This window comes from Benincasa hispida, chromosome 11 (genome assembly GCF_027475165.1).
Source record: "Benincasa hispida cultivar pf3 chromosome 11, pf3_genome.v1.1, whole genome shotgun sequence".
NCBI lineage: Eukaryota > Viridiplantae > Streptophyta > Magnoliopsida > Cucurbitales > Cucurbitaceae > Benincasa > Benincasa hispida.
In genome coordinates, this window is record NC_143488.1 from 60,717,976 (window position 1) to 60,783,466 (window position 65,491).

At 33.0% G+C, this 65,491-nt stretch overlaps 2 protein-coding genes across 3 annotated transcripts; both read right to left on the reverse strand.

The window, feature by feature from the left end:
- Positions 1 to 12,351: 12,351 nt before the first annotated feature.
- Positions 12,352 to 15,813, reverse strand: LOC120090753 (uncharacterized). The gene is made up of 2 exons (XM_039048463.2): positions 13,032 to 15,813; positions 12,352 to 12,929 (listed from the first exon to the last, which is right to left on the reverse strand). The coding sequence occupies exons 1-2, from the start codon at positions 15,673 to 15,675 to the stop codon at positions 12,505 to 12,507; spliced, it is 3,069 nt and encodes a 1,022-aa protein (XP_038904391.1). The 5' UTR covers positions 15,676 to 15,813; the 3' UTR covers positions 12,352 to 12,504.
- Positions 15,814 to 40,579: 24,766 nt separating this feature from the next.
- Positions 40,580 to 44,202, reverse strand: LOC120091757 (uncharacterized). 2 transcript variants are annotated; one of them, XM_090306536.1, is made up of 3 exons: positions 44,069 to 44,202; positions 41,333 to 43,927; positions 40,580 to 41,232 (listed from the first exon to the last, which is right to left on the reverse strand). In XM_090306536.1, the coding sequence occupies exons 2-3, from the start codon at positions 43,557 to 43,559 to the stop codon at positions 40,787 to 40,789; spliced, it is 2,673 nt and encodes an 890-aa protein (XP_090162662.1). In that variant the 5' UTR covers positions 43,560 to 43,927; positions 44,069 to 44,202; the 3' UTR covers positions 40,580 to 40,786. The 2 variants fall into 2 exon arrangements, with proteins under 2 accessions (XP_090162662.1, XP_038905806.1); XM_039049878.2 differs by lacking the exon at positions 44,069 to 44,202 and having other exon boundaries at positions 41,333 to 44,062.
- Between the last annotated feature and the right edge of the window lie 21,289 nt (positions 44,203 to 65,491).

A 65,491-nucleotide genomic window follows, 5' to 3' on the forward strand; every position in this document is an offset into this window, starting at 1 on the left:
TAGGAATCTAGAGCCTTAATTAATTAGATCGGGTCCAATCTAATAAAATAACCTAATGTGATAAATTATTAATCCACATACATAACTCATACTTTAATTAAACATAATATTATTTAAATATGTCTAACAATAAAACCTTCAACGTGCCTTCTTAAACATGAGATTGGAGCTTTTAATTACTTGCAATTCATTAATGATGATATTTATCAACATTCTCTCCCTGGGTGTCTTCAAAGAGCATGGCAAGCCAATTCTCATTATTGAGATTAAGCATTCTTCCATCCATCTTGGCATGATTTCTTTACGATCTTGCTTGCTCATTGTCGCTATTTCTTGTACTTCATCTTCGATCTCTTCTTTTCCATGTGTTTCTTCAAATAATATAGAATGGTTGATTATTTCTAAAGCATCTCAAGTAGTGGTCTTGCAATGATCAACAAGTGAATATCCATACCATTGTCAAACATGTCGTCATCCAATGATCATTTCTAATAATAGTATCCCATAGTTGAAGACATCTCCTTCAATAGAAATTTTGCTACCACTACTATACTCTGCAATTGTTAATCCATTATTAGACAAAGTACCATCTTTGGGATAAAAGAGAGGAGAAGTTACTATTGAAAAATAATAGCATATAGCTTAAAGGAAAATACTTAGAAGGATATATCCTACAAAACCTTCGAGTGCAAGTGACATGGTTTGACTAAAGGATATTTGATCATTTAATTCTTCCAACATGAATCTAGCTCACCTAAGTCTCCTACTTGAGCCACCATATCATGGTCGAGCAATCTAATCCACATGCAATATATTCTTTGATTGATCCTTTGATTTGTTGGATGAAACCACCATTCAAGATTTCTATTGGACATAAATTGAAGACTAAAGCTTTAGATTCATTGCCTTGTTCATCAATACTTGAGCAGGAAGTTATGATCTTAAGGAGATTTCGATGTCATATGTTGGAGAGAGCATTACGTTCATCCACAAAACTCTTTAAAGCACCTTGTTGTTGGAGATTTAGAACATTAACGGCAACCATAGATCCATCATTCGAAATAATACCTTTATACAAAGAGCTAAAACTATTAGAATCAATCAAATTGTCCATAGAAAATCCATCTTGGCTTAGAAATCTTGAATGAGATGATACTTCTGCTCTATATGCTTGTCGTACTTATGACTCTTAGGCTTTCGGGAATTAGCCACAACACCACTATTATCACAATAAAGTCTGATGGGCTTTGACATGTTTGGAATAAATTCTAGATCATTCAAGAATTTCCTGAGCCAAATGGCTTCCTTAGTAGCTTCACAAGCCACTACATACTCAACCTCCATGGTGGAGTCAACAATGCACCCTTGCTTGGTGCTTCGCCATACTATAGAATATAAATAATAACAATAGTAGAGGAAAAGAGATAGTGATAGAATATCAAGTCGTGGGGTGCAATTCCTTTCTTCTTCTGACTCTATAGACGATTGCTTCGCAAGATTGTGCTGAAGGTGAAGTCTCCCCTTTATTCTCCAGAAGAAATCTTGAGCTTTCACTCAAGATTTCACGGGGGCTCGAAGGAAAGTGTTTATAAAGTGAGAAATTGTACAGAGTTTCCTCCAATGTCTTGGCTATCTTTTGCATGGAAATATTGTTGAGTATTTATAGGGGTGAAGGAGCATTTCTTCCTCTCCATAAATGATTGTACTGACAGGATGCATTAATTTTCATACCCTGATGTGTTGCCTGCTCCGCATCAGAAGTTCATTGGTTCTGTCGTGAAGCTTTCTTGTCAGCTACCAACTTGATCTCTTATTTGATCTCCACCACCCATGCATCATGTCACCTTCTATTGCATAAGGCTATGTTATCAACTATGGGATTTCTATGTTGCCATTAGTAATTCTTTTATGGTGATACCTCGTGATTGCATAAATATATTTCCTACACCTAAAAAGCACGACTTTTATATTTTTCATGGATTGTAAGATTTTGTACACATTTGATCGCACGATATAATTAATTTCATGTATTGCTTACCAAGCTGTCACATTTTCAATGTTTTTTTTTAGTTGTTTTAGATAAAAGATGTAAAATAACTTGTATTTCTACAAGTTATCAAGAATTAAGAAGTTGGAAAAAGAAATTACATGGAATGCATCGTTATTGTCTCTAGATCCCCGTACAAATCAATGGGAACTTGAAATTCAAAAGATAATACATTAAAAATATAGAAAATCAGTTACTAGATGCTTTTATAGATGCAAAGAAAGTAACTAGGTCATATATATTAGTTGCAAATGTTCCATAAAAAATTGATATCCTAACACAGCAAGTTGTTAATAATGAGTCTGGAATACACCAAAAGCATGGTAGACTAGTGAGTTCCGAAGATAAAATCCTCAAAAAAGAAAAATAATAATTAATTGTAAAAAAGACTTGGTTGAGAATGTAAATACCCATGAAGAAATTCATAATATGACTAATAAGGAAGATGAAATACATAAAGATAATAATGAGATTTCAATAAACTATGACATGACTAACGAGGAAGGTGGAATACATAAAAATAATAATGAGATTTCAATAAACTATGTCATGATAGGAAAAAGAAGGAATCGAACTTATGTAGTTATTGATAACATTTTTGCGTATAATGTTGCCTTTGTTATTTTATTTGAAAATGAGGATTTTGAACCAAAATCTGTTGAAAAATTTCAACGTAGAAAAGATTGGCTTCAATGGAAAGAAGTGATCGAGGCAGAATTAAACTCACTTTCAGAACGTCAATTTTTGGACCAGTAGTCTGTGAAGGAACTCTTATCAAAGAGTACATCTGAGCGGAAGCAAGATCGTTCCAAACTCATTGTGATAGAATTACCGCATTCACAATCAAACAAACTAGATATACATTTAACAATAAATTACGGTATGCTTTGAACTTTAAACAATACAGAGAGAAGATACATACCAGTTGAAGAACCCTTCTTCATAGAAATCTCGCTCTCATCAAACGAACTGCACCTCTCGCTCTCGCTGAGATCGTCCAAGCAATCATCCACCAAAACACGACGTCGTATACCCACGAATAGACTCCTCACGAACAAGGCAACAGGGAAGATACCACCACTCAGAACCCTCGGTATTCTTGGAGTGAGAATCCAGGAGGTATGGATTCTGTTGGATTTGGTAGAGGGAATGAGGAAGAGACGATCATTTACCACGACCAATCAAGTAGAAGATATTGGGTATCTATCGTATAGATGATGCTTGCTCGTTTAGGTAAAGGTACACGATCGTGTAGTAAAAGGGACGAGATCGTATAGACGATCGTTTAGTAAAACGCTCGAGCGCGCGATCGTTTAGAAAGAGCTAGACGATCGTTTAGTAAATTTTATGTGATCGTTTAGTAAACCGTGCGTGTGTATACGATCGTTTAGAAACTTTGAGTTGTCTTATATGCTCTCGGTTTGCTATCCGATAGGCAGTATACACAATCGGTGAGCGAATCTCTGATTCTTTGTAAAATGAAAACAATTTTTATTTTATCCTTCAGTTATGAAAACTAAATGCAACCTCCCACTAACTCATTCGGTTACGAAGAAAAAACCGGCACAATTATTCCATAATTGTTAAATTAAAAAATAAATATAATCTTATTATATTTATAACCTACAATTTAATATTACATCATATGCAAAATATGAACCATAGTCATTTTCTTCTCCACTAGATATAAATCATATTTATATCATCTTCCTCTAATTAATGTATCTTATACATCATGTCAACTATATCATATATAATTGACCCGTTCAATCATATCATATATAATCGAACTCCCTTTTGTCAATTTGAACACTTCAAACTGACCCAAAAACTGATTCTTAACTTGAATCCATTGAGCTACCAAGGGGACCTTATGGACCTATGGCTTGAAGCTCCAACGGTACGTGAATAGCTGACTAAACTCTTTAGCCATGACATCAACCATCCGTTAACTGCCAGACATTCCACTAAAGACCGATAGCTGCACTCTTTTCATCACAAATATATTTCTGTGTCCATCGTATATAATCGATCAACAGTACGATAACCCTTCATAGATGCTCGTAAGTACAAATGGGCCAATTTACCGTTTTTACCTTGTAGTTACATCTAACTCCTTAAGTACCACTGATCCCTCAAATCAACAATACAACATAATCCTACTATGTGTGGTCACCTCTCTAGCCATGAGAAGATTTGTGGCGCCACATCGTTCAAGCCTTGGAATCAGCCCTTAAGAAAGCAATCTATCTACTTACCTCTACTTTGGGGAAGGAGTGAATTCCATCTTGTGTAGCTGAGTTTCCAGCTTCCAAATCAGATGAATCCCCAAAATGGTAAGTTTGAGTCGACGATCTGGCCACTCACACCCGTGCAAATCAAAGAACTTCCCTCAAAGGCAGAAGTTCCCAACTCACTCAGGATTGAGGTCATGTTACCTATGGTCGTCCTAGTGAAGTGAAGTATCTGTCATGAACGGTGTTATATAATGAAACTATAACACTTTGTAGTCCGGTCTTATACAAACTCCTTTGTATAGGAGGCTTCTCTCGCATGTCTCCACATGAGTGATCAGGATCAGACCATTTGTAGTAAGTCACAATACTTGTAGCTATTCTACAAAGCGGGCCGCATCCGTAGTGTTACCAGGATAAGGTTTCCCTCCTATATTCATATACTACAGACCATTTTGGTTGTCACTTAAGACATGATCCACCTGTATGTCTCCACATACATGCTTAAGTTACAACGACAACTAGGGATCTTAGTTTATTGGTTTGTGGTAAAGCAAATAAAACATTCAATATTCCATAGACAAAAGTGAAGAAAATATCATATATTATTACATCACAAACGTTTGTTCAATACTGTATTTACAAACTATAGGACCCAACGAGAGTTTAGAGCATCATCTCCAACAGTCCAAACACCAGAAGGTGTTGTAGGATACAAATGAGTATTTGTGAAGAAAAGAAATGATAATAATGAGGTCACAAGATATAAAGCAAGACTAGTTGTACAAGGTTTTTCACAAAGACTTGATATTAATTATGAGGAGACTTATTCTCCGGTGGTGGATACAATTACATTAAGATATTTAATTGGTCTGACTGTGTTATGAAAATCTGAACATGCATCTTATGGATGTAGTCACAACATATTTATATAGATCTCTTGATAATTTATAGCTAGTAGAAATACAAGCATTGTAGCTTTTTACTTAGAATTATGAGGGTTGATGAGCAGAATATGCGTTAACTTTGCTAAGAATTCATGTGAAAAAATGAGTTTGCGTCGATCAGCATTAAACATCCCCGCTAACCCTATATCATGCGTTATCTTGCGTCAAAATGTCTATTTTTGTAGTTATCGCAGGAATTGATCGTATGCGTTGATCCCAAACCATCGTAAAGTTGATTGTATGCTTTGATTTTCATGAAGACAAGTTCGTCGCATGGAATGTTGCAACTACAGAGTGATAGATGTGATAGAAGGTAATTACAAAGTGGGTGGGATGCGTTGATGCTCCAGAAGAAACAATCATGAACCCATACCTCGGGAGTATCAAAGAGATAAGGTCATGATGACATTTCACCTACCGTGACAAGAATGACGGTGATTCGGTGTGGGATTACCAATGTTGTCGACATTTGAGCTCTATAAATAGAGCCTTGGAGTCCAAATTCAAAGCATCTGGGTCTCTGTCTTATACAGAGTCCTGTGATCATAGATGAAAGCATGAGCAGACAGTCTTTGAGAGTTCTTCTTTCTCACAACCCTTTCCGATTGACGACCAGAGCTTTATCTTCGATAAAGCTCGAAAGATACTAGTCCATCACCCATCCATGCACCACCGGCAGCCTTGACACATATCTGATGGAAGCAAGAGATTGTCTACGTTTAGCCCTCCACCTCTCTTCTTACCTCTTTATTGTATTACATTTTGGCTTAAAATATTAATATATTTTGTAATCAATGCATCTCTTCAATTCCTTCAACATCATTTTTATCATCTCTTTCTACTTTTCATCTTTTACTTTCACCATAATGAGTTAAGTGCAGATTGCAGGAGTTATCACATACTCAATCATGCAACATAGAGATATGACGCATGTAGGAAACCACCGAGAGGTGTGAGTTGCGCGAGTATAGTGTGTCAATCCTCTTTCCTTAGTGTGATGCCATCGTAATGCTTGTCTATGAGCAGAGTAGCTATAACCAACTACCCAAGAGGGTAAGTAATGGAACTCATTAAGTAAAGTAAGCAGTGTTCCTGGAGTTATGCTCAACGCAACCATGCGTTATAGAGATAAAATCATGTGGCTAACCATCGAAAGGTGTGCAATGCGTTAGTGTGGCGAGTTGGGATTACCCTTGCGACCAAACTTAATGACTTAGTGAAATTTTCCCTCAACTCTACTTGTCCATGCATCTCATTACGCTTTAACAGTTGTCGCTGTTGGGGATGTCCTAAAACTTGCAGTTCATAAATTTTGTGTTAAACATTCTATTTATCAATAAAATATTATTGAGTATGTTATTCAATAAAGTTGTTGATTTTGCATTCTATTATGAAAATTCAATAAACATATTCATGGCTATAGTATGAATACTTTAACTTTATATGGTGACATAAATGGGATCAAGTCAATAGTATATAGCTTAAATGGTCTATAAGTATATGGATGAAATTGGGTATCTCATCCTGGTAACACTATAGGATACGACCCATTTTGTATAGGTAATACAAATGATGTGATTTACAGATCATTCATGTAGAGACATGTGAGTGGGGGTGTCTTATGCAATGAGTTTGCCATATAGACTAGACCACGAAATAGTTACTTTTCTTTGTAACAACCGTTTACTATTACAACTGACTATTTCATACTAAAAGTAACCTAGGATAACTCGATCTTAATCCTAAGCTAGCTATGAACTCCTGTTTATTCGGATTATCCTTTGATCTGTATGGGTGAGAGTAGTCTAACATCACTGCTCAATAAGCCTTCCATTTTGGGGATAAGACTGGGTGGATAGCTGGGGACATAGCTCTACAAGATGTAATTCACTCCTACCCATTTTAGGGTTAGCAGATAGGTTTTTCTCTTAAGTGTTGATCCCAGGTCTTGAATAATCACGGCCCCGCCTTCTCATGATAGAGAATGACATGATTCATAAGTAGTATTATGAATCAAATTGTTCATTGGAGGGTTAGTGGGAACTTAAGGTACAAGATGTATTTATAGGGGTAAAATGATAATTTTGACCCAATTGTAATTACGAATGACCTGTGAAGGATCGACTTGCTGATTATGGTTTATATGGATATAAGTATATCTATAGTGAGGAGAGTGCAACTATCAAGCTATAGTGGTGTGTCTTGATAGTTAACGAATAGTAATTAATTCGATAAAAAAGTTTAACGAATTAATTACAGATTGTTGGAACTCATGATCTGTAGGTCCATTAGGTCCCTCTACTAGCTCATTAACTTGAAATAACAAATTGAGTATTGATGTATGAAATTAGGGTTATGAATTTGAAATGTTCAAAGTCAATTTTAGGGTTTTCAATTGAGTGCATATGATACAATTAAAAATGTTTAATTTAATTGAAATTAAACGAAATTGGAAAATCAATTAATATTTAAATTATGATTAAAAAAAATTGATTTATTGGTGAAATTGATATTTTATTAATTTAATATTAAAATAATAAATTAATATTTTTTTAATTAAAAAGTTTAATTAAAAATTAATTAAAATTAGTTTTATTTAAATTAATTATTTTTTAATTAATTTGATAAAACTAATTTAAATAACAAAATAAAATGATTTTTGAAATCATTTTAAGTTAATGGGTTTTTCCATTTTTGGGGAAAACCCACTAACATAGTTGATTGATTATCACCAAATTCCAATATCATTTTGTGATGATCTTTAAGCTGGAGCTGCCCACCATGCGACCCTGTATATTTGCATGAATTCTACCTATATATAGAAGCTCCATGCATGAAGATTATTATGATTTATGAGTTTTACTTGCTGAAGTGAAAACTTGAAAACTCTACATATCCCTCACTAGTTCTTCATCAATTCAACTTGATTTAAGTGTTTCCACCACACGTTCTAGCTTGAGCATAGTGGAGAAGATCTCGATGGTAGTCCTCTTGAAGATTCAAGCTCTTTCTTGGTGATTTTCAACTAAATTCGTGGAGAAAATCTTTAAAGGTGATATGTGTTTCAAACCCTTTTATAAATATTATATGAATAGCATGCTTAAAGCTCAAATTAAATGTAGTTTAAGTGCTTATTAATTTTGAAGTCTTCTGTTGCATATAATATTATTCCTTCAGTTGCAACTCTACCAATTCTCATAAATAAACTTCAATTACTCAGTTTGTTTAACTAGGAGTAGGAGTAGCGCATAGTAATTAATTTCTTTCTTTTTATTTTTATTCCCCACCTCAAACACATTACTTTACAAGCATTCTTTAGTTGCAAGTTCCTGCATTCGACCTTGGATCATCTCAAGAAACTTGCATTCTCGTTATACTTGGTGAGAGAATAAGAAAACTTGTGGCAGGAATGCATGGTCATCACATAAACAATTAATGCATACTGCATATCCTTTAGATTATCATCTGATCATTGCATATACCATTACCACATATTCTTCTTATCAACACATAATCAGTTCATGACCATCAACGCATATTAAATCATCATCAAAAGAATTTTTTCCCCATCAATAATGATATTTATATAAGAATCACATAAGGATTTAAGGTACTTGAAGCATATAAATCAAATTCCCAAAAATTGTATTCAATAAAGTTACAAATATCACTATATAGATTAAAATAATCAGAAAAAATGTGGTACAATCGCCATAGTGAATATTTGTTGAAAGAAGGATATCAAAACGATCCAATATATTTATGTGTTTTTTTTTAAAAAAATCACAGTTAGGATTTTCTATTATAACTGTATATGTTGATAATTTAAATATAATTAGCACTCATGAAAAGCTTTCAAATGCAATAGAATATCTTAAGAAAGAATTTGAGATGAAAGGTCTCGAAAAAACAAAATTTTAGGATTGCAAATTGAGCATTTAGCAGATGAGATATTTGTTCATCAGTCAATTTAAACAGGAAAAGTTTTAAAAAGATTTTATATAGACAAAGCACAACCATTAAACATTCCAATGAAGTTCGTTCACTAGATGTGAAGAAAGACATATTTCGACCTTAAGATAATAATGAAAAACTTCTTAGTCCTGAAGTACCATATCTTAGTGCAATTGGTGCACTTATGTATCTTGCTAATAATACGAGACCAGATATTGCATTTTCAATAAATTTATTAGCAAGATATATTTCTTCTCCAATAAAAAGACATTAGAATGAAATTAAGCATATACTTCATTATTTCTGAAGAACGACCTACACGGGTTTGTTTCATTCAAATAAATCAAATTTTAGCCTAGTTGGTTATGCAGATTCTGGATATTTATCTGATCCTACAAAGCTAGATCTTAAACAAGTTATCTATTCACATGTGGAGAAACTGCTATGTCATGGTGATCGGTGAAATAGACGATAACAACTACTTCCTCAAATCATGCTGAAATTCTTGCAATTCACGAGGCTAGTCGAGAATATGTATGGCTAAGATCAACGACTCAGCACATTCGTGGAACATGTGTGGTTTGTCTTCCAATGATATTATATGAAGACAAAACAACATGCATATCCTAAATCAAAAAATGATATATTAAAGAAGATAGAATAAAACATATTTCACCGAAGCTTTTCTACACTCATGATCTTGAAGAAAATGGCGACATCACTATACAACAAATTTATTCGAAAGATAACCTGGCAGACTTATTTACAAAGGCATTATCTACCACAATCTTTGAAAAACTGGTGCAGAACATTAGAGCCTGGTGACTCAAAGATCTCAAGTGATGTTCTCGTGAGGGGAAGTAAATATACTTTTTAAGAGTATCATATTATATTTTTTCCTTCACTAAGATTTTTTTCCCAATGGATTTCTTTGTAATAAGATTTTAATGAGACATATTTCATACATAATGGGCATCTAAGGGAGAGTATTATAAATATGCTAAATTAGGTGTAATGTAGATGCCCATTATTAGTGTCCATTGGCCATGTGTCACTTATCCATTATCACATGTGTTGTCCATGTGTCTCAAGATTACACACTATTAGTGTCCATGTAATCCACTTCTACTTTACTTATCCATTATCGAATTGCCTATAAATAATAGCATTTGGTGGGTTTTGGAAGACATACACATTGGACAAAGTCTATGAAAATTGGAGAAAGTGTAGAATTTAGAGAAATTTCTTATTTTATATTTTGTTAATTTATATATTATGTTTAATTTATTTTATTATTATATTACATCATATTTATTTTAGTATTATATTTTATTGGTATCTGTATGTTCATTGTGTTCCTCAAGTTTACAATAGAAACTACTTAATTATAATTAACTTAATTCTTTTAAATCAATTTGATTTTTTTATTAAAGAAAAATACTAGCATTGAAATTTGCATTAACTTTTATAGTCGAGTCTTTGTTTTTAGATATAATGACTGAATATATTATAGACTAATTAAGTTATAATTAAAGTTTTATGGACTAATTGAAACAATTTTCTGACTTCTATAAGTTTCTCTGAAATTTTTGTCCACGTTATTTTATAAAATTTAGACGTCAGTATCTATGCGGTGCTTTTAAGGACAAGTCCCACATGAACGAAGAGTGACTACTTTATTCACCGTCTGCATTGTTCTTTACCATTTTCTAACCTATATGATATGATATTGTGAATGGTTCATGGGTTGTCAAATTCGACAATTTCAACCTAATTTTGAAAAAAATGATGTATTTTACCCACGCCTTTTAATTACTGTAACTAAAAGTGACAGTTTTTCACGCTTTAGCTATACGTATCTGTCCAGATAGTTGTCCAATAAAATTTTATCCTATGGCAATTTTTTTTTTAAATAAAATTATTTTATTTTATTTTATTTTCTTATTATCTACCATGGTGGATGGATAAGGCAATACTGCACCTTACTCATTGTCTTCTTTTCATTAAAAAAATATTTTATTATTTTATTATTTTTAGGGTAAATATCAATTTATATCAGAAATTTTTGGGCTGTATCAATTTCAATCTCAAATTAATAGTTGTATCAATTTAAACCTTGAAGTTTCATAAGTGTATCAATTTAAACCATCCATTATACATTATTTAGATAAACATCATAAGAGACTTGTAATTTTATCAATTAGATCTCTAAACTTACCTAAGCGAATCAATATAGACTCCCAAATAAGATTTATTTGAAAATTTTTCATTCAAATTATAATCGTCAATTTGGTTAAATTGACATTTGTATGAGTTTACAAACGTATAAGAATATATGCATTGACGATTTTAAAATATAATCCTTATAAAGGTATAACAATTTATAAGTTTAATTGAAAAAATTAAATTTTTAGTATGATATTTTTCAAAGTAAATATGAAGGAAGATGTAAATTACAATGTAGAATACATAGTTATATTAGCATAATGATTAAGAAAAATATTACATAACAAAGTGAATATATAATTTAGAGGCATGAAGAATGCCACGATTCTGGCCCTGGGAATTAATCTAATTAGTCTAATCACGATTATAATTGAGACATATTGCACAATGTATTGTTGGGAATTGTTGAATTAAGAGTGGCCAAATACATTCATATGCCCCTCAAGCTTGAGCAAACAAAACCTTCGGTATAAGATAGAAGCTTTTAATTACTTGCAATTCATTAATGACAATTTTAATTGACGTATTCTTTCCCTAGATATTCTTAAGGAGCATGCCTAGTCAATTTTCATTATTGACATTAAGCTAGGTATGATTTCTCTATGATCTTCTATGATTTGTATCATGTCTTCCTTCTTTTCTTCTTGACGTGTTTCTTCAAATAATATTGAAGAGTCGATTATACTCGTGACACATATTGAGATAATACCATCTTAGCGAACGAATGAATATCCACATTTCATTGTCAAATGTATCATTAATGGGTCTTTTTTCGATGATCATCCCCATTAATTTATTTTGTAACTAAAGATATCTCATTGGCTGGAAATTCTTCTACCAATAATGTACTCTGTAGTTGTTCATTCAATATTAGACTAAATACCTATAGGGAATCAAGAAGTAGCAATTACAATTACAATTGATAGAGCTTAGATTGAAAAGAAATACTTGGATGATATATCCAATAGAACCTTTGAGTGAAAATGACATGATTTGACTAAAAGGTATTAGATCATTTGATCCCATATGAATGTAGCTATCATATCTTAGTCGTGCAATATATTAGACTTGAGAAAAAAAAATATTTACAAAACCTTTAGTGTGCCATTTTAAATTCAAGATATGAGTTTTTAATTGCTTGCAATTCATTGACAACAATATTCATTGACGTTCTCTCACTAGGTACTCTTGAGGAGCATGCCAAGCCAATTCTCATTATCGAGACTAGACACTCTTCCATCCATCTTGGGACGATTTCTCTATGATCTTCTCCACTCTTTATCGCTATTACTTGTATCTTATCTTTGTTGTCTTCTTCTTGACATGTTTCTTCAAATAGTATTGAAGAGTCGATTATGCTCAAGGCATCTTGAGGTAATGCCATTGTAATGAACAAATGAATATCCACATCATTGCAAAAGATATCATCAGTGGGTCTTTTTCCAATGATCATCTCTAGTAATAATATTCCATAACTGAAGATATCTCCTTCAATAGAAATTCTGCTACCAGTACCATACTCTGCAATTATGCATTCAATTATATTACACTACGTACATATAGGGAATAAGGAAGTAACAAGTACAATTAAAAGGTGATAGAGCTTAGATGGAAGAAAAATACCTGGAGGGATATATCCAATAGAACCCTTGAGTGCAAGTGACATGGTATGGCTAAAAGATAATTGATCACTTGATTTTTCTAACATGAATCTAGCTAATCCAAAGTCCCCTACATGAGCTACCATATCGTCGTCGAGCAATACGTTACTAGGCTTCAGATCACAATGAACAATTGGATTTTCACAATAATTATGGAGATAGTCTAATCCACATGCAATATCAATAGCAATGTTCAATCTCTGAATGAGACTCAACTTTCTTCGATTTTTCCCTTGAATTGCAGGATGAAGCCAACCATCAAGATTTCCGTTGGACATAAAGTTGAAAACTAGAGCTTTAAATTCATTACCGTGTACATCAATACTTGAGCAAGAAGTTATGACCTTGAGGAGATTTCGATGCCGTATGTTTGAGAGGGCATAACATTCGTCAACAAAACTCTTGGAAGCACCTTCTTGTTGAAGATTTAGAACTTTAATGGCAACCGTAGATCCATCATTTGAAAGTACACCTTTATACACAGTACCAAAACTACCCGAACCAATCAAATTATCCATAGAGAATCCATCGGTTGATTTACTGAGTTCTAAGTAAGAAATTTGTGGTAGAAGCTCCTTTATAGAAGATGAAGTTGAAGTATCCTTCCTCGACTTCTTAAGCATAAAATAAACAAATAAGATGCTGACCGAAATAACAATGAATGCCACTGCAGATGCTACAAGGATTAAAACCTTTGGTGATGAACGTGTTTGGTTAGACGTGCATGGAGGTAAATGTAATTCTTGTAAACCATCACACAAATTATTATTCCCAATGATAGAAAACATGGTTGAGTTGGAAAAAACTCCTTCTTCGGGCACTTCTCCCACGAAGTTATTGTAAGATAGGTCGACAAACGTGAGCGAAAAGAGTTTACAAAGAAATTGGGGAATTGGTCCTGTCAAGTTGTTGTGTGATAAATTTAGTTTTACAAGGCTTTTCAAAGCTTCTAAAGATTGAGGAATTGTTCCCCCAAATTGGTTTCCCCCAAGATACAATCGCTCCATGCTAGTACATTTACCAAGGTTACTAGGAATATCACCTGATAATTTATTTTCTGATACATCCAGTTCTAATAAACCAAGTAAACCACCCACTTCATTTGGCAATGAGCCAGTAAACGAGTTATGATCTAATGTCAAAGTGATTGAGAGAGAAGTGAGACCAAAGATTTCATTTGGTATGGTGCCACTTAGGTTGTTAGTAGATAGCTCAAGAGATACGAGGCTTTTGCATTCTCCTAAGCTTGTTGGTATACGTCCGTCATGTTTGTTATAACTCAAGTAGAGATTGGTCAGTGAAGTTAAGTTACCAATGGAGGAAGGGATTGGCCCAATTAGTCTGTTTCCACCCAAGTACAAAAGCACCAAATTTTTAAACTTTCCTATATCGGGAGGGATACTGCCATTCATCATGTTGCTTTCCATTGCAAGAACTTGCAAGTTAATCAAGTTTGTAATCCCTAAAGGAATGCTTCCACTCAACATATTCTCACCCAAGGTTATCGCTATTAGTTGGTTTGAAAGGTTAGCAATGGACAATGGCAATACTCCTCCAAAATGGTTCGTATTTAGACCCAAAATTCTTAGCCTAGTACAATTAACCAAGGAACTAATAAAATTCAAGTCACCAACTTTTCCACTTCCAAGACTATTTGATCCAAAATTCAGACGCTCTAGGTAATTTAATCCCCCTATTTCATTCGGTACCATTCCAACAAGATTGTTATTAGGAAAATCTAAGATTTGAAGGGTAGAGATATTAGCCAAGGACTTTGGAATAGGGCCACTGAAATTATTAATACCACCAGCAAAGCTCTGAAGATTAGGAAGAGTAAACCCGATATTTGGTGGTAGAGTTCCTTGCAATCGATTTTCAGTAAAATGCAAGAGATTTAGAAAAGTTATATTGTAGATTGAAGGTGGTACTGTACCTGTCAAACTATTCTCAACAACTGTGAAGAATTCCATTCTAGATAGGCGCCCTATTTCACTAGGAATGCTTCCATGAAAGTTGTTCCGCCCGAATGACATAGCCAATATCGAAGAAAAATTTCCCACCCAAGCTGGAATAGTTCCAGTCATATTGTTAATCCCGAACATGAATCGTTCCAACTTGGTCAATGTGGACAATTCGTGTGGAATCTGGCCTATGAACCCATTCCCACTAATCTCCAAAACAATCAGCTCTATGCAATGACTTATATTCCTTGGAAACTCACCACCAAAGTTATTGTATGATAGATTGAGATGACGCAATTGAAGTAATCGACCAAACTCTTGGGGAATTGGGCCACGGAATTTGTTGTTTCCCAGACTGATTTTAGTTAGGTATGTGAGGTTTCCCAAAGAAGAAGGTAAGGAGCCAGTTAGATCTCCACCTTCCAAGTCCAAAGTCACTACTCTTTCAACAGTTGAATTGCAAGTAACACCCATCCAGTCACAAAAATGCGTGGAATCGTTCCAAGAACTCATGATTTTGAGTGGGTCGTTCAATATTCTACCTTTGAAGTCAAGCAAAGCAGAGCGATCCGATTCATATGCAGAAGAAGATGTACTTGCAAAAGCCAACACCAAAAACAGTAAAAAGATATTATAGAGAAGCATCTTTTTGGTATTGCAGAAATTCTGCCTCTTCCTCCTCCAAAATTATGTAAGATTTGTGATGAACACAACCTTAATCTACACCACTTCTTATATTTGCAGTTCAACTTTTTAAAATCTCCAAAAGAGTCAAGGGCCAAGTTACCAATAGTTAATTTAATGCCAATTCTTTATATCAAGAAGCCTTATCAAACAAAAATAACCATAATTTTATTTTTATAATAGAGAAAGAAACTTAACCACATTCAAAGTACAGAAGATGGAGATCAAAGAGATGAGCAGAATCGAATTGCCGGCCATTGTAGCTTTGACTTTGAAGTTCAAATTTCCTCTAAATGGTTGTTAGTGCATGAGGTTATCGGTTCTAAATAATTAAAATATGGTTTGGCTGAGTTTCTATCTCCATTATATTAACATGACGTTTTTGTCATGGATGTTAACTTGAATCTCATCACCCTCCTTTAATTTGAATAGTCCTTATCTTTGACTTTCATTTATTTATTTCATATTTAAATCCATACAAATGATTTGAAAGATGCTTATAAATTTATTTTAAAATATGATTTGTTAATGAAGAATTATGGTATTCAATTTCATGGAAAGAAGTACATGTTACAAAGTAAATATGAGTTGATATAGAGTTGAATAATTCGTGTTTATGGTGTAGACTATTTTGTAATTTCATATATTATCTTTTTTAGTACAATAATTGTGGAGATGATAATGTAAATTATTCATGAGTTAATTACTTCACAAGAAACATATAATTTGATTGAGCTTAAAGAACGTGTATTCATGAAAGACATTAAAAAAATATTAAATGATTTTTTAAAAGAATTGTATTCATGAAGGACATATTTCTACGATACTAAAAGGAGGCTAACATGGAGAATTTTTATAAGATTATTTTATTCCAACTCTAATTTTATAATTTCGAATATGTTCCTCAAATCAATTCAATTATTTTGATCAATTTTATTTGGAAGAATCAATTTTAAAATAATAATAATATATAACAAAAATATCAGGTGCAACGTGGGCATTTTGACCATTGAACCGTTTTTGTTTGTTAGTTTTGGTTTTTTATTCAATTTTACCTTCGACGATAATTTTTCTTGTTTCTTTTTTCTAATATAATAATAACAAACAACAACGGTTTATTTTTTTTAGAACAACGGTTAAGTGTGGTCATTTGGTTATTGAATAGTTATAATTATTATTGTTACAATTATTTTGTTAGTTTTGGTTACTTTGCTTTCTTTAGTTTCTTTAATCATCATGGTTTCTTTTGGTTTATACACGCACTCAAAACTTCTGATTTTGTTAAATTATTTAGGCCAATTTGACATTCATTTGATTTTTTATTTTTTATTTTTAAAAATTAAACATATTTTCCTTCCATTTCTTTGAATGAAGGAAAATAAAAACAAAAACGTTTATAGGAAAAAAAAATTAAAAAAAAACAAAGATTTTTTTTTTTTTACATCTTTGTTATGGAAAAAAGATTAAAAAAAACAAAAAAAAAAACTTGAATCCTTAATCAAATTTAATAAATATTTATAGGCTTAATTTTCAAAAATTAAAAATTAAAGTTACTTGATCTGAATTGTATAGTTATTATTATTATCATTGTCACTACTTGGAGCGGCCAGCCAATGTCACTCCAAGGGTCTCTTTCGAGGTTAAAGAGTTTGGAGTTGTCACCAACTATTTTAAGGTGTGATTGATCACCCATTAAAAAATAAAAATAGAAATGACCTATTTTTTCAAAGATAGGTTCAGGAGTCGTTGAGTGTAGAGAAGGTATTAGCACACTACAACATCCATTTTAAAAAGATATTTTACTATATTATCCAAAATTGTAATGAAAACTTATAAGAATTGACTAGTAAAAAATTATCAGGTTGAAGTGTTCCCTACAGACAACTTAAGTACTTAGTCTAACCAATTATATTTAAAATATAAAATTGGTAAGTTTAAATAAAAGGAAATGTCTCACAAAATTTCACTACAACTCTAAGAAGAAAGTATAGTGGAATTCTGCAAGCGACAATGCATGTCAATTTATATTTGGATTCTCTTATGAAATATTTACCTCCAAAGTTTAGATATTCAACAACATCAACTCTATCATAGGATTGTGAAAATGTCTCATGTAAACTAATTCACACCTTAGAAAAATATGAACTAATAATTATGAGTGGTGCAAGCCATTCAAAAAGAAAACGTTTGAAATTCATTTCAAAATTTAAAATTTAAATCAAACTGAATTTTTATTTTGGAAACGGAATTAAAGCTTATTTAGAAATCCAAAACATAATGAAGTTTGAAATTCAGTGACAATTTTTAGATTAAATCTCAATTAAGAAATACTTATAAAATTATAAGTTCAAGTAAAGTTAATTTTCATTTTCCAAAATATAAATTACAACCTATCTAAAATTCATGTTTAAAGTTTCAAATTAAGCGACTTGAAATATTATTAAAAATTTCCGAAACTAAAAATTGAATAAAATCATATTTAACAATGCTAAATTAAAATCTACATTTAACTTGAAGTAAAAGTTTTGTTTAAATGTTCTAATGAAATTGTAAACTACAATCTATTTAAATTTCATGTTTAAAATTGGTTTGACATAAAAAACTCAAAATCATGTAATGGAGATTTCATAGAAGATCCAAAATCAAGAATCCAATGCATTGATGGATTAATAACCTAATGGTTAGTAAAACGAAAATATAACAAAAAAAAAAGAAAACTAAAAAAGTTTGGAGATATCGTTTAGAAAACATAAAAATATAGATATTTGAGAAGTGTAAAAATTGGAAGGAAACAATGAGCAAAATAAATAATATATATATATATATATATATATATATAAAAGTGAAAATCCAAAAGACTAGGAAAAAGAAAAAAAAAACATATATATATGTATAAAATCAAGTGGGGTCCACCACATTTATAAAACATAAGGAATTGTTTGGGGTGCATATAGAGTGTAGGAAATTCTGATGTCTGGAGAATTCTGATGTCTGGAGAGGTCTGATTGAGTAGAACGATCGAGTATGATCGAGTATGTTTAAACATTAAGATACGATACATGAAAGGAAAATGACGGTAAATATGAAACACGTTCTGAAAATGTGCCCACAAATAATTAAAATCACTGAGATAGAATAATGGGCCTCAAAACACTGAGATGATATAGAATGTGAGATATATCATCTCATGTTGGGTCCCCAAACAACCCTAAATCATATAGAAAGAAGTAAGGCCCACTATATTTATTATGGAGCAATGATATGCATATAAAAATAGGATTTGTTATTTGTAGGTATGTCTTCACTTTTTCTTCTTTTGCACATCTAAAAAAAATGGCCCAGTCCAAGGCATTAAAAAAATAAAAGTCTAAAATACCCTTTGGCGTTGATATACTCAATATAAGTACATTTGTGAAGTGATATATCTTATGTCGAATATATATATGTATACATATATAGATGATATATTGTTGATGTACTTCATTTTAATTACATTACTTAATCAAACATTTACTGTCTAATTCACTCATGTCTTATATTTTATTACATTTGATATACTTGATACATTTGATACCATTTGATACCATTTGATACACTTGATACACTATTATTAATATACACTTGATACACTATTATTAATATACACTTGATACACTATTAATATACACTTGATACACTTGATATTCTTTATACACTTGGAATATACTGTTGATATGTTAGGTTGTATTTCTTAAAACTTGCAGTTTGTAAAACTAAATATATTCCATTTTGTAATAAAGATGTTATAGGGATTTTATTCAATAGAATATGTAAATTGTATTAAATCCAATAAACAAAAATCCATGGCTATTACATGAGTGCTTGGACGTGGAGACACATAAGAGTAGATCACGTTCAAGTAGATAGCTAAAACGGTCTATAGTATATGGATAAGATTAGGTACCTTATTCTAGAAACACTATTGGATGCAACCCACCTTGTATTGATAGAGTAGAAATGCATACAAGGAAGCTAACAGAATCATTAAGCATTCTAATTACACTTAATTTTAGTAAAAAGCATGCTGAAAAACAGTTTTATCAAAAAGGATTTTAGAAATGTACAACCTTTGTAGATTCATTTTAAATCCTTGCAATCTCCATGAATTAGATCTCCAAATCTCCCGTAGACCACCAAGAGGATCTTCTCTACTATTTTCAACCTTGGAAACTCAGAAATGAGAGCAATTGGAGATGAGATTGTAGAGGGTTTTAAAGAGCAAGTAAATTTCTGAATTTCTGTAAAATTTCATATTGCATGAACTTCAATCCTCTGAAAACTGAAGTATTTATCATGTTAATTCATGAAAGCACTTACTAATCCAGCTAATTGACATTTCAATTAGCACTTAGATAGTGGGCAAGGCATTAAAATGTGGATTAATGCACTCAAAAATTCCATTTTTGGGATAAATTCATAAACCAAATCATTTTCCAATTTGTAATCAGATTTGGAAATTGATTTAATTTTAAATAATTAACTAAACAAAATTAATTAATTAATTAATTAATAATTTAATATCAAATATTAAATTAATAAAACACCTAATTTAAACATGAATCCTATTCCTGTAATCAATATTTAAATATTTTGAACTCTCCAAGTACGTTTAATTTTAATAAATTTAAACGTTAATTATATAAAATATAATTATCCAAACCTTAAAATGAATTTGAACATTTCAAATTCCAAACCCTAATTTCGAATTTGTACGCTTCAAATTCGCTCAATATTCTAATCCAAGAAGTAATCATTTATGAGCTAGTAAAGGGACCTTATGGACTTACATATTGAAGGAAACCAGACATGATGATTTCCATGAGCAGCAGAATAATCGTTCCAAATTTCAATTGTATTCGAACAATAAAAATTACAGTACTAGAAACGGAAACATACGGTCATGCATAAAGCGAAATCACAACATGCTTTTCTACAGATCAAGGGATAAAATTAACATACCTTTGAAGACTCATCTTCAAGACCCTTGATCACGAATGCTCGAACAATCAGCAAGACTGTAACACACAAACGCTCATCCACCATGATCGCTACACTGCACAATCACAACAAACTCGAACACCGCGATCTCCAAGATCACGAACATCGTAGACACCAGACGAACACCATGAACAACCTCCAAAGAACCTCGACTGTGTCGAGTTGAGTATGACACCACCACAAAGGTTACCTTGGTATTCTCGATGTGAGAATCCAGAAGTGTGGGCTCTGTGTGGATTTGGTTAGAGGCAGAGACCAGAGGAACAATCGTGTAAACGATTGAGTAAGTGGAAGATGGTTGATGTCTAACGTATAGACGATGCCCAATCGTTTAACAAAATGCTATGCGATCGTCTAACTAAAACTATGCAATCGTTTAGCTAATCGGCCAGCTGAGTATCTATCGTATAGAAACACTCCACAATCGTCTAGTCTCTCCAAGCTTTCATTTAGTAAATCGTATTTACTTGACAACCTTTTTGTGAGTAATTTCCTAGAATGGAAATCTCAAATCAACATTACCAAAATTAGGAAAACATTTTTCCTTTTTATCTCACGGTTACCATGAAACCACCAATAGTCTCCTACTCAATTGGTTATTAGATAAAATAGATAATTATCCAATAATTAATATTATTATAAATATAAATGATAACCAACTTACCATACTATATTTATAACCTATAGTTTTAATATTTCATCTCATGAAACATATAAACCATATATATTTTTCTATTTCATGGTTCTTAATGTAAATCTCATTTACATTAACCCTCCACTTGATGTACCTCATACATCACACCGATCATATCATATATAATCGAATTACCTCTTGTCAATTTGAGCATTTCAAATCAACACCAAGAATTGATTCTCAACTTGAATTCATTGAGCTACCAAGGGAACGTTATGGACCTATAGCTCGAAGCTCCAACGATACATGAATAACTGACTAAACTCTTTAGTCACAAGATCCACCATCCTTTAACTGCCAGGCACTCCACTAAAGACCGATAGTTGAACTCTCCTTACTGTAGATATATTATGTGTCCTAACCAATCAACAGTGCGATAACCCTTTACAGATCGCTCGTAAGTACACTCGACCAATAACCGTTATGCCCCTGTAATTACATCTAACTCCTTAAGTACCACTGATCCCTCTAATGAACATAAGTCAGAGTCCTACTATGACCGAGTCCTCTCTTCCAAAGAGAAGCTGTAGCCACTATGTTTAAACCCCAGAATCAACCCTTAAGAGGGCAATCTATCTACTTACCTTTGGGAAAGGAGTGAATTTAGTTGAGTTCCCAACTCCCAAATCAGGAATATCCTCAAAAAGGTAGGCATGTTGAGTTGAAAATCTGGCCACTCTCACTCATACTAATTAAAGAACTGCCCTCAAAGGCAGGAGTTTCTAAAACACTTAGGATTGAGGTCATGTCACCTATGGTCATTTAGGTAAGATGTAAGTCTCCAGTATCAATGTCATTATATACAGAGGCGAATTATTTCGTGGTCCGATCTTATACAAACTCTTTGTATAGGACACCCCTGCTCTCATGTCTTCACATGAATGGTCAGGATCTACCATCTGTAGTAGTTTACAACACTTCAAACCTCTACAAAATGAGTTGCATCCGTAGTGTCACCAGGATCAGGTATCCCACATTAATCCTTATACTACAGACTTATTTAGGTTATTATTTAAGGTATGATCTACTTGTATATCTCGCTTAAGTTTACATATGATAACCATGGAGCTTTGTTTATTGGATATGAATAAATGCCAGAATAAAATAACTTTTATTTTATTCATAACAATGTGTATATGACAAACTACAAGACTCTGGAGAATTAGGATACCAATCCCAACGCATATCATGAGCTCCAACAATTTGAGATTAATTGGCTAAACTTTTTAAACTGAATTAATCTTCGTTTACTACCAAGACATACCACTATAGCTCGATAGTTGTACTCTTCTTACTGTAGATATATTTTTTGTCCACTTGATTTAGTAAGTCGATCCTTCACAAGTCGTTCATATTTACAGCTAGGTCAAAATTACTGTTTTACCCCTACAAATACATCTAGCTCCTTAAGTCACCATTGATCCTCTATTGATTAAATAGTTCATGGTCCAACTAATAAACTATATTCCTCTCGGCCATGAGAGGGTGAGGCCCTTTGTTCAAGACTCGGAATCAGTACTTAAGGGAACAACCTATCTGTTACCCTAAATTGGGTAGGAGTGAGTTTCATCTTGCAGAACTATGTCCCCAGCTATCTATCCGGTCTTATACCCAAAATGGGAGGCTTATTGAATAGTGTTGTTGAACTACTCTCACTATGCAAATCAAAGAATAATCTCGAATAAACAGGAGTTCATAGTTAGTTTAGGATTAAGATCGAGTTACCTTGGGTCATCGAATCAAAATAGTCAGTTTTAATAGTAAACGATTGTTATAAAGAAAAGTGACTATTTCATGGTTTGGTCTTATGCAAACGCCTTTTGCATAGGATGCCTCCACATGAATGATTTCATGATCATATCGTTTGTATCAATATACAAAGTGGGTCACATCCATTGTGTCCCGAGGATGAGGTACTCAATCTCATCCATATACTTATAGACCTTTTAGGCTATATACTATAACTTGATCCTCTTTTATGTCCTTACATGAAGTTAAAGCATTCATACTATAGCTATGGTTTTATTTATTGGATTTTATAACAGAATGCAATTTCAATAATATTTTTATTAATAAATAAAATATGTTTCCAAAATAACGAACTGCGAGTTTTAAGACATTCCTAAAAATCTCCCACTTGGAATAAAACTCCAGTGGGTTACAGATATATACAAATATACAATGTTGAGAAAGAGCAAATATAATAAACTAGGGCATCTATATACACTTGATATTTTTCTACTTACCTTGGATTTATGAAGCTCGTAGTTCCAATCCTATCAGGTGTCTTTCAAATACAATGTTTATTCGGAATTATCCTTAGATTTGCATGGGTGAAGGTTGACTCAACAACACCGGTTCAATAAGCCTCCTATTTCAGGGGTAAGACTGGTAGATAGTTGGAGACATAGGGTGTAAGACGAAATTCATTCCTACCCGCTTTTACAGAGAGTAGAGAGGTTGTTCCCTTAAGTATTGATTTCGGGTCTTGAACAAGGGACCCCACCCTTTCATTGGCCTGAGAGTGACTCGATTTGGTGATTGGATCACAAACCAATTGTTCATCAGAGGATCAGTGGGACTTAAGGAGTAAGATGTAATATCGAGGATAAAAACAACTTTGACAAACTTGATTGAAAGCATAGCGGATGTCAGGTCTGGTGAGAATGAAGACTATGACCAATAGAGTCAGACACTTAGCTACATCCGCATGCAAAAGGAATGTGGTGCTCGAACGACCTTCAACAAAAGGGTACCTGTACCTAAAATCGACATAGGTGGGTAGGTAGAGAATACCTAGGGGCACGAGACAACTCCGACACATACCAGGGGGTAGCGACTGTTTATTAAAAACATCCCACTTTATACTGTGTTACAATCACCTCATATTATGCTCGATGGAATAATTTCTTAGATGTATTGCCACATCTCCAAGGTTGAGGGGAATGCAACTATTGGCCTTTAGTGAAGTGACCCGGTAGTTAAAGAATGTTGATTAATTCGGTTTAAAAAGTTTAGCCGATTAATCTTGGATCATTAGAGCCCATGATCTGTAAGTTCATTAGGTCCTTCTACTAGCTCACAAACGGATTAAACTTTATAATAGCATGATGAGCAAACTTGAAATATTCAAATTCGAATTAGGAGAATCAATAGTTATATGCCATATAATCACGTTTAATTATCGAATTAAACAAAATTGAAGAATTGCATAATATTTAAATTTGATTTAAATATTAAATACATGAAAAGGGGATTCATGATTGTGGAATTGATATTGGATATTAAATTATTTTAATTAATTAAATTAATTAATTAATTATTTAAATTCATTTTATGTAAAAATTAATTTTTTGAATTAATTTTTTAAAAATTTAGATGTTTGAATTTTATGAAAATTCAAATATCAAATTCAATTTTTGTTTTAATTTAATTCAATTTTCTAAAAATTTAAAATTAAAGAAAATTGTTTTTTAATTTAAAAATTTGAAAAACAAAATCGGGTCAAATTATAATTGTTCAAGTTGATTCTGTGTTTAGTGGGGTTTTCCCACTTTCAACACACTTCTTCATGCAATGCATGCACGTGAACTTATTGAATAAAATTGTTTTTATTAAGCTCATTTGAGGAGGATGAATTTGGCTAAAATTCTAAGTTGGTTGAAGAAATGTTTTTCAACTTCTAAAAACCAAAAAGAAAAAAGAAAAAAAGAAAAAAGAAAAAAAAAGCCCAATTTTACCTCAAATATTCCCTTCAATTCTAATTCATTTTGGATCCCACAATCCAATCTAAGATCCTAAAGAATAGTAAGAAAAAGATTAAGTGGTGGTCTAGAGAAAATTCAAGCTGTATTTGAAGATTGAGGAGTTCATTAAAGGTAAATCTTCAAAACCCTATTTTTAGTTATATCTTCAAAACCCTATTTTTAGATATATCTTCAAAACCCTATTTTAGTTTATGAGCTTACATGTTTCTATACTAAAATTGATGGAATTAGAGTGTTTAAGATCATAATTACTTCTACCTCTTACTTGTTAACTCCATCAATTGATATCAGAACATGATTTAAGCACTCAATTTGTGTTAATTTTAGTTTGTGGGTGTTTTTCATAAGTTGTATGAAAATATGAGTTGATATGGATAATTTCAGTTTTGACATTAAATTTCTCTTCAATTTAGTGTTAATTGTTGTAATTGGCTCTCTATTTATAGATCTTAATGTGTGATTAATGTTTGTAAATTTGTTAGAGTCAATAGAGTTGTAATTAGGTTGTAATTGAAAAAAGAAGTAAGAAAGGTCAGCTGCAGAAAACCAGGTTTGAAGCTACTGCAATACAACGTCCCAACGCTGCCGGTAGAGCATTGTAACGTTGTTCTTCAGACAGCCTATGATATTGCAATGTTGGGATGAAACGTTGCAACACTGTTCATCCAGCCCAGAACGTGTGCGCATGCAACTTGGACAGTTCGAGGGTGGACCGGTTCAGCCGATTCAATTCGTAGAGGTCCAGTTCAACCCCTTTTTGGAGTCTTAGACAACTCTACACACCCAAATACAGACATATGAACTTAGACAACATAACTTTACATGCCAAACACAAACATTAGAATTCCAAATATCCTATATCATCTCAGCATCTCAAACAACTCCAAAGAAATACATCAAATTGGGACCAATCCTAGAAATGTGTGAAATCATTCTAAGAACTCATGATTTTAAATGGATCATTGAGTGCTCTGCCTTTCAAATCAACCAGAGCAAAACTGTCCGATTCATCTGTAGAAGAAATTTTACTTTCAAAAACCGAGATCAGGGACAACAAAAATATATTATAGGTCAGAACTATCTTCTTGGTGTTGCAGAAATCATACTTCATCCTCTGCGAAATTATGCAAGATATTTGTGATGAACTGAACCTTAATCTATAAGTTCTATATTTGCAATTGGCAGGCCATGGCGGCTTTAAGGTTCAAGTGGATCTAATCCTTACTTACCTGTAAAGTTATAGAAAAAATTGTGCTGTTGATTCAATAATCCTAGTCTAAACCCCACTTGATGAATACTACAATAAAAAATAGTATAATAGACTGAATCAAATGCACTTTACCTACCAAATTATTTCACAAATTTTAAGGAGTGATTAGTTCAAAGAGCTAGGAATTTCTTGTTTGGTCGAAAGAATTCGTACTCCACAAGTAAAAAAATATTAATTTTATATTTTATTAATTCTTTACGCCGTAGGTTTAGCCCCTAAAAGAATTTCAATTTAGATAGACATCCTAATTTACTCTTGTGAAAGAATTGTTTTCTATATTCAGTCCAATCGGTGGCCAAGTTGATGTGCAACTTGGTTGATATCAACAACTAGCATGGAGTCTTACAAAGAAAAATGTGTAGCCTCCATCTACTGGACTGTACCATAAAAGAATTATCTAAAAGTAGGGTGGAGTCTATAAAATAGACTACTGTATTTTTTAATGACATGTGAAATGTTGAATAAAAGTAGTAAAAAATTTCTAAAATTTGTTGCCTTCCAATCAGATTTTCAAAATTTTTTTAAACAATGTTTTTTTAATATGTAATGACAAAAATAGGGTAAGATAGAAACTTTTTCTAAGAATAGATGTTTGGGGAAACTATTGACAAAATTGAGATAGTGAAATCGTGTATGCGGTATACGATTGCCATGTGGCAAACTCGTGTACCCGATACATGAGTAGGCTGAATGGTTGACCAGTCAGATGCAAACTCGTGGACCCTTTTTTAATTGTAGATGTGCAATACTTTAGGAATGGGTCCACAAATTTCTTCATTATTAAACTTAATTATATATTTAACCACAATGAAAACATCTTGTACTCATATTAAAAAAATGTCATGATATTAAAGAATATTTACAATTAGTTGTTTAATTTACAATTTTAAAATGAAAGTTTACATGAAATTTAAAAATGACCTCCCTGGCCCTTACCCCTCATGGGAGTTGTCTTCGAGTCCCTCTAAATTAGGTTTATCATGTTGTCGTTGTCGTCTACGACGAATACGTCTTCAATCGATGTCAGCAACATTGAGTCGTTTTGTTGGTTGAATAATACCTTCTACGTTGACCAATGTTTGCTGACACATTGAACCCAAGTCTGGTAAGTTGTTCTGCACTGAATATTGTTGAACATCGCCAATAAAATTATTCTGTACAATAAAAAAAATATCAAACAATATTCATATCATATATATGAAAAATGTCTGATCTTACCATGCAGTAATAGTAAACGTCGTCAGGTGTGATAAATCGCCTTGTGATTGAATTGTACCAGGAAAAATAGTTGTCTGATACAGGTGACCTATTTGTTAATTCTCCCTGTGCACAACGATCATGTCGTCTATGCTAGTAGGATAAATATTCCGCATGGATTCGACACCAGTCTTGGTCGTGCTTACCTCTTAAATCGATCTGGTATAATGTTGGGAGTGTCTAGGACAACGAATGTATCGTTTTTCGCAGACCGAACTGTCTCAATACACGATCTGGATGATGTCACTCTATTATATGGAAGCATATAAGAGGGCTAACGGTCAACTAAATGTCTTCACCATCACGACAATAATCAGGTAAGGATGACCAAATCTGTTGTGTGTATGGCATCCAAATAATCTGACAAAAAAATAATAATAAGTATACATCTAAAATGTTTTAATCATTCATTTATATATACATTTGCTACCTGATTGTGCATCAGTATTTCAAATATTTTTTTGTACACAAGCAACATATTTGTTGACTGTTCAGAGGCAGCTAATACATCACTCCATCTAAAATTATAAACAATACAATTAATTATATTCTTACATAAAATGGTAACGAAATAAATATATAAATGAAAAAATACATGGCACTAAGTGGACAATGATCTGGGGCTTGTAGCTGGACTTGTGGTGCTATAATTGGAAATCTGTCATAAGCCCATACTTGTAGTAGTATCAGTGGTCCCGCTATTTCCAATGCTTGTGCATTGGAAGTCCGATAAAGTTCTCTATACAACCATGCAAGACATGCACCACCCCACGAATACGTACCAGCATGCTCAAAATCAGATAATAGTAGGAGGAACATGAGATGCACTAGAGTATTTGACTTGTCAGCAAACAAAAATCCCTCAATAAGCTACATGATGTATGCTCGTGCATACCTACGTACGCTGATGTCGTCGGCATCGGGAGGTAATTCTGGAAACTGGGACGCTAACGAGGGGATACTCAATCTTGATCATTCCAAATCCTCTAGTAGAACACCTAAGAGCTCCTCACAAACGTTCTTCCAGTCATACAGTAAAGAACCTGTCAATGACCCGTCTACTCATAACCCAAATTGTATGGCAACATCCTGCAGCGCGTACATTCCCCACAAGGCAGGTGAAATGTGTGAGTTTCTGGTCTCCAACGCTCAACTAGAGCAGTAATAAGGTGCCAATCAAGCTGGATAAAACCAATTTGTGCAACCCCAAGAAAACCTGCCTGTTGAACATAGGGAATAATGCGGTGATAAAATAGGATAGTATGTTGTGCAGTCACCTCCCTTCTCTGGCAACTCAACACTATAGTGGAAGAACGATGCGTATTTTGTTGGTATAATTGTACAGGATTAGAAGGACCAGACTCCATTACCTAAGAAGTTCAAATTACATTACATAATAAAATCCATGACATAAAAGATACATAAAAAGTACATAAAAAGATACAATTACATAAAATAAATTCATTACATAAAAAATACAAGTACATAAAATGAAACAATTACATAAAAAGTATAAGTACATAAAAGATACAATTACATGAAAAATATAAGTACACAAAATATACAATTACATGAAAAATATAAGTTCATAAAAAATACAAGTACATAAAATATACAATTACATAAAAAATACAAGTAAAAAAAATACACCTAATGACCCGAAGACGAAGCACCTAATGTATGTTGTGGACAAGTGTGTCTGTTATGTCCTTCACTCTTGCAAATTGTACATCGCACTTTTTGGCTTGCCTCTCTCCAATCCATTTCATTATGAATGCGCGTACTTTTTGACCGACCTTGTTCTCTTAATAAGTCCACATTTGGACGAACTTCTGTAAATGAAAATTCTGGCCAATAATCTGGGTGTTGAATTAGATGGAAGCGACTTTCATAACAACGCTTGAAATTGGATAATTTGTAGTATTCATCAATAAGTGGTATGTATGTCATACGCATGTAATTACAAACTGCAATTACATGAGAACATGGAATCTTAAATGATTGCCACTTATTGCAAGAACATATTCCTTCTTTCAAGCTCAAAACTTGGGTGTGTTGTCCTTATAGGGAGAAATCAAACTTATCCCAGTTTGTACTTCAAAAATTTGACTTTCCCTGTTAATAGATATCACCGTATGTGTAGATGCTCGTTTTTCCCACCTCTTAAGTTTTTTTTAGGGCATATTTTGTATACATGTCCCCACGATCGAGTGTTTCACTGATTTCTTGTCTCCAACGTTCAAAATACAGTATTGTGCGATAGAATGTTAGTCTAACCAAAGAAGTAATGCATTGTTTGTCATCCACCTATAGCGGTACCCACCGTCGTGTGACTGAGTCCATTTTTCCAAGTCAATGTCTAAAAAATATTCAAGACATTCAGGGTGCAATTGTTTTAATTCTTTCATGCACCGAATGAACTTGCGCCTTTGGTGTTGATTTCCTGTCTTAAATACAAAATTTTTTAGTTGCTTTGATTTGTATTTCGTATTGAAATTACTGGCAACATAACGAAGACAATATCGATGGTACGCTCTAGGTTCACTCAAACCAATTTTTTCATTATTAATTGCAGCAAGAATGCCCTTATGACTATCAGAAAACAAGCAAATAAACTCTCTTTAAGTAACATATTCACACAATACCCACAAAAACCATGACCAACTGGACGAATTTTCACCTTCAACAATAGCAAAAACAAGGGAAAATATATGTTTGTTTGCATCAATAGATAAGGCGGTCAATAATTTCCTACTTTCCATAGAGATGAGTTCCATCGATCTGGATTAATAGCCTATAATGTTCGAACCCTTCTCTTGCAGGACCAAAGGACCAAAAAACTCGTCCAAAAATAGTCACACATCAAGGGAAGGAAAAACCAATCTCCTGTATTGTAACGAACAAGAGCACTCAACCAATACGGAAGCTCTGAATATGATTTCTCCCAATCACCAAACACAGCAATCAATGCTTTTGTTCTAAAAATTTTGCACCCTGAATATTTGGACTGGGTTGGTTTTTTATTTAAAATTTTGTTCTGAAAAGAAGAAAAATGTAAATACGTAAAAATATAATTTAATTATTTTCATGTATTTAATTAAGATTAACAACTCAAATTCAATTTATATAATGAAAAATTTCTTTTAAAGTGGAAAGAAACTATTAGTAAGAGTTGTTGAAGAATAAAATATTAAAAAATAATAAAATTAGATCAAACTAAAATCAATATATGTATAAATAATTGTGTTATAAGTAACAAAGAAATATATATTTTTTAAAGTTAATAATAAGTTCGTGTTGGGCGGGTTGGTTTGGCTATAATAGGTGAATTGATGAACCAACCCAATCTATAAAACTTTCATTTATTTGAACCCAACCTAACCTAAATGAGTTGGTAACCCAACTCAAACCGTACGAATTGGATTTGGTTGATCGATTTTTTCGATTCATCAGGTTTTCTTAACACCCCTAATTATTATATCATAATTTATTGATATATGACAAACGTTGTGTCAATTTCAAACCTAAATTTTTAACCATGGTAAATGGATTATTACACTTGAAAATTGACTTTTTTTTATTCTATTTATTATATTGTTACACAAAAATTATTAAAATCAAATGTATTAATATACTAACATTAAGAATTAAATAAATATGGGAAGATTGCAAAAATCACCCCTAAACTATGGGGTTTGGTACAATTACACCCATAAACTTTTAATTTGCTCAATTAAGCCCTTAGGGGGCATTTGGTACGTAAGTTTGGAATCCTAAGCCTGGGAATGTTAAGCCTGTGAGTTAGGTTGAGAGGTTTAGGTAGTCTGAGCTTAACAAAGCTATATTTGGATTGCAGCTTTTTGAAATTTGGATTTAAGAAACCTGTGTTTGGAGTGACAGGCTTAGGAAACTTGGGAATAAAGTGCAGATTTATAAATTTTGCGTTTGTAAAATATTTTCTTGTATTTAATTAGTGGTTAAATTTTAGATTAGTTCAAACTTGTCATCTTAATTATTTTAATATAGTCAAGTGTAAAATAATCTAAAAAACTTAGAAGAATATTTGTTTTTTGAATTTTGAAATATAGATTTGACTAAAATTATAATTTTATTTAATTTATTGTTTTATAATTTGATATTTTGATTTTATTAGGTTTTGAAAAAAAAATTTATACAAACATTTGTCTCTTTTACTAATTAAAATTGAGGTTTTATACACATATAATTTAAATAAATATACTTAATTATGCAAAAATCTAGTTCAATTTACTTTTTACCTCTCCTTGATATTCAAATTTTATTAAAAATATGTATATAATAATAAGAAGAAAAGCATATAAGGGATCTTCTTATAGTGATTGATTTACAACTAGGAGAAATAGAAAAAAAATAAAGGAAATCTCCTGAAATAAAGGAAACATATAAACAAAGAGAAGAGAATGAATTAAAAAGGGTAATTGCAATTGGTAACATTTTTAGGAATAATAACCAAGTGTATACCATTATTTAAAAAAAACTTGCAAATATAGATAAGTCTATCAGCGATAGACTTCTATCGTTGATAGACTCTTACCAATGATATGGTCTATCACTGATAGACTCCTACCAATAATATGGTTTATCACTGATAGACTATTTAAATTTGGTCATATTTGCAATTTTTTTTTTTTACGTAATGTTATATCGGTTAATACTTTGGGTCTAATATCTATATTTGCAATTGTCTCAATTAAAAAAGATAATCTAATAAGTAATAATAATTGATGCATGTTATGCAATGAAATAATGGTAAAGGATGCGATGGTGGAAAATACGTTGTGCATGCAAGTTTTCTCATCAAGATTCAAGTATAAATCCTACTGAGTTGCCTGGTAAGCCCAGGGTTGAACTCAGGGACTAAGGAAAACAGTATGCAATGGTAATTTTTAGATCACTTTACGGTAACAAATAAATCAAGAGGTTGGTTGGTTTGTTGTTTACAGTATAAAATGTATGCGGTGGAGTTGAGAAAAAAGTTAATAATACGAAAGATACGATGAGTATGCGGGGGAATGGGTTGAGAAGGGGTTTAGCTAACACTTCCTAGGGTTGCGTTCATGTTATGCGATCATGCTACATACATACAACAGCAAATCATCTCTCAATGCAAACGTTACAGCTTCTAGTTTTAGAACGCATGCGATGTATACGATGATGTCTATAGGACTTACATCTAAGCCTCTATTCTTGTCTATGCGATGACGAATGACACATACATATACAAGGCGACCACATACCACCATAACCTATCTCTAGGGTACATGCGATGCATGTTGGCAAACAAAGCTTATCTCTAAGTCTCTATCTCTTGCTTATGCAGATCTAATCTTGCTCTCTCAAGTCTAGATTCTAACATAGCTCTCTCAAGTCTTAGTTCTTTCTTTAGACTCTCTCTCGAGTAACTCTAAAGGGTAATGGGCGTAACATAAGATAAGACGATCGCATGCAATGAAGATCCTAGGTTATGTTAGCTAAGTACTTCTCAATTCATTCGAAAATTTTAGCTACTCATGTGTAATATAAAGAGAGTGAACAAATGTAGAAAAGCAAGTTCCATTCTATATATATAATCGAAGTATAAAATGACAACATGGAATAAGAATAAAGAGCCTGGTAGTAATTTCTTGCTTTCCAAGGCTTTTACACTGTTCTTCTCTACTCTGCTCAAAAGATATTCTTGCTCTCTCAAGAGTCAGCCCTCTCTTTGTTTTTCCACGCTCCCTGGCACTATCTCGAGCTGACCAGGATGATCTTCCAATGTCTTTTCCTTTCTCTCGTTTCCGCCTTCTAAGTATAAGAAAACTAAGAACAAGGCTAATTATCGTCTATATGGTGAACTCTAAAACTAGATGAACTCCTTCAATGAGGGTGGCCTTCGGTATTTATAAAGCTTTAGGGTGAAAAGATTTTTCTCTCTTATGATTGCACTGATGAGATGACATTAATTCTCTGTCTGATGTGCCGAATAATTGTCACCGAAAAGTTGAGTGTACTTGCTACAGTATGTCGTTAACGGCTTGTCAACTTAATTCGGAATCGACCGTCATCAGCTTTCTATCCCATCGTGATTTATTAAGCTTTCACCCAGATGCGCCCACCTTGATGCGCCGGCTCTATGCGGCCACCTTCTTGACCAGATTTTGCGAGTGCAAATGATACCACCTTGCGGTCGCAATCTCTTAATGCGCTCGGACGTTAATTTCTTCGGACCGCATTTTCGCCTTGCGCCAACACATTTTCTGCACAAAAATACATAAGTTAGCTGTTTTAATGCGATGGACGCATGCGATCGCAATGTTGTGAACTTAATGCTTTTGGACGCAATATTGTATACTTTTATCATCGCAATCCTATATTGTTTTATAACTTTGCGCTTAATAATATGTATTTTTGTCCATTATCAATAATTAAAAAGAAAAAACTCAAAATGAAAAAAAATAGAAGAAAGAGAGTTTATTTAAAAAAATATTATAAATATTAAACTAAGGGTCTGTTTGAAATGAATTAGAAAATTTTTTATTTAAACACTCTTAATTTAAAATAAAAACACGTGTTTGACATTTTTTTAGAAGTATTTTTATATACAAGTTGTTTGGTTTGTCATATACTAAAAATATTTTTATTAATGTTTTCCAAAGTGGATCGATGGTAACCGATGTTTGGCCAGAGTTGGTGGTCGGAAGTTCGCCAGCAGGGGTCGTCGACGGTGGTCGTCGAAGTTAGCCGATAGTGATCACCAGAGGTAGTGGTCAAAGTTGGCCGACGACAGCTGAAGTTTGGCTACAGTCGGCGACGGGAAGTCCATGGATAGGGTCCTCGGAAGTGGTGACCAAAGGTAACCGGCGATAGTCATTGGAGGTGGTGGTCGGTGTTGGCCTATAGCAGCCATCGGAGGTGGTGTCTGGAAGTTGGCAGACAAACTTCCTAAATTTAAATTAGCAAAAAAAAGTGTAACCCATGGATTTGAATAGTGTAGAGGAGGGTAGCTTGTTCCAAACAAGGGTTGGGCTTAACCCATCCCAAGTCTAACCCTTAAAATAAACACCCTGTTATAGTTTCTTAATTATTGTAATTAGACCCTTTTATTAAATTAAATTTTATTTGTGAATATTTTTAGTTTCTCTGTGCTCTCCCTTAGTCTCTCTTCCGTCTCTTTATTCCTATCATTCTCATCTCTCTCTTCCATTTTTAACAAATTCTGAAGCTCCATACTCCAAATCCAGAAATGGAGGCATGGTTACTTGTGGTCATCTTCTCCTTCTGCATTTGCTTCCTCATAATCCCCATTTTTAACAAATTCTGAAGCTCCTACCAGTGCCTTCTTCAAGCCCCATCCTCACCAGTTTCATAGGGCTCCGCACATCCTACCCTAAATCAAGTATCTTTTGCGCAGTTTCATTGCCAAATATGGCCCCATCCTCACCCTCCCCATCGGCTCCAGCCCTGCCTTCTTCAACGCCAACCGCTTAATCACCCACGAGGCCTTCCTCCAAAATGTCTCTATTTAAGGCCCACTCTGGTGCCTCCTCTGCTGCAAACTCACTTCCCAGATCCTCCATCGTTCCCGTCTCAGGTCCTACACTCGTGGTTGCATGTGGGTTTTGGATATTCTTCTTAATCTCCTTCAATCTCACTCTGGATTGAGAAGTTTTGTCTTTGTTCTTCATCATTTTCAAAACTCCATGTTCTGTTAGTTTGTGTTGACGTGCTTTGGAGATAAGCTTAACCAAACCCACTTAAAGGAAATTGACCCCAAACAATGCTGGTAAATCTTGGGCATTTCGTTGTCCTTAATTTTTTGGCCATAACTGACCAACATTTTGTTTCAAAATCGAGAAGTGAATATATTTTCAATCAGCTCTTTGATGATCAAGTTTCTCAGAAGATGATTAGAAAGAGATGAGAATGACAGGAATGAAGAGAGGAGAGAGAAACTAAAAATATTCTCAAATAAAATTTAATTTAATATAAAGGTCTCATTGCAATGCAACCATTAAGAAACTATAAAGACATTTTTATCAAATTAAAAGTTTATGGGTGTGATTCTAACCAGTCCCATAATTTAAGAATGGTTTTTACAATTTTTCTGATAAATATTATGTAAAAAAATGACAATAAATATTCTTAACAACTCACCCCATGGGCAGGACTTTTAATATTAATATTGTTGTTTTCAAAACTTATTAGAGAAATATTGTTGTTTTGGGAGTTCGAGGCTAAAGGTCGAACGTTGAGAACTCGACGAACAAAGAAAAACTTAGAAACAATACATAGGCCGAAACTTCAACCCTCGACAAGGAAAATCTCGCGAATCTCGCTTAGGTTGTCGAAGGTTGAAGTTTCGACACACATCCACCCTCGAGATTGCAGGTTTATTACTTTTCTTTTTCCCTCCGATAGGAAATAAAGTAATGAGATGGTATACTAATGTATCTATGTACTCGAGCTGCTTCTAATAACCTATGCATTTTTTATCACTTGTGAGATTGACGTGAGAGGTGGGGATAGCTATATTTCTGGGAGCGAACTACAGGCGAATATGAGCGCATGGATACAAGTTATGCCTTGGAATGAAAGACAATTTCGAATTAGCTTTGTCTATGAATAAAATTTTGTATATTAGGTTGTCGAAGGTTACACACATGTCGAAACTTCAAAGCAATTAAGGAGATAAGTGGGCTGAAGCAGATTAAGGAGAGAGCGAGATTCAAAACGAGATAGTATGAGAGAGCGAGATGTTGAACGAGATTTTAAGAGAGAGTGAGATTCAAAGCGAGATTTTAGGAGAGAGCGAGATTCAAAGCGAGAATGTTGGAGAGAGTGAGATTTAGTAATTGACTAATCTGACTAACATTGAACTTGGTAAAATGAAATGGTTTAATAATTGAAAGATGAGATTATTTAGGAATACATATTGAATGCTAAGATTACGCATTGAGTTTCTGGTAGTAGATCCATAATTAAAAAAAGTGTTTGTGATTGTTCCAGAAGAAATGAAAGCTAGTAATCATTAATGGAAAAATAACAACAATAAGAGAGAGAGCGAGATATTGAGAGAGAGTAAGATCTTAGGAGAGAGCGAGATCTTATGAGAGAGCGAGAGTGAGAGAGCAAGATCTTAGGAGAGAGCGAGATCTTAGGAGAGAGTAAAAGTCTTCATTTTACTTGAACTTTCCATAGAAATATATATAAAAAAAAGAGAAAAAAGTGCTAATAATCATACTATAATTGAATAATCATTAGACTATAATTGAATATATTAGATTATTTTACTATAATTGAATAATCATTAGACAATAAATTGAATATATTAGATTATTATACTATAATCGAATAATCATTAGACAACAAATTGAATATATTAGATTATTGTACTATAATTGAACAATCATTAGACAACAAATTGAATATATTAGATTATTATACTATAATTGAATAATCATTAGACAATAAATTGAATATATTAGATTATTATACTATAAATTGAATATATTAGATTATTATAATATAAAACTTTATTGATTACAAAAAAAAAAAATTGAATATACAGTAGATTATTATAATAAAATTGAATATACAATAAAATGAATATATAATAACAAAAATTATTTATTATTCAACCCCTAACTATCTGGAGCCCGTCTTAGTAACGAATGACACTTCCTTCGATTATGTCCTAACTGGTTACAAAATCCACATCGTTGTCGAGTGGCTGGTTCTGTCCAATCCATCTCGTTGTGATAACGTGAACTTTTCGGTCTACCAGGTCTTCTCAACAACGATGGATCAGGATGTAAGACGGGCATATTAAGATGCGTGATTCAATAATCTTCATGCAATATAGGTTGAAATTGAGGAGAGTAACATTCAGCATACGTTGACAATTTGTAGTAGTCCTCAATAAAATCTTCGTAGTTCATGTTAAAATGTGAGCAAACGGCCATAAAATGCGAGCATGGAATGCCGAATGCTTGCCACTTGTTACATGAACAGTACCTCTCCATTTTTTTTTTGTAATAATTAAAGTTTTATATTATTCTTTACCCTCACATTTTTTTTTACTATTTAATTATAGTCAATTTTAATATATATTTTTTTCAAATCATGGCTTTAAACCCAAGACCTGTTGATCCTGATGTTTTGTATGACCAGTTCATTCATCGATCATATGTTGTATGGCAAGATCGTACTACTGGAGAAATATCTTGCAGACGTCGAGAGGCAGAATTTATTCAGTTGGACTGGCATCTGATCACAACCTTGGTCGAGAGATGGAGTCCCGAGACGCATACATTCCATATTTCTGTTGGAGAGTGCACTATCACTCTACCAGACATAGAAGTATTGTTGGGGTTACCTGTTGACGGTGAGCCGGTCACCGGAGTGATGTACGATGACTGGTTAGAAGTTTGTCAACCATACCTCGATGCAACCCCACCTGCCGACAAGATTAAAGGATCGAGGTTAAGTTTAATATGGTTAGGAACACAATTTCGTGAGCTCACAGATGATGCAGATGAGAAAACCGTCATAAGATATGCGCGAGCATATATACTAAAAATGATGGGTGGAAGTCTATTTTCAAATAAATCAAGTCATTTGTTCACTTGATGTTCCTGCCACTGTTAGCTAACCTCCATAATGTGGGGCGGTATTCGTGGGGTGGAGCATGCTTGGCATGGTTGTATAGACAACTATGCAAAGCAACAAGACCTGAGGTTCGAGAGATAGTTGGGCGTCTCATACTTTTGCAACTATGGACTTGGGAGCGATTTCCAACAATGGCTCCACAGCTACATCATGTTAATGACGCTCAGTTAGTTGGACGAGCTTACGGTTCTCGGTATGTTGTTTTAATTCAATTTAATTTTTATATCACTGATCTAGTTAATTTTTAAATTCTAAATTATCAATTTAAAATTTTAGGTGGAGAGACAAATTTTGTGCGACTAGGACAGCCACACATGTAGTCAACTAGTATAGATACATGTTTGATCTGCTTCAACCTGAACAGGTACATTACACTAAACCTAATTGATTATTTTATTCACATTTTTATTGTATTTGTCTTTAATATTCTCTAATATAATATTTTATGTTTCAGGTTATTTGGGAGCCGTACAAAATTATTGTGCATACTTTGCCTAATTTTTATACGAATGGTCAAAACATATGGCGGACGATGAGTCCTTTCATATATTTTCACATTGGTGAGTGGCATCTTCCTGACAGGGTGATGAGGCAATTCGGTTTTCAGCAGGATGTCCCATCGCCTTGTAATACTGAACCCGTACTGCATGATATTGACCTAAGGACTGAAGATTGGTCCGAAAAAGTTGCACATTTGGTAGTGCAATGGCACTATCGTGCAAGGTTTATTGCAGTGGGGGTTTCTCTTGAACAGTTTGACACAGATGTCACTCCATAATATATTCATTGGTATAATAATATCATGAGGCGCTACGTCACTCGTCCGGGAGCAGTTATGGGTCATCTGGTAAATGAATGAATATTATCTAATTTTTTTTTAATTTAAATTTATTTCAAATATTGTCTAATTGTTTTATAATTCATAGAGATCGAACAACAGTAGACTTCGTGAGGTTGTGAATGATCCGAACCAGGTTCTTGCTATATGTAGTGACAACTAAAGCTATATGGAGGAAATTCATTATATGTACGATATACCTATTGTTCCTCCACCAACTCACGTAGAGGACCTATTCGGGAAGACGATGAGTTTGATGAGGTTGCACATAATGTAGAAGAGTTGCCCTCTATGACGCAGACGTAGAGTCAAACTGGTTATGTTAGTCCGATGATGATGATGCCAGCATTTGGTCAAGGACATTATGACTCAGAGGCTGGTCCTTCGTCTTCATACGTGCATGGACATGGTCAGGGTCGTGGAGAGCATAATGAATATTTAAATTATGAAACGTCTGTAGAGGTACTAGAGAAACATCAAGAAGAACCCGAGCAACCTCAAGTTCGAAGTCGACGACGACAACCAGCTCAAAATCGACGACGTCCGCCTTGTGGGACACATTGATTTTTTTTATTTTTATGAGTTATTATTTTTTTAATTTATTTTTTTTAGAGTTTAAATAAAATAATAAAATATTTTTAGAAAATATTTTTATAAAATGGAAAATTAAAGAAAAAAAGGAAAGGATTAGAAAGAAAAGGTGGAACGCGTAATAATTAAAATGGGAAAAAAGAGAAATTTGTACGGTATTCTCGCTCTCTATCAAAATCTCGCTATTTCGCTCTCGCTCTCACTCACGCTCAAAATCTCGCTCTCGCTCTCAAAATCTCGCTATCTTAAAATCTCACTCTCTCTCATAATCTCGCTCTCGAATTTGATTGGGAAGTTCAGTGGCAAAAAGAAGGAGATTCATTAGCTTTGGAAGGAATTCTAGAGAGACCTTATGAAAATTTAGAAATATGATCTTTTGATAGAGGAAGGTCTCCGGAATTATAATTAACAGACTCAATAATAATGTTAAGAAGGGCAAGGTCGAAGGTTCAAAGTTCGACGTACAAATGAAAGGAAGGTCGAGGGTTCAAAATTCGACCTATCTAGCTGAATTTTCAACCCTCGACTAATTTTTTTTTTTAAAAAAAAACAACAATATTTTTACAAATAGTTTGAAAACAACAATATTTTCCTAAATAGTTTCTAAATTGACAATATCCTTTTAATTTTCCCCATGAGCACACCTTACACCACTATTCTTTCCTTTATGATCTTACCAAGGAAATTTAAACATAATCAATACAAGCAAAACATTCATAGCATTAAACTTTAAACCGTGCATTTTAACATAGATTTGCGTTTGGTAAAATTTGCTAGACACATCAGAATGGCTGGGATTCTGAAAAGTAATCTAATTAATCTAAGAACAAAACAAGGCAAGGGTCTTATTACTATATTTGAGAAACATTGAAAGGGGATTTTCTAACAAAACTCTTTATCACTTGTGGCCAAATACAATCATTTGCTTCTTAAGCTTGGGGAAAGAAATGCCTATGAAACCTCCGCTTGACGCAGGACCTTTTAATTGCTAGCAATTCGTTAACAACAACATTCATTGACAACGTTCTCTCACTAGGTGTCCTCATCGAGCATGACAATCCAATTTTCATTATCGAGATTAAACATTCTTCCATCCATCTTGGCATGATTTTTCTACGATGTTCCTTGCTCAATTTTGCTATTTCTTGTATTTCCTCTCCAGTACCTTCTTCTCGATGTATTTCTTCAAATAGTATGTATGGGTCAATTATCCCCCAAGCATCTTGACGTAGTGCCATTGTAGTGAACAAATGAATATCCATACCATTGCTAAACATGTCATTAGTAGGTCTTTTTCCAGTGATCATCTCTATTAATAATATCCCATAGCTGAAGATATCTCCTTCGATAGAAATTCTATTGCCAATGCCATACTCTACAATGTTCATTCATTATTATATCAAGTCGTATTTGTGGAAAATCAAGAAATAACAATTACTCTTGAAAGATTATAGAGTTGAATGTAAGGAAAATACCTGGAGGGATATACCCTATAGAACCTTTTAGTGCAAGTGACATGGTTTGACTGAAAGGTATTTGATCATCTGATCCTTCCAACATGAATCTAGCGATTCCAAAGTCTCCTACATGAGCTACCATATTGTCGTCGAGCAATATATTGCTAGGCTTTAGATCACAATGAACGATTGGAGTTTCACAATGATTGTGGAGATAGTCCAATCCACTTGCAATATCAATAGCAATATTCAATCTCTGGATGAAACTCAACCTCCTTCGATTGTTCCCTTGATCAGGATGAAGCCAACCATCAAGATTCCCATTAGACATGAAATTGAAGACCAGAGCTTTGAATTCATTGCCTTGTACATCAATACTTGAGCAAGAAGTAATGATCTTAAGCAGATTTCGATGTCGTATGTTTGAGAGGGCATTGCACTCATCAACAAAACTCTTGGAAGCACCTTGTTGTTGGAGATTTAAAACCTTAATGGCAACTATAGATCCATCATTTGGAAGAACACCTTTATACACATAGCCAAAACTACCTGAGCCAATCAAATTATCTGTAGAAAATCTGTTGGTTGATCTACTGAGTTCCAAGTAAGAAATTTGTGGTAGAAGCTCTTTTGCAGAAGATGAAGTTGAAGAATTCTTCTTCGACTTCTTAAGCATAAAACACACAAAAAAGATGCTCACCAAAACAGCTATGAGTGTGACGCTTGGTACTATGATAATTAACACCTTTGATACTGCAAACCGCTTCTTCGGCAAACGTGTTTCGTCATATTTGCATGGAGGTAAATGTAATTCTGGTAAACCATCACATAAATTCTTATTCCCAATGATGGAAATCATGGTTGAATTAGAAAATACTCCTACACTAGGCACTTTCCCCTCAAAGTTATTATATGAAAGATTGAGATAGTTGAGTGAGAGAAGCTTGCCAAGAAACTGGGGAATTGGCCCAGACAAGTTGTTACTTGAGAGATCTAAATTTTGTAGACCTTTCAAAGCTTCCAAAGATGGAGGAATAATTCCCGTAAATTGATTGCCTTGAAAATACAAGCTTTGTATGCTAATACATTTATCAAGATTGTTGGGAATATTACCAGATAGTTTGTTCATTGATACACCTAGTTCAGCCAAATTAACTAACTCGCCCACTTCAGATGGCAATGGACCAGTAAGTGAGTTACGACTCAAGTCTAAATAAATGGTAAGGGAAGAGATGCCAAAAATTTCCTTGGGTATAGAGCCAGTTAGGTTGTTACCAGATAGGTCTAGAGCTTGAAGACTCCTACATCGTCCTAAACTTGGTGGTATACTTCCCTCAAGTCTGTTATGGAATAAGTAAAGCTTGATGGTTGAAGATAAGTTACCGAGGGATGATGGAATTGGCCCAGTTAGGTCGTTCTGACCCAAGTACACCATCGCTAACTTCTGAAGCTTCCCAATATTGGGAGGGATTCTACCATTCAGATGGTTATATTCCATAATAAGAACTTGCAAGTTAATGAGGTTTCCAATCTCATCAGGAATGCTTCCAGTTAACATATTTTGACCTATGTATAACGTTATGAGATTTGAAAGGTTCCCAATAGATGGAGGCAATGCTCCTCCAAAACGATTCCTACCTAGACCTAGATACCATAGACGACTACCATTTGAATTAGCCAAGGAATTGATGAAATCCAAGTCACCAACCTTTCCATTTCCAAGATTGTTGGAAGGAAAATTGAGTATCTCCAAGTTTTTTAGGCTCCCTAAACCATCAGGTATCGTTCCAGTCAAGTTGTTTTCAGCAATATCTAACATCCGAAGATCGGAAGCATTGACAAAGGACTTGGGAATTGGCCCTCTAAAATAATTGTGACCACCGAGAAAACGTTGGATATTTGGAAGAGTAATTCCAATGTTTGGTGGCAGAGTTCCCTGGAGTTTGTTCGCAGCAACAGTCATGTAAGTCAGAGAAGTTATATTATAGATTGAAAGCGGCACCGTACCTGTCAAATAGTTCAAAGCAACTGAGAAGAATTTCAATCTTGATAGACGCCCTAATTCACTAGGAATATTTCCTTCAAAATTGTTCTGCTTAAAATCCAAATGAAGTAGGGAGGAGAAGTTCCCCGTCCAAGATGGAATCAGTCCAGTCAAATTGTTAAGATCGAAACGAAGTTGACTCAACTTGGTTAATGTAAACAATTGGTGTGGAATCTGGCCTACAAGCCCATTACTATTCATCGCCAAAACAACAAGTTGTGTGCAATGACTTATATTCGTCGGAATCTCACCACCAAAATTATTGTGGGACAAATTGAGATAACGCAATTGTAGTAGCAGACCAAACTCCTGGGGAATTCTGCCATGGAAGTTATTGTCTCCCAATCTAACTTCAACAAGATACGTAAGATTTCCCAAAGAAGACGGCAACGAACCAGTTAGATTTCGAGCTTCCAAGTCTAGACCCACTACTCTTCTATTGGTGGAATTGCAAATAACACCAATCCAATCACAGAAATGCGTGGAATCGTTCCAAGAACTCGTGATTTTTAATGGATCATTGAGTACTCTGTCTTTCAAGTCAAGCAGAGCAAAACGATCTGATTCATCTGCAGAAGAAAGTATACTTGCAAAAGTCAAGACCAGGGACAACAAAAAGATATTATTGAGAATTTTCCTCTTGGTGTTGCAAAAATTGTACCCCATCCTGCTGCGAAATTATGCAAGATGTTTGTGATGAACTACCGTACCTTGATCTATCCGTTTTATATTTGCAATTGGTAGGCCATGGAGGCTTTGAGGTTCAAATTTTGAGTGGAAGTAATCCTTGCGTACCTATGAAGTTGTGGAAAATATTGTGCTGACCATGAGTCAAAAATCAAAGTCTCCCACTTGATGAGTACTAGAAAAAATAGTATAATAGAATAAACCAACTTTATATTAAAGTTTTAAAGAGGTACTTTATCTATCCAATTATTTCATAAACTTTAAGGGGTGATTGGCCCAAAAAGTTTGAGACTAAGAATTGAGGGACTCCTTGTTTAGCCAAGGATTTCGTGGACCTCACAATTTTTTTTTAAAAACGTTATTAACTCCTTATACGATGGATCTAGAAATTCACAACTCCTTATAATTCATCTCTATTTCTTGTCTCAAACGCTCCCCAAAAGAATTTCAATTTAGATAGGTGTCCTAATTTACACTTGTGGATGAAATATCAGTCCAACCGGTGGCCAAGTTGATCAACAACTTGGTTGATATGAACAAGAAATGAGCTAGTTGCATAAATAGAATTCAAGCTCAAAATAATAGAATATGTAGTACAAGGATAAAATAATTGCATATATAGATCAAAAAATGGTAAAAGACTAAAAACCCATGCCTAGTCACCATTTTGTTCACTTCTTCCCGATTTTCTCAAATTAAAAGCTATCACTGATAGCAGCTATCAGTGATAACATTGATAGTTGCTATCAACTGCTATCGCTGATAGCTTCTATCAATTGCTATCGATGATAGTTGCTATCAGTGATAGCTTTCAATTTGAGAAAAATTAATACAATCTTGAAATATTAGCTTTTAATTTGCTATCAATTATTAGTAGCTATCATTGATTCACTTTCATCAATTGGAATCAACGTTGAAATATTACTACTTAAGGCTATTAGTAACTAGCAATGATAGATTTATAAATAGTGATCAACTTTGAAAGAAGACCAAGAACTTTGATTACCATAGTAGTTATCACTAATAATCTTTTATCATGGCTATCACCGATAGTAGCTATCAGTCGTTATCACTGATAGACTTTCATCAATTAGAATCAACCTTGAAATATTAACACTTAAGGCTATCAATGATAGACTTCTATAACTGGTTATCACCTTTGAAAGAAACTCAATATATAGATATCATCTAAGTTTTATCACCGATATCGCTAACATTACTCATATTGTGGTTATCAATGATAGTTTCTTTCCCTGATAACATCACTAATAAGATGCTATCAATGATCTCACTGATATCATGATATCAGTGATAGTTCTCTATCACCGATAACGTGCTATCAGTGGTAGCTTCTATCATCAATAACATGCTATTAGTATTAGCTTCTATCATTGGTAACATGCTATCAGTAGTAACTTCTATCAATCATAGCCACCGAACACTTTTTTGCCCCTTTCTCGTCCTTCCCAAACATTTGTAAGTCCTTTTTCTTTTCGATGATAGCTTCTACCACTAATAAACATGCTATTAGTGATAACTTCTAGGCATTCCACTTATATTTTAGTTCGAGATTCAACTTTATTAATTAAATTCACTAAGTTGGCTATCAATGATAGATTTCTATAAGTGGCTATTACCTATGAAAATATAATCAAAGATTAAGCTATCAATGATAGAAAATATTAGTGGCTATCACTGATAGACTTTCATTTGCTATTTATATTTATTGTTTGTTATAATAATCAAACTTGATGATTGGCTTGTTGTCATTTATGAATTGAGTACTTTCAAGTCATGTGTATGAAACTCGGCCTCATAATTCTTGTGAAAAAAAGGGAAGAAGAAAAAATTCAAATAAAGGAAGGGAAAATTTTAAAAATAAGAGAAAGAGAGGAAGCAAAAACTGAAAAAAAAAAAAAAGAAAAAAAGAAAAAAATTAAATAGAAAAAAAGGAAGTAGAAACCGGACAAATGAAAGAAAAACTAAAAAATAAAAAGAAAGGGAAGAAGCAAAAAATCGGAGAAATAAAAGAAAAGAAAATAATAAAAAAAAATAAGGGAAGAAGCAAAAATCAGAGAAAATAAAAAAAATAAAAAAAAAAGAATAATCAATAATTGAAGAAAGAAAATAAAAATAAAAAAGGAAGAAGCAAAAACTGAAGAAAGAAAAGAAAATTAAAAAAAAATAAAAAAAGAAATGAAAGAAAAGAAAAAATAAAGAAAAGAAAAAGAAAGGAAAAAAGAAGAAAATGGAAGAAAATAAAAAATAAAGGAAAGAAGCAAAAATCGGATAAAAGAAAGAATAAAAAAAAAAGAGCAAAAACTGATAAAGAAAAAAAATGAAAAAAGTGAGGAAAGAAGCAAAAAATAAAAAAAAAATAGAGAAAATAAAAAGACTAAAAAAAGGTGTACAACAAGATAAGATAAGGAGAGCGAAATTGGAAATTAAAAAAAATTCAAAGATTGACTAGTCAACTCATCTATATTTGCAAATATTTTAAAGATGTAATATATTTTTAGATTTTTTCTCTTATTCTACTATGTATTACAAATATCCAAAAGAAATATATAAAAATATTTTGGAGCCTATAAAAGAAACTAATATATTATTTAATAATGTAACGAATAAATATATCACTTATGATGTATTTGAAATACATTTTCAAGTGTTTAATTTAAAAAATAAGTCATTTTAAAAGAAATTATATTGTTTAACAACCATTCAAAACAATTCTTTCAAATATATTTTAAACAGTTTTGATCAAAAGATAGTGTTTAAATAAAAATTAATTTATTAAAATACTTTTTTCTCAAGTCAATCCAAACAAATTTTTAATCATCTATCAAATCTTGAATATAAGAATACTAGAAATTTTCTCAATCTCACAGACAAGTCAATACAAGTCAATATGTGATGGAAGTTGTCACCTTCCAATCAGATTTTCTACAGATTTCAAAGGCTCAATTTGAGTGGATGTGGATCGTAAACTTCTTGACTTTTTAAAACAAGCGGAGCCAAATTATGAAACAAGGTCTACTTGGAAAAGGGGTTAATTAGATTTTTGGGTGATTTTCTAATTTAATTAGGGAAAAAAAGGGTGATTTGAAATTATTTAGAGGAAATGGATAGATTTTTTATCCTTATCCAAATGCGTCTTTTCAAGAGACACATTCTAGATTATTTTATTATTTTTTTTCGTGCATTAAAATATATATATATATATGTCATAATGCGTCTATTCAACAGACACATTCTGACCCGCGTCACAATTAAAAAAAAAAAAAAACTCACCCGGATGCGGATTTGAATGCGTAGACACATTCAGACCCTAATTTCGTCTTCTACCACCTCATTCTGCCTTAAAAACACTTCATCTTCCCCTTCATTTTTTCATCTTCACCCGGACCGAATTCATCTTCCCCTACATTTTTTCATCTTCACTCGGACCGAATTCATCTTCCCATTCATCACCGAATTTTCATTTCATCTTCATCCAAAACAAAATTTCATCTTCCTTTACAGTAAACAAATTTTCATCTTTCTTCATCTTCCTTTATAGACAACAAACACCTGAAAATTTCCTTCCTTTCTTCCACCTTCTTCCTTTATTTTCAAATATCAATCATCTTCTACCTTCATTTCCACCTTCATATTGTTAATTTATTTTAGTATTTTATTTGGTAAGTTGATATATTTTTGTTATTTAACAAAAAATTAAGTTTTTGATAATCTTTACTGATTTTTTTAATGTTTATTTTGTTTACCATGGATATTATATTGAAGAAAAGTTCTACAAACTATTATTCAAAGTTTTTTTGGTAAAATACAATATTTTTATTTTAATAAATTGATATATTTTTTTATAGTGAGTTAATTTCTTTTTTATTGATTCTCATAATTTTTTTTATATTGGTTTAATTTCATAGATTATCATAAAGAAAAATTACATGTGGTTAACATTTTGTTATATATGTTCGGGATAAGTATTAAAAATATGTTATTAGACTTCTAAATGATTCTAGATTTTTTAATGACATAATAGGGTATTATTTTTGTTTATATTGAAATAATTAGTTTTAAAAAAGAAAAATTTTACATTTGAAATCATTAATAATTTATTTTTTTTCTAATTTTTCAGCATCATATGTAAAAATCACATTTTTCATATCTTTTAGCATCACATGTAAAATGAGAGATTTTTTTACAAGAAAAAAGTCACATGTTCTCCATACTTTTAATAAAAATAATCTAACTCAAAGTTTAAAAAATAAAAAATTATCTTTAATTCACGTTCAAAGAAAATTTTAACGAAATCTAAAAATAGGTATTTAAATATGTTTCTAATGGAAAAAATAAATCGTTTTAAATGTAAAATTTATATTTATATCTTTTTTATTTTGCCAAAATTTTAAAATTTATTAGTAGTTTTAAATGTAAAATTAAGAATATGTCCTTAATGGAAAAAATAGTGCTTTTATTTTGTGGAGAAAAGAAAAAAAAACTAAAACAAATTAAAGAAATAAAATGAAATCTAAAAATAGATATTTAAATTAGAATTTAAAAAAACTAAAACAATTTAAAGAAAGAAAATGAAATCTAAAAATAAAAATTTAAAGTTAATAGTGGTATTGGATTTGAAATAAAACGTTTTATTTTACAATGGATTAATTGGAGAATTTATTTTATAGTAGATTAATTGAAGAATTTATTTTATAGTCGGTTAATTGGATGTTTTATTTCTGAAATGAAACAAAAATGTAAATTGTCCATAATTTTTTATTGATTTTTTTTATTTTGTTTACAGTGGCTATTATTTCTGAGAAAACTATACAATCAAGTCATTCAAAGGTTATGTATACAGTTATTTACTATTATTTGGAATGATGTATTGATTATTAATTATTGAATATTGAATGTTTGAATGTTAATGTTAATGCTAGTACTATTGTTGTTGTTGTTATGTTTACTGTTTATCTAGTCAATTTATTTTGGATTATTCACCTTAATATTGTAAATTTTATGATGATTAAATAACAAAGACTCATGTCAATATAAAAGAATATTTATCATTGATTTATGGTCAAATGATAATGCATGACTTTAGTAACAATATTTATCATGACTTTGTACCTACTTTTTATTATTATTTTGTTTGAAGGTGGATATTATTTTTTTTAAAAAAAACATTCCGCTATTTTTTTAAAAAAACATTCCTTTATATAAATAGTAATAACACATTAATATAGTTAGCCTAATATATATTTACATATACTATGATAAATATCAGATTGCATTGGCCAAATTACGATGGACGTTGTGGAATTTTTATGTTATATATATGGAAACATTGTTAAGGGGTCAAATGGGATAGAATATGATAGGCAACCATCTCTTTATATAAACATGCATTGTCAAGTTGACTTCAACACATTAATCGATGGATTATGTGATGAATTATCCATAAATAGAGATGATAGGGTAGAGGTAATATTTAGATATGGTAGTTATGTAGTGGGATCTACTTTCTATATCCCCATCTCATTACGAAGTGAGGCTGATGTACGGTTCATGATGAGCAATGCTCCATACCCTCCAAATAGATTTGAACTGTATATATCCCAACCCAGTGTCCCAAGTCCAGCCTCAACGAGAGAATAAGTTGAAACTACTATTGAGTTGGAAAGTCATGATGTGGAGGATGAGCATTGTGATCCAACTATTGCCACAAACAACAAAGAAGTTGAAATAGACAATGATGATATCGATTTAGATCAATTACATGGTCAATTATATGACGTTCATGAAGTCCCCGAAACATATGCCTAACTAGGTAATATTTTATTCATTCATATATCATATATTCATAATGTTTCAATCTTCTGGTTCATTCATATTTTGATACATATGCATGTAGATTATTTGGGAGCCATATAATCATCTCATTCAACTATTGCCGCCATACTGTCTCGATGGTAAAGAGATATGGACATTCAGATGTCCACTCATATGCTTCTTCGTTGTGGAGTGGCATCACCCAGATCGTGTGATACTCAATTTGGGATGTTGCAACAAATTTCTCAACCTTGCAATACAGACGCCCGACTTCATTCACACGATCTAAGGGTCAGACATGAGCGAGTCTAGATTGCATATTTTGCTCCTCAAATTTCAATCTAGAAAAATCGTCAGAGTTTGGTTGTTAATGGACATCCTATTAACTACGTGTAGGTACTGAACCTGGATATATTGAATGGTATTCCACTGTGAGCAGACAATACATAACTAAAGCAGGAGCATCCTATCACTTATTGGTATGAGTTTATTGTTTACGAGGATTATTTGATTTTATTTCTTCATTGCACACCAAAATAAATTTTAAAGTCATTAACTTGTTAATCAATTCTTTTTCAGATCGAGCTTCCAAATTTTCCATTATCTGCTCAAAGAGCCTTGCGTAGACTCATCTCTATATATCGAGTGCTATATTTCGATGGTGATGTTCCAATGAGAGAACAAGGTGATCCAGCAAGACATCAGGATGTTCCTATTCGACCTAATGTTCGGAATGAATATCCAATAACGTCATTCGATCATTTTACATATACTTCCATGATGTTCTCTCCCTAAACATTTGAATTTTTTCCAACAACCTTCAGTACACTAAGTATGGAAGAAGGACAAACTTCACATGTCCATCCAAATGTCCATGACCGGTATGTGACATATCGACAACGTAGTGAGGGTATACAATTTATAGAGGAAAGTCAACCATCAAGTGTAAGAGGGCATGATGTTGGGTTTTATGTCCTAAAACTCGTAGTTTGTAAACAATAAAACTTATTCTGAAAATTTCAATAAGTTGTTATTGAATAAATGTTTTGCTTATTAGAAATCCAATAAACCAAAGTCCCTTGACTATTACATGGGTACTTGAACTTTATGTGGAGACATAAAAGTGGATCAGGTTCGAGTAAAAAGTCAAAATGATCTATAGTACATGAATAAGGTTAGGTGCCTTATTCTGGTAACACTATTGGATGCGACCTACCCTGTAGTTGTTACAAAGAGTTGTAAAGTGCTATAAATGAAGTGATCCTAATTCGTACATATTATGACACGAAGAGTGGGGGCGTCCTGTGCAAATGGGATTTACATAAGTGAAGGTTGGCTCAACAGCATCGGCTCAATAAACTCCCATTTCAGGGGTAAGACCGGATAGATAGTTGGGGACATAGGGTACAAGAAGAAATTCACTTCTACCTGCTATTAGGAATAGTAGAGAGGTTGTTCCCCTAAATACTGATTCTGGATCTTGAACAAGGGGTCTTACCCTCTCATTGGCCTGAGAGCGATTCGGTTTGTTGATTGGATCACAGATCAATTGTTCATTAGAGGATCAATGGGACTTAAGGAACAAGAGGTAATCTCGGGGGTAAAACAGACATTTGACTCAGTCGTTATTACGAACAACCTGTGAAGGGTTAACTTACTAATCATGGTTATATGGAGTGGACATAATATATCTACAGTGAGGGGAGTTCAACTAGTGGAGTGACCCATTAGTTAACGAATGTGGGTTAATTCAGTTTAATGAGTTCAGCTAATTAATCTCGGTTCGTTGGAGCTCATGATCTGTAGGTACGCGAGGTCCCCCTACTAGCTCGTAAATGGATTAGCTTTAGAGTAATGTGATAAGTTATTTTGAAACGAAAATTAGAATTAAGGGAATTAGTAATTATATGAGATATAATTACACGTTTAATTTTAAGAATTAAATGGAATTGGAGAATTAATGTTTAAATATGATTTAAATATATGAAGGTGGATTTGTGTAAAATCAATTTAATATTTGATATTAAATTAATTAGAATTATGTAAATTGTTTAAATAATTATTTATTAATTTTATTATAAAATTTAATTTATGAAATTAATTTTGTAAAATTAATAATATTTTCAATTTTATAAAATAAATTTATTTTTGAAATCAATTGAAAAATTTTTAAAAATTAAAAAAAATAAAAATGGATTTTCGGTTTTTCCAATATCACCTTCATAGTTGCTCACACAAAACCCACCAACTTTAGACTTCAATTACTCCAAGCATGAGTTGCATCTCATGCAGTCATCTTCTTTGCATGATAGTCTGTAAAATATTGAGAAGATTGGAGTGGAATTGAGACATGCAATCGGTAGAATTTTTGCTGAAAAATTCGTGGTGAAGAAGGTGTTCTTCAAGTGGGTTGCTGTTGTGAGCTCTCCTCTAAGTTCCCTTCATTCAAGCTTATCTTGAGTCTCACAACTTAATCTAGAATACAAAGAGAATAGTGGGGAAGATCTTGAGGTGGTTTACAACGAGATTTAGAGAAATTTGCAATTGGAATCGAGCTTTGAAGAAGTTCTACAAAGGTATGACTTGAAACCCATTTGTTTCTGCAAGAGCATGCTTTAGTTTCGGCCAAAATTAATGAATTAGAGTGTTTAATGATCCTTGTTGTTTCCGCTGCTTCCTGATACAATCCAACACGTGGCGATCATGGACAATATGTAACTCAACGTGATCGATTTAGGCTAGAGGATCTTCTTCTAGTCGTGAATAAAGAACATTGTACATATAATTAAATTTATTAATGAAATTCAATCACGAAAATGCACTTACAATCTACAACACATCCTAAAGAACCTTGAATATTATTTACAATAGTCGAAAGTTAATATCTATATTTTTGCATAAGTTTCTAACAACTTTAAACAAAAACAATAATTTGAAATTAAAAATTAATATTGAGTATATCAAATCAATCATAGAAATTTCTTAATCTCAAAATAACATTATTTTTTATACTACTAAAAAGCTAATAATATTATTACCAAAATAAAAAAAAAAATGAGATTAGTGAGATAGTTGATTTTAGGTAACAATGATTTAGAATCAAACAAATGGAATATTATTAACTGTAAAAAAAACATAAGTAATGAAAGAGGTGGGTTTCGGGTTGTTAAAAGAATGAAAAAATAAAAACAAAAATATTTTATTATTTTATTAATGAAAGAGTTGGGTTTGAGATTATTTTATTATTATTATTATTATTATTATTATTTAAGGAATGCATCTCTTCAAGAGATGCATCCTTATTATTATTTTTTTAAAGAGACGCATTCAGTTAGAGAAAAATAATAAAATAATTTGAGACGAGAAACACATTCAGATAAGGACAAAAAAATCCATCCATTTCCCCTAAATAAGTTCAAACCATCCCTTTTTCCTAATTAAATTAAAAAATCTAATTAACCCTAGAAACGCCCAGGTCATGGACCATCATAGAAAATATACACAAAAATGTTCTTGGTATATTCTGTAACTGTGTGTCATTCTAATATAGACCATAGGAATTTATTTGACATTGGGAAAAAAATATCAATTTTCTATGGAAACTATATCATTTGAGCTTAAACAATCCTCCATGGCTTATCACGTTGTGTCGATTTCAATCTTAAAACTTTCAACCACTCTGAGAACTAGGGATTATTACAGTTGCAAGTTTAATCTTTAGTGGTAAAAGTTGATTGTTTATCAATTTTTTATATACACAAAAATTTTTAAAATCAGATGTATTAATGTACTAACATTAAGAATTTCATAAATGTTGTGCGTGAAAAAACAAATATGACTTAATAAATTTTTCTTAACATTTTAGATAGGTTGGCATCTGGCAAAGCTTGCTAGACGCATCAGAATGGCTAGGATTCTGAAAAATAATCTAATTAATCTAAGAACAAAACAAGGAAAGGGTTTTATTATTATAATTGAGAAACATTGCACCATCCTTCGGAAATTGTTGGTTCAAAAGGTGGGATATTCTAACGAAAACCTGTTGTTCCTGGCCAAATACAATCATTTGTCTCTCAAGCTTGAGAAAACAAATATCTATAAATGTATCCGGTAACTGATTTGTTATATTTTGTAAATTAATTATCTTCTGAATTTTAAGTTCACATTCATCTGTATAGGATCTAAATGAGAAACGATGCATTCTATGTAATTTCTTTTTCAACTTCATAATTTCTCTCCTAATGTTGAAAATTTTATTTCATTAAAATGACAATAAGCAAATCATGTCGTAAATATATCACCCATCAGGAGTTCAAGATATTTAATAATTGATGGGAATCATATCCAACATATATTCCTAACCACCCTTGAGGACCCTTCTTAGTATGGTGTGGTGGACAATTGTAACATATACTGCACATCCAAAAATTCTCAGATGGAAATATTTGGTTTATTGAGCTAATTGTAATGACAAGTACTTATGATAAGCTGCTGGCCTAATCCATAGAAATGATGTTGCAAGCAAAATAAAATGTCTCTCTACAGATGTAGGAAGCTTAGCTCTCATAAGCAATGATCTAACAATTAATTGCAAACGTTTTAGATTCTACTAAATCATTTTGCGTATGAACATGAGTTACAAGATGTTCAACACTTATCCCAATTGACATACAATAATTATATAATAATTATCAAAAGCTTGGGATGTAAATTAACTGGCATTATCAAGACGAAAAATCTTAATTGTATAATCAGAAAATTGTACTCTTAACTTAATTATTTGAGTAAGTAATCTTGCAAATGCAAGATTTCTACTTGATAATTAGTACACATGTGACCATCTGCTAGATGTGTCTATTAATACCATAAAATATCTAAATGGTCCATTTGGTGGATCGACATACATCACCAATCTAAATGGTCCATTTGGTGGGTTAATAGATCGACATACATCACCATAAATTCGTTCTAAAAATACAGGTGATTCAATCCCAACTTTGACTGGTAAGATCTAATGATTAATTTGCTTTGAAAGCAAATATCACATGGTAATTCATTAGATTGAAGAATCTTCTGGCTCTTCAATGATGTCCATTTGAATTTTCAATAATTCTTATCATCATTATAGATCCTGGATGACCTAATTTGTTATGCCAAATTATAAATATGTTTGGATTCATAAACTTTAGATTCATTGTTACATATATTTCAATTACTCGTATATGAGTATAATATAATTCATAAGATAAAGCAGATAACTATTCCAATATACGCTTTTCATATAAGACAGTAGCTATAATATAAAGATACTCCATATTATTCTTTCTATCAGTCTCAATATGATAACATTGCAACAATATGATAACCATTGCAATGTATATCTTTAAACTAAGTAGATTTATCTTTGATTGACTAAAGAACAATGCATTGTCAATTGTAAATTTCGTTCCTTTAAGCAAAATTTTCTTTTACAAACCCTTCAATTAGGTTTGTAGAACTTGATATTGTATTGACTTTTACTTTTAGCACTGACAGTTTGGAAAAATATTTTTTACTTGTAAGTATTATATGTGTAGTTGTACTGTCTGTTGACATAGATATTCTTTACTCATTTTTGAGTCACTCAACATATAAAAATGATTCAGGTTTCTTCAATAAAAGAAAATAATTATAATAAAAAAATAACATTTAGAATATACAAAAGTTTAGCATCTACTAAGAAGAAAAAAACATGGAGAAGAATAGAAAAAACAACACTAAGTCTAGATATTCTTAAAGTCAAAGGAAACACTTGATGTTCCATCAATTCTGCCGGTTTTCTCTTCAAGAGATTCAAAGAAGTCTGCCACATCCGAATTTTTCATATGGGATGGGTCAAATATGTCATTATCCTGGTATGCAAAATTTACTTCCACATTTTTCTTTTTTCCCTTCAAGGATGCTTGATAGAGATCAACTAAGTTTTTTAATGTACGATAGATACATGGCCAATGCCCAATCATTCCGCATCGAAAACATTTATTTTCAACACTTTTTGAACTCTTATGTTGTGAAGCTTTTCCTTTGTGATCATCATTTTGTGTGGTTCTTTTGAAATTTGAATGATTAGAACGATCACCACGAAAATAATAATTATTTCTTCCTCTGCCATGATCACGACCTCAACCACAACTTCGACCATGATTATTATTAAAATTCACAGCATTCACTTCAGGGAATAGTGTCGTTCCGATTGGTCGAGATTCGTGATTTTTTTTATCAATAACTCCTTATTATGTTTGGCCACGAGAAGACATGAAATCAGTTCATGATATTATTTAAAACCTTTAGCTCGATATTGCTATTGCAGGAGCATATGCGAGACATGAAATGTAAAAAATGTCTTCTTTAACATATAAACATCAGTAATTTTCTCTCTACATAACAAAAATTTCGAACTGATTTTAAAAATGTGGAGTTGTAATCACTTACTGATTTGAAATCTTCTAACTTCAAGTGCATCCACTCATAACAAACTTTAGGAAGAATAACTTTTTTTTTATTTTTTTTTTTATGATCATATCTCTCTTTCAAATTTTTCCACAAGATATGAGAATCTTTCATTGTAAGATGCTCCATTTTCAATCATTTGTAGAGATGATGATAAAGAAAAATCATATCTTTTGCTTTGTCCTAACTGAATGTCATATTTTCTTTTTTAATAAGTCTCCCCAAGATTCATAGCATCTAGGTGAATTTTGACATCAAACACCCATGACAAATAATTATTGTCGTTAATATCAAGTGCAGCAAATTCTAATTTTGTAAGATTTATCATGGAAACACTGTAATAAAATAGTGTATTTATATTAAAAATTTAATAGATATTGAATATGCAAAATAACATTAAATTTATTAATTATGGCGAAGGAAAAACTGACATACCTTTAGGACCCACTTTTAGCGAGAAAAATAATAGGAGCTCGTGTTGATAACGTGTTGTGAATTTGAGAAGTATACAGGTGCACAATGATAACACAAATATGAAGAAAATATAATATAATATAATAATAAAATAAATAAATTTAAAATAAATATAATATAATATGTAAATATATAAATAACAAAAAGTAAATAAAATAACAAAAAATGAATTTCTCCACTTTCTCTAATCTTTTTAGATTGATCACCAATATGTTTATGCCTTTCAAAACCCACCAAATACCACTATTTATAGGTAATTTGACAAGTAAGAGGTGGATTACACGGACAACAATAGTGTGTAATCTTGAAACACATGAACAAAATATAGGGTAATGGATAAGTGACACATGGACAATGGATATTAATAATGGACATCTATATTACACTTAATTTAACATATTTATAATAATCATATACTTAAAAACACTTTTTATGAGCATTTAGAAGGTCTTCCAAACATACTCTAACTGTACAGGTTGTTGCCTGCCAATTAAATTTCAATACTTTAATTATGAAATAATTGAATAAATTCAACGTGCTGGTCAAGTAGCAACAATATTATATATCACTATTGAATCATATGTGAGCTTATCAATGAAACTTAACCTTAATCATGCAAACAAGCTTTTAGAGGTTTTTTTTCCCTTAATACGTGGAGTGGAACAATCGACTCTCAGAACTCGAAATTGATAGCATAAGTTCATGTTAGTCAAGTTATACTCATGCTGACAGCTTTTAGAGTATTAGGTATCTTGATAGTTCCATTAGTGACTATTCTAAAAAGAAAAAAGTAACGAGGTTTAATTATATTATCGTAGAGACATTGCAACATTGATTGAAATTGTATTCTCGTCGAATGAGATATCAACTACCATATCATAGATGAACCATTGAACTAAAAAAAGAAAGATTCTTTTTTTTTTTTTTTTTTTTACAATCATCTGGCTCTTAAGCTTAGAGAAACAAATATCTATTTAACCTTCTGTTTGCCTTTTTAAATTTGAGACAGTAGCTTCTAATTGCTTGCAATTCGTGAACAACTTGGGAAATTTGTACCGATGACCTATTTTTTGGGTCCAAAATGTCAAATGACCCATTTATAAAAGATAATATCAATTGACCCTCTGCTGACATCATCGTCATACCAAATTACATAAATTGCCCTTACCTCTTCGTCTTCTTACATTTTTACTGAAAACCAACCAAAACTAAAAAATCTTCATTCAAATTTCCCAAGGCTAACGACTTCGTATCGTTTATAAAATAAAGACTCTTTAGAATCCATCATTTCGGCTTGCAAACGATTCCATTACCGCCGAAAAATCGAATATGATTGGTAAATCTTTCAATCTATACCTGAAAATGTCTTAAACTGATCGGTAATGGAGCTTTGTGGGTCGTTCTGGATTTAGAAATACTGTGAACCTATGGTTTTTTTTGTTTTTTTTTTTTTAGTTTTCAATGTTATATGTGGTTGAAGACGAGTAGAAAGAGTTTGTGAGCAAGATAAGTGAGAGTGAAATCGGTAGAGCGATACTAGAGAGAGTGACACCAGAAAGGGTTAGTTTTTCTAGGGTTTAGAAATACTATGAACCTATGGTTTTTTTGTTTGCTTTTCTGGTTTTCAATATTTTCTGTGGTTCAAGACGAGTAAAAAGAGAGAATGTGAGCAAGATAAGTGAGAATTACTAGAGAGAGCGACACCGGAAAGAGTGACACCAGAGAGAGTGATACCGAAGAGAGCGACGCCAGAGAGAGCGATGCCAGCGAGAGTGATGCCAGCGAGAGCGTACTAGCGAGATTTAAACAGAATGTTTTTTTACATTTTTTTCTGAATGAGTTTACTGATTGAATCTTTATTTCATGCAAGAGTGATTTAAGATGGCAAAACGTTTCAGAATACCCGTAGCCAACCGATTTTCCGGTCAAGTAACGAGCTTGGCGCACATTGCTAATGCAAACAAGATTGTGAAGGAGAAGCTTACCCCAAGGCAGTTAGACATGTTCAAAAGAACAGTTTTTGGGCGATTTGTAGACGTTGTCATGGTGTTTAACAGCCCAATTATCCATCATGTGTTGCTGAGAGAAGTGAAAAGGATGAGATCTGACTCAATGTCATTCTTTATTTGTGGAAAGGTCGTCACTTTTTCAAAGGATGATTTTTTGTTGATGATTGGTTTGTGGCGATCCCCAACACGAGTTGATCAAAATGAGCAGTCCTCGTATGAACTTGCAATCAAGTATTTTGGTAATCGAGTGACGAAGAACACCTTACATGTCCGTCTACTTGAAGAAAAATACAAGGAGTTGGAGTTTAAAAATGATGAGGATGCTGTGAAGATCACAGTAGTCTACTATACTGAGGTTGCAATGATAGGAAAGAACAAATAGAAAAATGCAGTGGACCTCTAACGTTTTAAGGACGTTCAAAACATAGAGTACTACAACAATCTTGATTGGGGTACCATTATTTGGGAGAGGACACTGGATGCCCTAAAGACTGCATTGAACGATAAGAATAGTCTATATAAGACAAAGGTGAAAGGAAATAAAAATTACGTTGTGAAGTACTCTCTGCATGGATTTCCACAAGAGTTCCAGGTAAATTTGATTAACATAATAATCTTGTTGTTTGATATTTAACATTACTTGTTCTTAATATATATTAAATTATTTAGGTATGGACGTACGAGATCCTAACTGCATCGATGGTTGGGAACATTGCAAAATAAAGGAGAAAGGTAGCTTTGCCCCGCATATTATGATGGTCATACTCCCACTCAGTGTCTTTCAAGGTACTTGAGAGAGAGATATTTGAGTCTAACAATGTACGTTTACTCTATGCATAATATGTTTATCTGGTTGTTAAATTGACACTAACCAGTTTGCTGGGTTGTTAATGCAGATAAATGTTAAAGAGGGTACTATCATGACAAACACCGAGAGGGAGTTTTGGGATACCTCAGTGGACAGACGACTTATATTTGATCTAAGTGCTAATGATGATAGTGCTGAAAGTGGCAATAAGTCGAGTAGTGATGGGGATAGTTCTGAAATTGAAAGAGATGGTGGTGATCATCGTAGAGATGACAATGATGAATGTGGAAGGGTGGAGGGAGGGATGAACACAAGTATTCTGAGCACGAGGATGCTAAATGTGGAATGGTGGAAGGAGGAACATACACACCTAGTGATGATATGTTCCATGATGTGGTAAGGGACGTATGCAATGAGGACAAGTTGAACCCACCTGATGTCCATCTTACAAACTCCCATAGAGAGCGATCTATGGATGAAGATTGTCTTGAGTGTGCTGCCCGTAGGGAGGGAGCCAATCCCGATGATTCTATTTATTCGTACCTACGGACCATTGATAGCTCACTATCGAGATTGGATGGTCGTATATCGAGTTTAGATAGTCGTGTATCTAATATGGAGGAAACCATGACAGACATGAAAGGACAATTATCAGCCATCCTGTCACTGTTGCAGTCTATGTGCAAGGTTTGCATTTACTATCATTTTATGTCTTTACGTGTTTAATTTTTATGTGTTCATGAACTCATCATTTTACTTTACTAATTAAAGGGTTCCACGGTGAATGAGGAGATGACAAGGTCACTCATTCCATCTCGGGATCCCGATACCACTGATGCGATTGTCTCTGATATTCCCATCTTCGATCCCCCTGTAGAGCCTCAAAATACCACCACTTCACCTACTCCCATCCCCCCCTTTAGAGCTCGATACCACCACAACATCACTAATTGATGTCGAACCTATAGAGGCCGACGTTCCACAAACAGAGCCTGACATGTATGCCTTACTCACCATGCCACATACAGGGGTCGACATGTCTGACATCCCAGAGACCAACACTTCTAGGATTGTTACGACCACAGAAGGAGATACACTGGTGAGTAGTTTATTGATCAGTAATCTTTGTTTATATTTTTTATATTTCTTGATGAGTAACTTTTTGTTATCTGTTTATATAGGAATCTAGAAGAACTACTCGTAAGAGAAAAGTTGTTGATAAATATACACCTCTAGCTCTAGTAAATAAGAAAAGTGTGGTTAAGCATCCTCTCCCAAGTGTAGCTACGTCACTATCTAGAGCGATTATCGCATACGATGTAGCACATGACGTTCCACACAATATCAGTATAGAAATGATGGGCTGAATCTCAGACGTGAATACCAAAAACAAGGTTCGAGAGAATTCCTTTAAACCACTTGCCAAACAATTCTTCAAGGAATTGATTTTCTCGAGTTCGTGGGTCGAGTGCGATGTAAGTTTCCTAGTCTTGAATTCTTTACAGTTAGATATCTTGTACTTTTACTGACATATTAATTTTTTGTGCAGACCATAAATACTTTATTTTATTTTATGAAAGAAACATTTTATACCTAGTTTGACATGTGCATGCAAAAATTCACCATCTTGCCAATTGGTGTATCGATAAATTTTGATATATTTTGTTATGCAGAGTCATTTTACTATGGTATATTTTGTTACATAACTTCTCATTTTATTTGGTAGAGTCACCTTAATGCTCGTGGCGGGGTATTTAAATGAATAAAGAATAAGACACTTCTAGAGGTTGCCCTAGCATGGGAGGATGAAGATACATACAAGGACTACATCACCGGTAAATTCGATGTCAAATGGGCAAATGTGAATTTCGTTTATATGGCAATGAATATTAGTGAGCACTGGATGGTCCTTGCAATGGACATTAACAAAGGCCACATATTCATGTTTGATTCACTTTTGTCATACACATCAATGACAAAGATGGTGAATTGGCTAGAGCCATTAACCGTCATAGTACCATCCTTACTTCACTACTGTGACGTGGATCGTTCAAAGTCGGACCTATCTACAGCCCGTTAGAAAATCTCGCGACCTATGTATGTTAACATATAGCACGGGTCGCTTGATTGTGACATCTTTGCAATAAAATTACTAGAACACCTATGACTAGTGCTGATCCGTCTATAATCACTTGGGAGAAAATGAATGAATATATGATGTAGTTAGCATGTCAATTATGGGCAAACGCTCCATATTTTTTTATGTGTATAGAACATGTATTTTTTTTGTTTTTTTTGTGTATGAAAAAAAATGTATTTTTTATGTACGTAAAACGTGTATTTTTTAGTGTAAAACATGTTTTTTTTTTTTTATGTATGTAAAACATGTATAAAATAATTTTATCAAAGTTTAAAGTTCAATATTATACATTTTATCAAAACATGTATAATTTAGCTACTACTCTGTTCATTATATCAATGGTATATAAAACATTATATTAAAGCTCAAGGTTCAAAGTTCAAACATTGACAGAGCGAGAGTGAGAGAGTGAGATTTTGAGAGAGAGACTTTGAAAAAATAGAAAGTATGTTACAACATGAAGATTGCTATTATAGAAATACTCCAACTTGTTATTGTTTTTTGTTTACAAGATGAAAGTATGAAGTATGAAGTGTTACAAGTATGAAAAAGTATGAAGTATGTTACAAGTATGAAAAACTAGAAAGTATGTTACAAAATGAAGTATGTTACAAGTATGACGTATGAAAAACTGATCAATGGTATTTATAACAAATGAAATGCTACAAGTTAGTTATAAACTAACTTGGATGAGAGGTGTTTGTGTCACAGTTTCTGGCATTTTCAGCACGTCGCACGGTTGTGAGAGGTTCACTATAATTTTGGCAGTTATGCCCATAATTCCCACACCGACCACATTTCATTTGTCTGCGAAATTCTCCTCTGGATGGTATTCTTCTCACTCTCCATCGCCCAGCTTGTGCCACAAACTTTGAAGGAAGGATAGTCTTTTCTACATATTTAAGAGGTTTCTTCCATTCAGATATGTGGCCAAATGGATTTATAGGCTCTGCATACGCAGTCATTAGAAAGTCTATTGTATAGAATTGACAGTAAAGACTATGAATGGGTATATTTCGTTCCTTGGCAACAACAATTACATGCGAACACGGGATACCAAGCGAGTCGAATTCCTTACACGTGCATTCCTTCGTGTGAAGATTAACAATACCATCCAATCGATTATCTCGCACGTGGACCCAATAATAATCAATAGGCTCAACCCAATATCGTCTGCCCTTATCGGCCTCACTTGCCAATCAGGTTTCACAGTAGTCAGAGTGCAATATCGTTCGAGATGTCTAGTAATTCCTCCATTCGTAGAACCACGATTGGAGCATTCCTCTAACATATCCAATCAAGCATACTATGGGCAATAGTCGATACTCTTTAGTTAACAAATTAAAACACTCTGCACTGTTGGATGTCATGTTATCATATCTTCTTTCCATTTGGTAAACTCGTGCCCACCTTTGAAGACCAATATCTTCCAAATATTTCGTGACAACACCGTCTCGAAAACTATGGAGTTCGTCCATTTTTTCTGGAACTCTATCATGTGAAATTCCTTTGCTGCATCTCTAAATATCCCAATAACCATGTTATCCTTAAAGTTTGTAACAAGATTTGGTTCTACGTGCCACGTGCATAATCCATGAAATTTCGTGGGGAAAAATACACGAATAGTATTGCTAATAGATACCATCCGATCAGACAAAAACACCAGATTATTAGGTTCTCCGATACTGCATTTCAAGTTTTACTTAAACCATTTCCATGATTGATCGGTTTCATTGTCCATTATTGCATATGCTAGTGGGTATAATTGATTGTTCCCGTCCATAGAAACCACAACCAACATGGTGCCTTTGTATTTTCCTTTCAAATGCGACCCATCAACAATTATCACAGGCTGACAGCTTGCGAAACCTTTAATACAAGGCCCTAATGCCATAAACATATACTTGAAATACACCTCATCTTCAAGTTCGATCTCAAAGTCTGTACCTAGATTCTCTAATTTTAACGCTTCTCCATAAGCATGTAGTATGGAGTATGAGTATTCTGGAATACCTCTAGTGAGATCATACGCGACTTCCCTTGCATGCCATGCTTTATCATAACTTATGTTCACGTCTTAATCTCTCCTCATATCCTCAATGATATGACAAGGTTTATAAATACGTCATATTCCCATGAACTTATCTTTAATCAACTGACCAACAACCATAACAGTTGCTTGTCTATGGCCATGATTCAAAATTTCAATGGAACGTGTGTGCGAACTGCAATATTTTGTGATCTTGAATATATCAGACCCTTCCATTTTCATTGCATGAAGGCTCCACTTACAAGTCTCCTCAATACATTTGACGGTGAACAGAGATTTGGTTGACTTCCTGACCCTAAATTCAAAATTTTTGTTGATGGACAAAATAGATAATCTCATTTTCAAGTCCTTTTTGCTCAAAAATAGTTGACCAACTTCAACGTTCTCTGTCCCAGATGAAGAGGTACCAGGCATAATCAACTTTTCCCTATGACTTGAAGACACAGATAGTGGAACCACTGAAACTACTCTAGAATGACGCACATCTCCATGATCATGATCCATTTCATTCAATCTTGTTAGTTGCTCATTAACATCCACTTCAGGACCACAATTTTGCTTTAGATGACCACAATCCATATAATCAAATCTAGATGGTCTCTCATGACCAACAATTGAAGTACCACCCAATTCTAAATTCAATCTCACTGGATTAGTGCGGTCGTTGTCTAGTGATAATGTTGATGGTACAGTGTTGGTAGACAATGGAATATCATCCTCTTCTTAACGAAACTTATATGATTCCTCATATTGTCTGTCCACAGTCATATCATCATAACTCACATTTCCAAACCTCATTCTAATATTTCGTTCTCATTCAATTTCAACGTTACAGATAATTGAAGTCTACTAAGGTCTTCTCGGAAAAGAAGGAAGTGAACATCATCATCATTCCTTAAGTATTGTGGAGGGACTTCATATTCAAGCTTATATTTAACTCTCAGTATAAGATCAAACTCAGAAGAACTAACATTTGTAACCCTGTAAATGTGAGATTTAAGTTCTTCATACTTCAATGAAACAGGCACAATGATTCCTGTCAACTGTCCCCCAATATACGAACTTCCATTCTCATTCCAATCACAAAATATCGAATAAGTAGACACTTTTCTGTCATCCTACAAGGCAAGAGAACATTTTTCATTAAGTTGTACAATCAATTGAAGTGTACTCTCACTCTCTCTTAATCTCGCTCTCTCTCGTAATCTCGCTCCCTCTTAATCTCGCTCTCTCTAAATCTCGCTCTCTCTTAGTCTAGCTCTCTCTCTTACTCTTGCTCTTTCTCACTCTCGTTATATCTATCTCTCACTCTCTCTCTCTCTCAATACAAAATTTCATAATACTACATTTTCAGAAATAACACAACAAAAATAATTAAACAGACTCAAAATTATAAAACACCTTTATGAAAAACCTATTCCGTTAAGAAAAAGCCTCGTCTTGAAAATCGTTGTTCGAAAAATCTCTGTTCAACAAAACACCGTCGAAAACCAGAGAAGTAATCATCGTTGAAATGGAGTTTAGAGTTTAAAGAAATCACCATTGTATTGTGTTTAGGTATTATTGATTTGAGGCTTCCGTCATGAAAATTGTCAAATCATTCGTACACTGACGAGCAATCACATCAAACCAGGAAATTTTAAG

What these genes read in the sequence shown, in the direction of transcription:
- LOC120090753 (XM_039048463.2), bottom strand. Translation starts at nt 15,675, where the DNA reads ATGCTTCTCTATAATATCTTTTTACTGTTTTTGGTGTTGGCTTTTGCA. An exon ending in TATTGGATATATCCCTCCAG is followed by an intron (nt 12,930 to 13,031) that starts GTATTTTTCTTC and finishes GCATAATTGCAG; the next exon opens with AGTATGGTACTGGTAGCAGA.
- LOC120091757 (XM_039049878.2), bottom strand. Translation starts at nt 44,024, where the DNA reads ATGGGGTACAATTTTTGCAACACCAAGAGGAAAATTCTCAATAATATC. An exon ending in TATAGGGTATATCCCTCCAG is followed by an intron (nt 41,233 to 41,332) that starts GTATTTTCCTTA and finishes TGAACATTGTAG; the next exon opens with AGTATGGCATTGGCAATAGA.